This window comes from Drosophila ananassae, assembly GCF_017639315.1.
Source record: "Drosophila ananassae strain 14024-0371.13 chromosome 4 unlocalized genomic scaffold, ASM1763931v2 tig00000071, whole genome shotgun sequence".
NCBI classification, from domain to species: domain Eukaryota; kingdom Metazoa; phylum Arthropoda; class Insecta; order Diptera; family Drosophilidae; genus Drosophila; species Drosophila ananassae.
In genome coordinates, this window is record NW_025319041.1 from 3,076,433 (window position 1) to 3,148,521 (window position 72,089).

The 72,089-nt window shown below is 38.1% G+C and overlaps 1 long non-coding RNA gene across 2 annotated transcripts; it reads left to right on the forward strand.

The window, feature by feature from the left end:
* Positions 1-40,718: 40,718 nt before the first annotated feature.
* LOC26515071 lies at positions 40,719-41,805 on the forward strand. 2 transcript variants are annotated; one of them, XR_006507912.1, is made up of 3 exons: positions 41,176-41,417; positions 41,474-41,644; positions 41,709-41,805. It is a non-coding gene; the product is annotated as an uncharacterized LOC26515071 (long non-coding RNA). The 2 variants fall into 2 exon arrangements; XR_001408197.3 differs by lacking the exon at positions 41,474-41,644 and having other exon boundaries at positions 40,719-41,417.
* The last annotated feature ends 30,284 nt before the right edge of the window (positions 41,806-72,089 follow it).

The following is a 72,089-nucleotide window of genomic DNA, read 5'->3' on the forward strand; positions in this document are numbered from 1 at the left end:
TTCCATTTTAAAAGAAACTTCGGATACCTTCCAAAACATCCAAGATGATCACATCATAGACATAAAAGGCATAAGTCAAGAAATAACCAAATCCAAAGGGTTAGTTTCTTTGGAGATACAGACAACTAAATACATAATTCCACACGATTTTCATATTCTAAATTCATATTTCCCAATTCCATGCGATGGAATAATAGGCATCGACTTTATTTATTCAACTGTCAATTAGACTTCAAGCCATCTGAAGATTGGCTTATAATTAGACCCAAAACTTAAAATTTCCAATTAATGTACCAATAACTCATAGTTCTGGCAATAATTCAATACTTCTGCCAGCAAGATCCCAAGTTATTCGGAAAATTGAGCTTAACTCAAAAGAAGACAGTGTATTTATTCCAAATCAGGAAATTCAGCATGGCATTTATATTGCAAATACCATAGCAACATCTAATAATGCCTTCATAAGACTACTAAACACAACAAATACCGACCAAGTAGTCAGTACTGATAACCTAACATATGAATCACTTTCGAACTACGATGTAGTCAACACAAATTCAGACAATAGGAAAAAATCCGTACTATCACAACTTTCAAAAAACTTCCCTTCACAGTTCAAGTCACAGCTTTCTAGCTTATGCACCCAGTATAGCGATATATTCGGATTGGAAACCGAATCAATAACCACCAATAATTTTTATAAACAGAAATTGAGATTAAAAGATGATGAACCCGTATATATAAAGAACTATCGAAGCCCACATAGTCAGGTGAACGAAATCCAAAAGCAAGTAGGTAAATTAATCATTGACGGGATTGTCGAACCGTCAGTATCTGAATACAATGGCCCATTGCTACTTGTTCCTAAGAAATCATCCCCCGGGTCAAATGTTAAGAAATGGCGATTAGTAATTGACTACCGCCAGATAAATAAAAAATTACTATCTGATAAATTCCCATTACCTAGAATTGATGACATTTTAGATCAACTAGGTCGAGCAAAATACTTTTCATGTCTTGACTTAATGTCAGGATTCCATCAAATTGAACTCGAAAAAGGCTCAAGAGATATAACGTCCCTTTCAACGAGCAACGGCTCATATCGTTTCACGCGATTACCCTTTGGATTAAAAATAGCCCCTAATTCGTTTCAAAGAATGATGACTATTGCGTTCTCTGGTCTAGAACCTTCTCAAGCATTCCTTTATATGGATGACTTAATAGTAATTGGCTGTTCCGAAAAGCATATGCTTAAGAACTTAACAGATGTTTTTGAGAAATGTAGAAAATACAACCTAAAGTTACATCCAGAAAAATGTTCATTTTTTATGCATGAAGTGACTTTTCTAGGTCATAAATGCACTGATAAAGGAATACTTCCAGATGACAAGAAATACGATGTCATTATGAACTACCCAGTTCCGCACGACGCGGACAGTGCTAGACGTTTCGTAGCATTTTGTAACTATTATAGACGTTTTATAAAAAATTTCGCCGACTATTCACGGCACATAACAAGATTATGTAAAAAGAATGTTCCTTTTAAATGGACGGATGAGTGTGAAAATGCATTTCAATACTTAAAAACAAAACTTATGGAACCTACCTTGCTACAATACCCAGATTTCACTAAAGAATTCTGTATAATAACAGATGCAAGTAAGCAAGCATGTGGAGCGGTTTTAACTCAAAACCATAATGGTCTCCAACTTCCCATTGCATACGCATCAAGAGCATTTACAAAAGGTGAAAGTAACAAATGTACTACTGAGCAGGAATTAGCTGCAATTCATTGGGCGATATTACATTTCGGACCATATATATATGGAAAACATTTCTTAATAAAAACAGACCACAGACCTTTAATATACCTCTTCTCAATGATCAATCCCAGTTCTAAACTGACACGTATGAGGCTCGAACTAGAAGAATACGATTTTACAGTCGAATATTTAAAGAGAAAAGATAATTATGTAGCTGATGCTTTATCAAGGATAACCATCAAAGATCTACAAAATATAACTAGAAATATATTGAAAGTCACTACCAGATATCAAAGTAGACAAAAATTCCGCGCGGAAAAACAAAAACAAGAATTGCCTATGCAATCTTTAAATAAAGCTTCTAAGCCCTACGTATACGACGTCATAAACAATGATGAAGTACGTAAAGTAGTGACCTTGCAGATAAAAAATTCGTTATGTTTATTTAAACAAGGCAGAAAAATTACTGCAAGATATGATGTTAGCGATTTATATACTAATGGAGTTATTGACTTAGATCAATTTTTCCAAAGGCTTGAAATGCAAGCCGGTATACATAAAATCAGCCAACTCAAAGTGGCACCGTCGGAAAATATCTTTGAACATACTTCAATAGATAATTTTAAATTAATGGGCAATAAAATCTTGAAAACATTAAGAGCAGCGCTACTCAACCCGGTGACCCAAATAACAAATTTAAAAGAAAACAAGAAAGGAAAGCTAACTTCGGGCGGAGCCGAAGTTGATATACCCTTGCAGTTCAGTCGCAGTCCGCTAGGTGGCGCCACGCATCTTATATTATTAGATATATAGCGGATCGTATATAGGCGGCCGATCCTTATGAAATTTGGCAAATCAGATTATTTTATCCAAAATAGAATCTGTACCAAGTCCCATCTTTCTAACTTAAAAAACACCAAAGTTATGCCAATTCCGATCGTTGTATGACAGCTATTGGATATAGTCGGCCGATCCTTATGAAATTTTGTACATAAGATATGTTGATCAAATATAACATGTGCATAACATGAAAGTCCCAACCCTCTATCTTAAAAAACAACGAAGTTATGGGATTTCCGATCAATCAGTTATATGGCAGCTATAGGATATAGTCGACCGATCCCGACCGTTCCGACTTATGTACTGCCTGCAAAGGAAAGAAGGGTGTGTGCAAAGTTTCAACTCGATAGCTTTAAAACTGAGAGACTAGTTTGCGTAGAAACGGACAGACGGACAGACGGACATGCTCATATCGACTCAGGAGGTGATCCTGATCAAGAATATATATACTTTATAGGGTCGGAGATGTCTCCTTCACTGCGTTGCACACTTTTGACCAAAATTATAATACCCTCTGCAAGGGTATAAAGAAGCAATTTTGTCTACATTTCATGATGATCCAATTCAAGGAGGTCATACTGGCATATCAAAAACTTTGGCCAAAGTAAAAAGACACTATTACTGGAAAGGCATGTCTAAAGATATAACTGAGTACGTAAGAAAATGTCAAAAATGCCAGAAAGCCAAAATAACTAAACACATAAAGACTCATTTAACAATTACTGACACACCAATAAACGCTTTCGACAGAGTGATAGTGGACACCATTGGTCCATTGCCAAAATCAGAAAATGGCAATGAGTATGCAGTCACTTTAATATGTGACCCAACTAAGTATTTAGTTGCCATACCTGTACCAAACAAGAACGCTAATACTGTCGCTAAAGCAATATTTGAATTTTTTATCCTGAAGTACGGTCCAATGAAGACGTTCATTACGGACATGGGAACAGAATATAAGAATTCAATTATAGACGATTTATGCAAATATTTAAAGATTGAAAATATTACATCCACAGCACACCACCACCAGACAGTTGGAACAATAGAAAGAAGTCATAGAACTTTCAATGAGTACATACGATCTTACATATCGGTTGATAAAACTGATTGGGACGTATGGCTTCAATATTTTGTCTTTTGTTTCAACACGACCCCCTCTATGGCACACACTTATTGTCCATATGAGCTAGTATTTGGTAAAACAAGTAATTTACCGAAACATTTTAATAGAATAGATAGTAGAGAAGCACTATATAATATAGATGACTATGCTAAGGAGAGTAAGTATAGATTAGAAGTCGCCTATAAAAGAGCTAGAGTTATGTTAGAAGCAAATAAGAATAGAAATAAAATACTATATGATCATAAAGTAAGGGATATAGATATATCAGTAGGTGACCAAGTTTTATTAAAAAACGAGACAGGTCATAAGTTAGATCCTAAATATACAGGTCCGTATATAGTAACGGAAATAGGAGATAGAGACAACATTATAATAACAAATAATAAACATAGGAAACAAACAGTTCATAAGGATAGATTAAAAATCTTTATTTCATAAATTGTACTTAGTATGGCCATACATATACACACATATATAAATAAATAAATAAACATATATTTTTTTTTTAATAATTTCATTTTCTTTAATTCTAATAAAATAAAATAAAAAAAAAAAAAAAAATAAAAAAAAGGGAATGTATTAATTAGAAATTTTTATTATAAAAATAACTTCATTATATTACGTTATTTTTCAAAAGGAGGGAGATGTAGTATGCACATATATTGAATACCCACTGTACCGAAAATACTTAAAGGGTACACACTGTAACACTTTGTTGCAGTGTTTACATATTTCAAAATCCCGGTCATAACTCCTAAGTGGCCGAAATAGGATCCGATCGTTATGGCTTAGCCCACACACGGTAAATGCTAGCGTCGGCATAATTGCAACGAACGGACAGCATATGCATACCCCTCGCGCCTACACTTGAGAGCGCATAGCAATATACATAAGTATATAGATACGTAGCCGTCTCTCTGCCGCTGCCTGCGAGCAGCGCAGCTATGAGACTTAGCCTTAGTTAGACTTAAAGAATATTGTAAAAAGCAGAGACATTTCGATCGTTGGAGCGGCACCATTGCTGCTCCAATAAAATAAACTCCAATAAAATAAAACCAAACTTATTTCACTAAATAAAATTTTGCACTCATCTTTAATACAATAAATCTAAGCGACTCCGGCCGACTGCCCGTCACGGGATAAATTATAATTATTTCTTAAAAATAAAAATTCCTCAATACTCTCCAAATATAGCCATTAATCGTGTACAAAATTGAATTGATATATTTACTCAGACATAAAAAAAAAAATCGCAAAAATCTGCTATTTTTCAGCTTCTGAAACCATCCTGCCCCCTTAATTCTCTTAATAAAAACATATTTTAGAACGCAGTTGGTATTTGCATAGATTTTTATTAAATTAAAAACTAAAGAAACAGGTTTATTTGGAAGAAAAAACTGCGTCATCAGCAAGATTAACTGCAAGGGTTACTTCGGATCCGCTCGAAGTTAGCTTTGCTTTCTTGTTTTTAAACCGATTTCAAAAGTGCCGCTTTTTTTAATAGTTTTTAGGTTTTAGCTTTTGAAAAAAAATAAATCTTCATATTTTTTAAACAAGAAGGACAACATTTTTACACAAAAAACTGCAATTTTTGCCTTTTATTCGTGTTTTTCGGATTTTGACGCCAGTTTTACAACTGGCACAACTGGTACAATTTACAACAAGAAAGGGCGGGGCCGAAGTTTATATACCATTGCAGTTGAGTCGCAGTCCGCTAGGTGGCGACACGCATCTTATATTATTAGATATATAGCGGATCGTATATAGTCGGCCGATCCTTATGAAATTTGGCATATCGAATTATTTTGCCCAAAGAGGAATCCATTGCAACTTCCATCCTTCTAACTTAAAAAACAACCAAGTTATGGCATTTCCGATCAATCAGTTATATGACAGCTATAGGATATAGTCGACCGATCTCGGCCGTTCCGACTTATATACTACCTGCAAACAAAAGATGGATGTGTGCAAAGTTTCAACTCGATAGCTCTAAAACTGAGAGACTAGTTTGCGTAGAAACCGACAGACAGACGGACAGACAGACATGCTTATATCGACTCAAGAGGTGATCCTGATCAAGAATATATATACTTTATAGGGTCGGAGATGTCTCCTTCACTTAAATTTTTTAAGGACACTTAAGGACTTGAAGGATTGGTCGACTATATCCAATATCTGCATCTGCTATTTTTTAAGTTGCTTATGGCTCTATCCAAAATTTGTATCTCATAAGAATCGGCTAACTATATACGTTTCGAGATATATATAATAATATTGGCTGCTACCTAACTGCAAGGCAATATTAACTTCTGTTTCTCTCGATGTTAGGTTCATACGCTTGTGACATTAGGAAATGCCCGTATATGCATGGCCCGTAGACAATAATAAAAACAAAATGTGTAATGGAAATGTACAAAGGGATACTTTTGTATTATTTCGACATTGGACTTCAAAATTTCAGTGTTCGCTATGAATAAATACAAAATTCATTCAATAAGGATTCATTTAATATATGCCATGTAAAAATAGGTTTAAACAACAGTTTCTCGGTACAACTTTTTTTTAACGATTAACAATAATATCTATGTCATCTGTTATCTTAAGGGGGCATGCGCACTTGTAATTTTCAAAAAAACTAATTTTTTTTTCATTTTCTGAAAATGCATATATTTAGAAATGTGTTCACAAAATTTTGAAATGATTCGGTGAAAATTCATTGAGATACACATGTTTAAAGGTAGGGTCGTCCGGTATATCTAATAGTGAGTTGAAACTTAAACACGTTTTTCTCAAAACTACGTTTTTGAAGTCGGTGACCACTCTTACTCGAAAACTAGTGACCCGATTGTCTTGAAATTTAGCATGCTTTTTTAAGGGGGCAGGATGGTTTGAGACTTCAAAAAAATTTTTTTTTCAGAAATTTTTTGTATAATAGAACATTATTTTAGGAATATCCTGTGAAAGTTTCATGTCGATCGGACTAAAACTTGCTGAGATACCGATTTTCTAGTTTCTTTCTCTCCATATACTTTCCATTGCTTTTAAAACTTTAGACGCGATTTCTTAAAAACAACTTTTTCAAGTCGGTGCGTAACGTAACTCAAAAAGTAATGCTCGGATCTAAATAAAATTTTGCACACATCTTAAATACAATAAATACTTGCGGATGAACGAACGCTTTTTTTTAAAATTTTTTTTTTACCATTTTTACGGGCAATAATGGGCGGATTTTTATGTAAAAATGGTATTTCCGACTTTACAACCGCGCCAAAAATTCAAAATCGCATATTTTTCAAAATGGTTTCGTTCATCCGCACAAGAAACTAATATTTTAAGTAAATCAATTCAATTTTTTTATTTCCGATAACACTGTAAGGCCAGACTTTACGCACCGCAAGAGACCAATTTTTGGAAGCGACTCCGGCCGACTGCCCGTCACGGGATAAATTATAATTATTTCTTAAAAATAAAAATTCCTAGATACTCTCCAAATATAGCCACTAATCGTGTAAAAAAATGGAATTGAAATATTTACTCAGACATAAAAAAAAAATCGCAAAAATCTGTTATTTTTCAGCCTCTGAAACCATCTTAATACATAACAAGAAAGGAAAGCTAACTTCGGGCGGAGCCGAAGTTTATATACCCTTGCAGTTGAGTCGCAGTCCGCTAGGTGGCGCCACCCATCTTATATTATTAGATATATAGCGGATCGTATATAGTTGGCCGATCCTTATGAAACTTGGAAAATCGAATTTTTTTGCCAAAAGAGGAATCCATTGAAACTCCCATCCCTCTAACTTGAAAAACAACGAAGTTATAGCATTTCCGATCAATCAGTTATATGGCAGCTATAGGATATAGTTGGCCGATCCTTATGAAATTCGACAAATCAGATTGTTTTTCCCAAAATAGAATCTCTACCAAATCCCATCTTTCTAACTTAAAAAACACCAAAGTTATGCCAATTTCGATCGTTCTATGACAGCTATAGGATATAGTTGGCCGATCCTTACGAAATTTTGTACATAAGATATTCTGGTCAAATATAACATGTGTAGAAACTCCCAACCCTCTAACTTAAAAAACACCAAAGTTATGGCATTTCCGATCAATCAGTTATATGGCAGCTATAGGATATAGTCGACCGATCCCGGCCGTTCCGACTTATATACTGCCTGCAAAGGAAAGAAGGGTGTGTGCAAAGTTTCAACTCGATAGCTTTAAAACTGAGAGACTAGTTTGCGTAGAAACAGACAGACGGACAGACGGACCGACGGACAGACGGACAGACGGACATGCTCATATCGACTCAGGAGATGATCCTGATCAAGAATATATATACTTTATAGGGTCGGAGATGTCTCCTTCACTGCGTTGCACACTTTTGACCAAAATTATAATACCCTCTGCAAGGGTATAATAATAACATGCCCCCTTAATACATAATAATCTAGTACTTAATCGAAGGATTGATTTTTTTATGCAAAACTTTTTTTTTACAGCTGAAAAACTACCGCTTTTTAATACGTAAAACGATTGTTCAACTTTGATAGGTCGCCATTTTGTCGAATATTTTTTTTTTTAATATCCATCGATTAAGTACTAGACAAACTTTCAATAAATTTAAATCCTTTTCATTTTTTGATTTCAAACGATCCAGATTTCCACAGTCTTGGTCACCGCGACCCGTGTTTTTCAGACGGACGTCACTTCGACGGGGCATAGCTTTGAAACTGCTCAATATTTTCTACTTTTTTGTTTTTCAAATTTAAGTTTATAGTTTACGAGAAAAAAATTCTATTTTTTGGCGCTCCAACTGCGCATGCCCTCTTAAGATAGCCTAGGATCGTGGCTGATTGGGATAGGATTTTCCTTGACCTTTATTTTCATTTTCCGAACAGAAAGAGCTCCATGAGGAGCTCTTAGCTTTTCGGATGGCTTTTTTGCCAGTGGCCAGGGACGCCTTGTAGTCAGTCTAGAGGGCTGACTTGTCACCGTCCTTCACCCTGTTGAATACCGTTCTGCATGTCGTTCGGACCATTTCTAGCATTGCCGACCATAAGGGATACGTATTACATTTGCATTATTGCAGGCTTCCGTAAATTCTTGGACCAGAGTGTTCACACTTCACCATGGAACGCACCTTGTGTATAAAAACCACTTGATGTACTCTATAAAAAAATAAAACAAGAAAGGAAAGCTAACTTCGGGCGGAGCCGAAGTTGATATACCCTTGCAGTTGAGTCGCAGTCCGCTAGGTGGCGCCACGCATCTTATATTATTAGATATATAGCGGATCGTATATAGTCGGCCGATCCTTATGAAATTTGGCATATCGAATTATTTTGCCAAAAGAGGAGTCCATGCTTCTAACTTGAAAAACAACGAAGTTATAGCATTTCCGATCAATCAGTTATATGACAGCTATAGGATATAGTTGGCCGATCCTTATGAAATTCGACAAATCACATTGTTTTTCCCAAAATAGAATCTTTACCAAATCCCATCTTTCTAACTTAAAAAACAACAAAGTTATGCCAATTTCGATCGTTCTATGACAGTGTTGAGCTATCAGCGTTTTGATAGCGGCCGAATTAATAGACCAGGTTCAATTTTACAAATCAATTTATTAGGGGTCAATTTAACCCCAAAACAAATTCCGCGGCCGGTCCAAAACAATGCCGAATTACAAGTCATAAAACCTAAGAGCTTGCGCAGAAGCTCCACCAAAGCTCCCAAAGTGCATGCGCTACAAAAATACAACAAAGCGCATGCGAATCTGGGAGAAACAAAGAATATAATACAGCTGATAACGGGCAATTAGTGGACCGCTGCAGCTAGTTACACTGGGAGAATTAAATTGCAATAATTATGTTATTTGATGCTGGCACAAGTCCCAACATCCTCCCCCCGTTGAATTCCATCTTTCAACAAAAAATCCTTAGGGGCATGGGACAGCTTCATCACATAATATTGCTGATCAAGGTCCATAATTCTCAGTTGCAGGCTGCCGTGTCCATCCAGATCCAGAGAACGCTCGAACCAGGCGTCAATAGAGTGGCGAAAGTGGAAGGAAACTTCTTTCCGAAATTGCGCGTAGGCGCACCTTTCGATTCCAGGATCGGGAGCCTTCACGGCTGGAGCAGCAGCCACCTTGGCAGCTGCAGACGGCGGCAGCAGCGATTTGGAAGGGTGCAGGCTAGAGTCCAGAATGGAGTCAGACCTGGGCGCTGACTTAATCGGCAACGGTGACAATAATCCAAATCCCGGGCCAGATGAGGGATTAAGTATAGCAGCTTCAGAAAATCCATCGCAGACAACTGCCAGATGCGACGTTGAAATAGCGACCACGGGGGGAGCGGTGGATAGCAGGGGCACTGATGAGACGAAATGGCCCACGTCCTGGCTATCGTGATCGTTGTTCAAGGTTTGTTCCAACTTCAAATCCCGAAAACCCGATTGGATGTCGCGGTCCAGCGGGTAATCCTGACTGCATGAGCGACGATTTTCCAACGGACCATCCTGCACCTTCACCACCGCTATGGTTGGTTCTGCTATGGACGAAGCAGTGGGACCATTGGTGCCGTCGAAACGAGTGGAGTGTGCAGGTACCCTCATGGAGTGCTTTGCCATTCCCACCTGAATGTCAAAGCGCACATCAGCGGCAAGCTGGGAGAACTTCCAGCATAATTCACTCCCAACTTCAACTGAGCTCAATCGCTCTAACTCATCCTGGAGTGCGGTGAATTTCTTGCGCAACGCAATTTCCAACGGCTCCAGTACCATGATGGTCAAATCTCCCTTCTGCACTGCAGCCTTGACCTTATTATGCAGGGCTTCCATCTCCTGGCAGGTCACTTCTGCCCTTCGCCGCAATATCCTTTCCCTGCTTGCAGGAACCGAGGCACTAAATGAGTCTCCAGACTCCATTATGTAATTTGTGTTTGTGCAAGGTGCAATGTAATGGAAACAATAGCAACAAGTTTTCCTTTACAAGGTTTCCTTTAAGCACTTTAATGATCACAAATCAATTAGAGCGCGATCACGTCGGGGTCACCAATGTTGAGCTATCAGCGTTTTGATAGCGGCCGAATTAATAGACCAGGTTCAATTTTACAAATCAATTTATTATGGGTCAATTTAACCCCAAAACAAATTCCGCGGCCGGTCCAAAACAATGCCGAATTACAAGTCATAAAACCTAAGAGCTTGCGCAGAAGCTCCACCAAAGCTCCCAAAGTGCATGCGCTACAAAAATACAACAAAGCGCATGCGAATCTGGGAGAAACAAAGAATATAATACAGCTGATAACGGGCAATTAGTGGACCGCTGCAGCTAGTTACACTGGGAGAATTAAATTGCAATAATTATGTTATTAGATGCTGGCACAAGTACCAACAGACAGCTATAGGATATAGTCGGCCGATCCTTATTAAATTTTGTACACAAGATATTTTGGTCAAATATAATATGTTTGGAAAGTCTCAACCCTCCAACTTAAAAAATACCAAAGTTATGACATTTCCGATCAATCAGTTATATGGCAGCTATAGGATATAGTCGACCGATCCCGGCCGTTCCGACTTATATACTGCCTGCAAAGGAAAGAAGGGTGTGTGCAAAGTTTCAACTCGATAGCTTTAAAACTGAGAGACTAGTTTGCGTAGAAACAGACAGACGGACAGACGGACCGCCGGACAGACGGACATGCTCATATCGACTCAGGAGGTGATCCTGATCAAGAATATATATACTTTATAGGGTCGGAGATGTCTCCTTCACTCCGTTGCACACTTTTTACCAAAATTATAATACCCTCTGCAAGGGTATAAAAATAAAGTGAGGGAGAAATGCTGTTCCCTACACCAATGTTGTAAAAAACAATAAAAATATATACGACATTGAAAAATAAAGAGAAAGAGGGGAACGTTGGGGGAGAAAAATATGCATCGACTTAGGCAAAATAAACCTTTGCAGATAGCATTGGTCCCGTCGGACGCTTCAAAATTCTAGTACCGAACCAGAAATTAGTAAGCCGACAGTTTTACAAAGAGCTGTTCAAACAATTTTGAATTATATATATGTACGCCAAAAATACATGGTTTTCAGGTTTGATATTCTGAGTGAGGGGTTTTATTGTTCTGTTCCGAAGAGCTATCCGAATGAACTTTACATCTTTATTTTTAAGTGTTAAAATACTCTTTGCTTTGCGGGCTGCGTCGACGGCTACGTCGGCAGCGGCGTGGCTGCCTACATACATACAAAGTAAAAGGTTAAAACTTGCACCGTTCGCATAAACATGTATGTTTATATACATTTACATATAACGCACACAGCTTAGCTGGTGGGAAAAAATTGAATTACTATAAACATCCGCTGCGTGGTCATATTTTGTTTGAAATTTGAAGTGATGACTACATAAGTTTTCAGTTCATAGTCGGTTCATGGTAGGGTTGCCCGAAGGTCGAGAAAAGTTCCTTAAATGGATAAGAACCTGTAACGACCCAACCAAAGACTTTATTAATTGCACACGATTAATCATTACCAAGATATCCAGTTTCTCCAGTGTATAAATTCTCAAATGCTTATATGAGAGTGTCGATTAAGCCGGGCGTGCCTAGGGTAGCGTGTAAATCTGCTTCAATGGTAGAGAAGATGGACTTAGACCCGAGCAATCTTGCGGCGTACGCCAATTTGTTAAATGAATGCTTCCCAAGCCAATGTAATGGTAGATCCCGTCTTAATTACTATCCTGCAAATAGTAGTAGACGACATTTGCTACGATGGTGGGCAGAAGTGCCTTTGACGCCTGGTGCGGAAATATGCTCCAAAGTGTGATTAGTGACGATTGTGACTCATTGCACTCATTCCAAGCTTGGCGCGTATCGATGTCTAATTCGGATGACAAAACGAAAATAATCCAGTATTCGTCGGCACTATCCGCTAGCTTCCGCGCTGAGGAGTGTCGTAAGGTTGTTAACTCAGCTTTCCATCCTGTTCCTATTCCCGTTTTATTATGACGAGGGCTTCTACATTTAAATATGATTTTAGGTAATGAACTTTTATTTTCTCCCTCACTTTATTTTGCAAGGGTATAGCAGAGGGTATTATAATTTTGGTAAAAAGTGTGTATTATTAAATATATAGCGGATCGTATATAGTCGGCCGATCCTTATGAAATTTGGCATATCGAATTATTTTGCCTCAAAGAGGAATCCACTGAAACTCCTATCCTAACTTGAAAAACAAGCAAGTTATGACATTTCCGATCAATCAGTTATATGGCAGCTATAGGATATAGACGGACGATCCTTATGAAATTTGGCAGATCGGATAAGTTTGCCCAAATTAGAATGCATAGAAAGTCCCATCTTTCTAAACTGAAAATCAACGAGGTTATGGCATTTCCGATCAATCAGTTATATGGCAGCTATAGGATATAGTCGACCGATCCCGGCCGTTCCGATTAATATACTGCCTGCAAAGGAAACTTGATAGCTCTAAAACTGAGAGACTAGTTTGCGTAGAAACAGACAGACGGACATGTTCATATCGACTCAGGAGGTGATCCTTATCAAGAATATATATACTTTATAGGGTCGGAGATGACTCCTTCACTGCGTTGCACTTTTTTGACCAAAATTATAATACCCTCTGCAAGGGTATAAAAATTAAACTAATTTTAGTTTATTTTTTAAGTCATCTAAAACATCTGCCAGAAATACATTATTTTTTTCCCCTTTTTCATTCGTAAGCACGGACTTAAGGTATTCTTTAAATATATTTTAAATTCTGATGATTCTACTCATATAAAAAATATTCTTGTTCGGCACGTAACTGATTTTTTTTATTTTTCTTGCACGTGCCGAACAAGAATATTTTTTATATGCAATTTTGTACACCTATATAGCATATTTTCGTCACTAAAATTGATATCAGAAATTTTGGGTTTCGCATGCAGGTTCGTCACCGGTACTTTACCTCGTCAAGAGGTTTTTTTATATGATATCAGTTGTTTTTTGTATATATTGATCTTCAATTATTTAAAACAGAACGCATAATATATAGAATATATATATATGGAAGTAACCTCTTGACAGGCGATTCGCACAGTTAGCAATACTTTAATTGTAAGGATAAACATCAAAACTCTTTTTTTTTAACTCTATAGATTTTGACATTCAAGAAGGTGGAATAATTAAAAACCTTTCCATAGACGTAAAGAATTTTTCGATAGCTTCAGTGGCTCTGAAGTTATACGTATTTTTAATTTACACAGGTTTTGGAATTTGGTTAGTTTAAAAATTTTAATTAAAAATTTTCCCAAAAATGTATTTAAAATCCAACATTTTTTCGTAGTTGTGGGAAACCAAATTATTTTAACAAATTAACAGATGAGAGGCCTATCCTTATGAGAGTTCCACTATAAAATAAATTATAAAAAAAAAACAAGAAAGGAAAGCTAATTTTAAGCGGAGCCGAAGTTGATATACCCTTGCAGTTAAGCAGAAGCTTATATTATTATTATATATATCGGATCTTATATAGTTGTCCGATCCTTATGAGAATTTCAGCATCAACAAAATTTCTAATAAAAATATTGGAAACAGCCCCAAGCATCTTTAAAAATAGAAAGGTTGTGCCATTTCCGATCGTTCAGTTATATGGCAGGTATAGGACACAGTTGGCCGATTCTTATGAACATAGGATTAGATTGCCCAAAACGAAACCGTAGACAGTCCCATCATTCTAGCTTCAAAACAACAAAGTTAAGCCAATTATCCTAATAAAATTTTACAAATCGGATAAGATTTCCCAAAATGCAATCGGTACTATGACCCATCCTTCTAACTTATAAAAAACAAGAAAGGAAAGCTAACTTCGGGCGGAGCCGAAGTTGATATACCCTTGCAGTTCAGTCGCAGTCCGCTAGGTGGCGCCACGCATCTTATATTATTAGATATATAGCATATCGTATATAGGCGGCCGATCCTTATGAAATTTAGCATATCGAATTATTTTGCCTAAACAGTGATCTGTACCAAATCACATCTTTCTAACTTAAAAAACACCAAAGTTATGCCAATTTCGATCGTTCTTTGACAGCTATAGGATATAGTCGGCCGATCCTTATGAAATTTTGTATATAAGATATTTTGGTCAAATATAACATGTGTGGAAAGTCCCAACCCTCTAACTTAAAAAACACCAAAGTTATGGCATTTCCGATCAATCAGTTAAATGGCAGCTATAGGATATAGTCGACCGATCCCGGCCGTTCCGACTTATATACTACCTGCAAAGGAAAGAAGGGTGTGTGCAAAGTTTCAACTCGATAGCTCCAAAACTGAGAGACTAGTTTGCGTAGAAACCGACAGACAGACAGACAGACGGACAGATGGACAGACGGATAGACGGACATGCTCATATCGACTCAGGAGGTGATCCTGATCAAGAATATATATACTTTATAGGGTCGGAGATGTCTCCTTCACTGCGTTGCACACTTTTGACCAAAATTATAATACCCTCTGCAAGGGTATAAAAACAAAGTTATGGCATATCCGATCAATCATCTAATAAACATGTACTATATCTAAAATAAATGCGCAAAGATAAAAAATTAAAAAAAACTGGAAATTACGTTTTTCCAGTTTTTCTAGTTAAACCAATTGTATTCAACCAAAGTTGAATGTAACAATTTATTTTGGGTATGGGATATAAAATAATAAATATTAGAAAAGTATTGGCGGAGTTGGTTTGCCTGGTTTTTTTTTTAGCTTTTAACTCATGATTTGGCCCAAAACGGTGGTGGCTGTAATTTAAGTAAAGCAGAGTTTTATTTATATGCATTATATTATATGTTCAGTGGGGGCATATGCATATAAAGCATTCTACTCATAAAATTTTGCATTCTTCTCATTAAGACATGAGACACTGAAACACAAAGCAGAATTACATCAAAAGTTGCCATCGAGCAACAAAGTTCGAGGTTAGCCGAGTGGAGAGCGTCGTGGTTCCTAACACGGTGGGCCTGGGTTCGAGTCCTAGTTGAGTCAATGTTTATGTTTTACTTTTTAAGCTCTTTTTTATTTGGATTATATTTTTTAATAAATAAACTAAAATCTGAAAAGATATACTCCATATTTTTTAGGGTATAGACCAAATATATGCAGACTCCAAAAAGCAAAGTTGCCAATCAAATACACACACATGTATAAGTAAATGCAAGCTTCACAGGAGGCTGTACAAAATGGGTAGCTGCACTTACAGGACTATATCTAGAGTTAACGGATTTTGCCAGATATGAGCGATATATCAAAAGTTGCGTCATCTCAAACGCTATCCCCATGTGCAATATAAAAAGGATCAGTCGACCAAATTTTGAAAAATAATTTTTTTTCTTAAAAAAAAAGTTTATTTTCAGTGTATTTTTTTTTGTGTACTATATAGACGTTTGGTCTCAAAGAAAGTGAAATTGATATTTAAAAAACCATTTCAACGGTGGAGCTCTTTTTAATATCTTTCTTAATTATAAAGTTATGAATTTTTTCATTAACAAAGTTTTTTTAATTTTTTGACGTAATATTTCAAAAAGTTGTAGAACAATAGTTGCTCATATGATAGTAACAAACATTTTCCAATTTTTTTCAGGATTTTTAAGAAAAAAATAGTGCAAACAGACAAACCGACAAACCGACAACTGGCTTCATTTTGAAGAAGAAGAAAAAATCGAATTTTTCGAATAACTTCTGAATGAAATGTCGGATCGGGTCGATTGAGGTACCAATCGACGCGTATTTAGCTCTAGAATGCGAATATAATATTCTATCTGGGGACTAAAATGTGTCCACCAGCCCCACTTTAGTGACTAAAAATTTTTTTACTTTCACCCTAATTTCTCCCAAACCAAATAACTTTTGGAATATGTTTCGACAAAAATTATCTAATTGAAACAATACCTTTCGATTGGTATATCATTCATTTAGATCGGTTGCCTACAGACAATTTTTAATTCTTCGGCTATATATAGAGTTTCCTCGCGCACGCCTAGGCATGCAGGTCGTCACCTCGTGGACTTCCGTCCACAGTGATCTGGGGACTAAAATGTGTCCACTTTCACCCTAATTTCTCCCAAACCAAATAACTTTTGGAATATGTTTCGACAAAAAATATCTAATTGAAACAATACCTTTCGATTGGTATATCATTCATTTAGATCGGTTGCCTACAGAAAATTTTTAATTCTTCGGCTATATATAGAGTTTCCTCGCGCACGCCTAGGCATGCAGGTCGTCACCTCGTGGACTTCCGTCCACAGTGATGATGCGTGGCGCCTTCTAGCGGACTGCGACTGAACTGCAAGGGTATATCAACTTCGGCTCCGCCCGAAGTTAGCTTTCCTTTCTTGTTTGCTTTTTATTTATTTTTTAATTGAAAAAAATGTATTGGGTCCTTCAAATTTTATTGGATGTTGCGCCATCTGTGGTATGGCAGAAATAGCCATGCCATGGTTGATAAGCTAAAAAGTTGAGCGAGCGTGCATTTGTCAGCGCGTTGCTCATGAGTTGCCCATTCGTACCCCCCTTCGTGAAATTATATACATATATATAAGCATATATTCCGCTATTTCTGCCATACCACAACTCATGTTGCCCATTCGTACCCCCCTTCGTGAAATTATATACATATATATGCTTATATGTATATATATGCTTATATATATGTATATAATTTCACGAAGGGGGGTACGAATGGGCAACTCATGAGCAACGCGCTGACAAATGCACGCTCGCTCAACTTTTTAGCTTATCAACCATCCGTTGCTTAACGAGGCCGTGAAATCGCAAAGATTTCAAGTCTTCTCGTTACTTTAATGATCACAAATCAATCAGAGCGCAATTGCGTCGGGGTCACCAAACGTTGAGCTATCAGCGTTTGATAGCGGCCGAATTAATAAGACCAGGTTCAATTTATATTTCAATTTAATATGGGTCAATTCAACACCAAAAAAAATGCACCGGCCGATCCAAACAAAGCCGAATATACAACTGCATAAACTAAGAGCTTGCGCAGAAGCTCCACCAAAGCTCCCAAAGTGCATGCGCTACAAAATAACAACAAAGCGCATGCGAATCTGGGAGAATCAAAGAATATGGAACAGCTGATAACGGGCAATAAGTGCACCACTGCCGCTAGTTACATTGAGGGAATTAATTAGTAATAATTATGATATTTGATGTTGGCACAAGACCCAACAATGGGACTTGGTACAAATTCCATTTTTATACCAGGTCTATGCATATGAAAATGTGTTTTACTTCATTGTTAATTATCGGTAATAAAAGTGTTCGACAAATGGTATATATATTTGGTACACATTTTTTAGCATCTTTTGACATCTCTAAATACTGCTCAAGCCACGATTCGCGGGCATCGTTGCAATTATCTTGGAACGGTAGAAAAGAAAGCCGTTTTTGCATTGCATTGTCACTGGGGATGAAAAGTGGATCTATTTTCAAAACCACAAATAAAAAAAACCTATGTTAGCACAGGCCAGCCGGCCCAATCCCAATCTTGGCCAAACCATTTCGGCCGCAAGGAATTCATAAATTGCCCAAAAGATGTGCAAAATGTGTGGCTTCTGAAGTGGCATACTTTGAAGATTGAAATTGTCACCATTTTTTTAAAATAAATCTCTAAAGATGTAAAAAAAACGCAGTTTCATATGCATAGACCGATTTTCCAAATTTCATAGTTGATCCTTATGAATGTTTCACCATGAAATCAGTTTTCTACAAAAAATGTTGGAAACAGCCCCAAGCATCTTTAAAACTAGCAAGGTTGTGCAATTTATAGGATATAGTCGGCCGATCCTTAAAATCCTTAAAATTTAGCAAATCAGAATATTTTAGCCAAAATGGAATCTGTACCAAGTCCAATCTTTCTAACTTATAACCACACCAAAGTTAAGTCAATTCCGATTGAAGTTAAACATTTATAGATTCATTTAAGTGAAACCTTTTTTATGAATTGCCAAAAACAAACAAAAGAAACAAAAATATTTATTTTTGAAAACAGTGTCGGTATTAAAATCAAGAAGTTAGAGTAATTCATTTCTTTGTGTGTCGCGGTGTTTTTTCTTTCGAATCAGTAAAATCTATTTCGCGGAGAAGATTACGGTAAATAGTTAATAGTTAAATAGATAGCTTAGCTTAGCGCCTAGCTTGGCGACTGTCTAATTTTTTGAGACTTCTTTTTGTTTGTTCCTCGCTTGCTTGAGTTTGGTCTTGATAGCGGTTGTAGCGATTCAGAGTCCGAAGACTTGGTTGTTCAGCTAAGTAACCTCACTATATCAGAAACCGCCGAACGTATATTACAATAAAAACAAAGTATGGATCCACAACAAATGCAGGCAATCATAAATTCAGCGGTTTCGGCCGCATTACGGGTCCAGAAACAGGATTTTGAGGAGAAATTGAGAGAAGTCACAGATAGGTTTAGCACTGAGACAGTATCTGCCCCTATCCTATCCTGATTCTATCCTTTAACACAGTTCTTAATTTTGACGCTATTATAAACCGGCTTGACTTCACTTATTCCGCTAAGCGTTCATTATACTTACTCGAGCAGGAGCTTACGACACTAAGGCAAATGTTTATTACACAGTTTTATGAGGAGCTTGAAAAGAAGCTGACACTCATTAAAAATAAGACCAATATGACATATGAGACTGACCGTACCCGATATATGAACGATAAGTATAGGGCTGATGCCCTACGTGTATTTATTTCCGGGCTGAAAAGGAACTTAACCGATGTACTCTTTGCTGCTCAGCCTACAGACTTTCCATCAGCCTTGGCAATGGCTCAGGAAATAGAGGCAAACCACGAGAGGCACACAGTATGCCAGGTCCGTAGAGGAGAAACACCTTAGACAGGCCCAGAGTCGTCCATTACAAAGGACACCGGATTCTAACCACGAACAAATTCTTAAAAGGGGTTTAAGAACCCCAACCCTACTACAACCGTGGAGTCATCAGCTCAGTTCAAACAGGAGGTATTCAATTCATTATAAAACAGATTTAATTCAAATTAAAACTAATAAAAATTTGGCTAAGGCTAAAGAGGCGTTTGACATTATTTCTAAACGGTTGCTTGCATAAAACAAATCCTAATTATACGGGAGGGAAACTTATATGTAAGATTTATAAAAAATGTAAATTAATATGTAAATGTTTAAAGAAATAGGGGTATATATGTAATATAATAAAAGTTGGTATGAGTAAATATCATTTTTTGAAAGTAATAAAATAAATTTCAAATAAAGGTATTAGAAAAATGATAATATTTAAAATTCATTAGGATAGAGTATTCGTTAGTCATCAATTAAATCATTTAAATGAAATTCGTGCTCTTTTTATTTTTGTTTGTGTTAAGATGAAGGATGAATGCATTAAATTATAGAATTAAAATTCAGTGGGACTCGAAAAATTTTTTTACAGTGTATATGTAAAAGGTAAATAAACCACTCACTGTAAATCCATCGGCGAAAGATCGATCTCTGCTTTGGGTTGCTGTAAATGAGTGTAATGAGGGCTTTGTACACCATAGAATTTTAAAACAAACTTATTTCCGCTCGAGAATTAAAAAATTAAACGATTTAAAAATAAACTGATAACCATTTTGTTCGCGAAAGTTTAAAAAATAAATATTATCTTCATATTTTCCAATTCCGTTTTCTTCACTTCCTTAAAAGCCTGTAATTAATTTAAATTTAAACTTAAAATTAAAACTATTGAACAAAGAAAATAAAATTTAAAACAGTTTTATACTCTCGTGATTTGGGGGATGAAATGTAGATGAGAAAAAAGAAAAGAAAATGATCGCCACGAGCTTGGAGCTGGGCGGCTGGGCTAGCGGATTTAATAATTTCTCTTTTGCTCCCTATTCCATGGCTGGTGGGGTCAACGGCCTTTCGTTTAACGGGTCTTGACTTCGTGGGTTTGCAAATTCCCTTATTCCATCCCTGCAGTCAGTTTTCCGGCTACTGGGTGTTAATTTTCGGCCGCCACTGTATTATTAGATGAAGATGATGATGATGATGAGGGGGAGGGGGATGAGGTTCACGGACTAACCGATCGAGGTTTAGCCGCTGCTGATCTGGGAGCCTCCACCAGGAGGTCTCCCGGGGTGCTTTGATGTGGACCGCCTGAATCTTTAAAACGGCCACAATAAGTACCCTGGAGGTATTAGAAACCATATTTTATATTCACCTGATAAATTTTGATAAGGCCGCAACGAGGTCGCGCTTTTATAAAGCCGCGAAACAACAAAAAAAAACCCACAAACACAGGCTTAGGCTGCCCTTATCAGCGTTGCAAATCTAGATAAGCGTATGCATGTAAACACAATAAAAACATACGCATGATCTGCGACTTACTTGGTATTTGGGGATAACAAAAAAAAATAACCACTTTGCACTTGCGCTGATCTTGCGCTTATAAAATTTACACTCGCAGAGAGAGATATTATTAGGCGTCTGCACTTGGTGGGGGTTCGATAGAAAAGACCGAGCATGGAACAACCTACATGCCATTTATGTTACCGGAAATGCAGAACAGCTGATATTGCAGCTTTCCTAAGCCTCCCTGCTGCAGCTGACTCCGCTTAACAATTGGGCAACTCCCGAAGTAAAAGCTTTACTTTAACTTTCGGTTATAAAAAACCAATTTACAAAGCCGATATGTATATCGTTTGTATTTGTTTACAATTTTAGTTTTTTTATTTATTATATATTTTTTTTTTGAAAAATGACTCTTCAGTCGCCGCTACAATAGATCTACCAATCGGCACCGAGCACTAATACTCGCTACCCCTTCCAAAATCAGCAGAAAGTCGAAAGAGATAATGCCACAAAACACGAAGCTTGGATTGTAGCAGGGAGTCGAAAGATATTGCCATCAAAATGTTCTTAACAATAGAGTGACGATCAACCGGTGATGCTCGAAACCCTTCCTGCTCGAAGGAGGCAAAATGCTTCCTCTGCGCTGCTGCAAACAAGGCAGAGCTTGCCCACGTAGCTGGCAGCAGGAGATGCCCACTAGGCAAACCAGAAGGCAAAGAACAAAGAAGGGCATGAGGTTCATTCAAGTCAACCTCAACCACTGCGAAGTAGCTCATAGCCTACTCGAGCAGACCTTAAGGGAGAAGAGGGCAGATATAGCCCTAATCAGCGAGCCGTTTAAAAAAGCCGAGACGCATAACTACATTCTAGATCCAGCCAAATCGGCAGCAATCTGGGCGCCAGGCGCACAACCCGAAAGCATTCAAAGGGGCGTTGGTTTTATCCGGGCCAAAGTGGGCGAGTTTTGGCTTTATAGCTGCTACCTGCCCCCACGCCTCACTCTTCAGCAGTTCACACACACCCTGGACGAGATATCCCACGATGCGAGGTTCAAAGGCAATGTGGTGATGGCGGGCGATTTTAACGCCTGGGCGGAGGAATGGGGCTCACCCCGCACCAACGCCAGGGGTCGCGCGCTCCAAGAGACCCTTGCGGCCCTCGACGTTGTCCTCCTGAACACTGGCTCCCGAAACACGTTCAGCAGAGCAGGGTACGGATCGATCGTGGACCTAACCTTCTGCAGTAGCGGACTGCAGCGGAGGACAAAGTGGTCCCTCAGTGAGGATTACACTGCGAGCGACCATAAATACATAGTCTGCAACATAGAGGACAGAGGGCAAACCTTTGCAAGAGCGAATCCACTGAGGTTTAAACCGGCGACTCTGCAACCCGAAATATTCGCTCATGAACTGAGGATTCCAGATCCCTCGGGAGACGCCGAACGCGACGTACAGGAGACCATGGCCGCGGTTCAACAGGCCTGCCGAGCCAGCATGGGGTCTAGCCGTGGCCACTCAAGGCACCAGGAACCGGTGCCCTGGTGGTCACCGGAGATAGCCCAAGCGCGCAGGGAGTGTCTCCGAACCAGAAGGCTGCAGCAAAGAGCCAGAGGAAGGCCGGACTTCGAGCAGAAGAGTGAGGACTTCGCTGCAAAGCGGAAGATCCTGATGAAGATGATCAAAGAGGCAAAGAAGAGGTGCTTCCTCGAGATGTGCGACGCAGCCGAACAGGATCCGTGGGGCTCGGCCTACCGGGCAGTGGTAAAGAAAGCCAAGCAAGCAAAGCCGATCGCCCCAAAAGAAGCCGCCACGATGAAAGCCATTGTGGAACACCTCTTCCCGACGCTGACCTGCTCAACACCGAGCCGAGCAAGAGAGTCGGTCGGCTCAACGCCGGCCCAGACAATAAGCGCCCAGGAAATCGTAGAAATCGCCAAGGCTATCCAGGTCGGAAAAGCACCCGGTCCAGATGGGATCCCAGACAGCGCGATTAAATTAGCCATGTCTACGTTCCCGGAGCGATTCGCCAGTGTCCACAATGGATGCTTGAGGGAAGGATTATTCCCAAGAAGGTGGAAAACTCAAAGCCTGGTCCTGCTGCCAAAACCAGGCAAGCCGCCGGAGGACCCGGCGTCCCTCAGGCCGATCTGCCTCATCGACCACGCCGGGAAAGCCCTAGAGCGCTGCATATGCCGGAGGCTCCAGGCGGCGGTAATTGACGCAGGAGATCTCTCCCCATTGCAATATGGGTTCAGGGAAAACCGCTCCACCATCGACGCAATCTCCCTGGTTAAGAGGATAGCAGCCAAGGCAATCGAGGGGACCAGATGGGCAGGCGGAAGCAAAGAATACTGCCTGATCGCCACACTAGACATCAGGAATGCCTTCAACACGGCAAGGTGGGACGCCATAGTGGAGGCGCTGAATACCCTCCGAGTGCCGCCTAGCATCATCAAGGTCGTAAGGTCGTACCTTAGCGATCGTTCCATCAGGTACGAGACAACCACTGGCACCCAAGAGCATACGGTCACCTGTGGGGTACCTCAAGGTTCCGTTTTAGGCCCAGTACTATGGAACATCATGTACGATGGGGTCCTAAGGCTTGAGCACCCAGAACGAACTCACCTTGTGGGCTTTGCGGACGACTTAGCAGTCGTGGTCGTCGCAAAGTCAATCCAGGAAGCCGAAAATTCATGCAATGCAGCCATTGCATGCGTCATCGAGTGGCTCGACCGGGCGGGGCTAAGTCTAGCCCATCATAAGACAGAGGCTGTCCTGGTCTCAAGCAGGAAGCGTGTCGAGACAGCCACGATAAGCATCAGGGGCCACTCGGTCACATCAACCAGGGCCATCAGGTACCTGGGTGTAATGATGGACACGAGGCTCTGCTTCAGGGAGCACTTCGCAGAAGCCAACAGAAAGGCAGCAAACGTCGCCAGAGCCCTGGGAAAAATTATGATGAACTGCAGGGGCCCAAAGCAAGGACGCAGATTATTGCTCCAGACCGTCTGCAGCTCAACGATGCTCTACGCAGCCCCCGTGTGGGCGGAGTCGGCCAAAATAAGTACGTACACCAAGGGCTTAAACAGTACATACAGACTGTGCGCCCTAAGGGTTTGCTCGGGCTTCCGGTCCATCTCGGATGACGCAGCTCTCGTCATCGCAGGCATGGTCCCTTTTGACCTTCTCGCAGCGGAACGGTCCGAAATATTCCAGGCTCTAACAGAGCTGAGCGGGCAAGTACCGGCGGCGACACGCCGTCGGCTTAAACTAAGCTCGAGAGCGACGAGCATCAGAAAGTGGCAGCGACGCTGGGACGAATCGACCAAGGGACGCTGGACCCACCGATTGGTCCCCGATCTGGAGAGATGGCTCCATAGAAAACACGGAGAAGTAAATTTTTGGCTCACGCAACTCATCAGCGGCCACGGTTGCTTCAGAAGCTACCTTTTCAAATTTGGTCATGACGACGACCCAAGGTGCCCGGCATGCGGCGTAGAAGAAACTGCGGAGCACGTGGTCTTGGACTGCCCACGGTTCACAGCTCCAAGGCAAAGACTTCTTGGGGATGTACAGACGGCGGAACTCCTCGGAAGAAGGCTGCTGGAGGACGCCCAGTTCTGGGATGGTCTGAGCAGCTTTGCAGCCACAACCATGAAGGAGCTGAGACGGCTGGAAAGGATCCGGGCGGAGGCTAGGCTCCAAGCCGAGCAACCAAATATTGCGGGGCGCTAATCTTACGCCAACCCTAGCCCAGCGAAGCAAAGCCTACCGGCATTTCCGCAGCAGCAGGTTTAGGAGACACCACTGTTAGTTTAAGTTGTAAATAAAGAAACGATTAAAAAAAAAAAAACCGGTGATGCTCGGAAAGGGTATTCCGGCTCTATTAATGAATATGAAGCTGTGGGATTTATGAAGTTTGTTCCAACAACACATGTGCCCAAAAATCACTATTTCATACCATATCACTGTGTTCTCAAACCTAACAGCAGCAGCACGATGCATTCGGGCAAATCTACATACAGGTCTCATCGTTCAGAACGAGCTTTTGTTTATATTGCTACGCTTCAGAACACACAGATATGTATTCACGGAGCACATAGAAAAAGTATGGGTCAATCCAGATAAAAAGTTCCATCAACTTATATTTTGAAGAAACGATCCATCTGAGGATCTTAAGTACTATCGACTTAAAACCGTCACGTATGGAACCAAAACATACCCATATTTGGCAACAAAATTTTTAAATGAACAAAATACTACTACCCCCGATTTCAAACTACGAAAATGGTGCTCAAATAATGAAGAACTAGTGCAAAGAAAGCTCTGGTTATAACAAAGCGAGTGGTCTGCTCTGAGTTATTACAAATCTTCGACCCAATAGGTATGTTTACGCGTAAAAGAAAATTTATTCATGCAACACCTCTGGGAATTGAAAATGGCTTGGGATGATGAACTGCCCTTAGAACTTCAGTCAGAATGGAAAAACTATCGTTCTGACCTGCAAACTCGATATAAATGGCAACCATGACAAGAAACGGAAAGGTTCCAGTCACGCAAGAACTACACAGTTTTGTGGACGCCTCAGAAAAGTCCTATGGCGCTGCAATACATGTACGAGCATGGCCGCTAAGGATGCGTTGGGAGAAGCGGTATTCAACTATAGGCACAGTAATTCCTTTTACAAATTGCAACGGATTGTTGCGTAGATGCTGAGGTTTTGTTATAAGGCTAACAGATGCATATTGATGCAAAATATCCAGCCTTGCAAGGCATTAATCGTCAACAATATTGGATCATCAATGACAAAACAATGGCACGAAGCATTTTACACAACTGCGTACGATGTACCAGATTTAAGCCCAATTAATGAGTCAAATTATGGGAAATCTACCAGTCGAAAGAGTTACACAGACTCTCCCGTTTTTTAACTCGGTAGTAGATTACTGCGTCCCCATATGGATTCATCATAAGATTCGAGGAAAACGACCTGACAAGGCTAATTTGAGAAAGCGATTCACTTGGAGATGCACAGTAGTCGCTGCCATAGGCCAAAAATAAAAAAAATTATTTTGAGTTATTCTAGCGAAAACCGGTTTTTCTATAAGCTAATTGTCCAAAATTTACGATGCAAAATAGACTACTTGGCTTTTCTAACGGGACTTTCTAAAAATAGAATGACAAAAACGAACTTATATTTATGCACTTTAAATTTTTCCGCAGTGGAGTACACACGCAAAATTAAAAATTCTTAAATATATCATAAAACGTTGTTAAACCAAAAACGATTGGAATGGATATTGTAAATAAAGGTATAAAGTTTATTTGTACTGATAAATATATAAATAAATTGTGCTGTGTTTCGTGTAAATCTTTTTTAAAAATGTGCGCCTTTTTAGTTCGTATACTTTGGGCTTTACAAGGTTTATGTAAGGCTTTGAATATTTTCCCCCGATTGCCCCCAAATGAAATATATATGCCGTTATTTACTAATATTTAAAGATTATAAAAATTTTTACTTCAGCTGCGGAAGCCTGCGGATGCGCATTTGCCATTACAAGGGATCACCGTTACTAGAGACAACCATTTCTTGACTAAATGAAACAATTTAACAATTAAATATGTACGAGTTTATGATTTTGTTTTTTCGTTTTCTACTTATTATTATTATTGTTTTGTTATCATAACTTTTTTGAGGAGGTTGGCTAGGGTATAGAGTTGAGCAATCACTTCAATATTTTTATTATAGTTCTAAGTTTGTATTACAAACTTTGTAAATAACTTACAGTATAATATATAATATAATATAAGCCTGATCTGACAATTAGAAGTGCTTTTATGACTGCTCTCTCATGAAAGCGTTACCACTGATGCAATCGTTCCTATGGAAGCTATAGGATATAGTGGTACGATCTGGTAAATTTTTTTATAATATATTTATAATATTTTTCTAGATTTTTGGTGAAAGTTTCATAGCGATAGCACACCTAGAAGTATTTATGGCCGCGGCTCCATACAAGCCCGACCACTGTGAGTTGGTAAGCGACCTCACAACAGACGTCTTTTTGGCCACTCTACGCCGGTTCCTTGGACGTCGAGGAAAGTGCCAAACGATCCATTGCGATAATGCAAAAAATTTTGTTAGATCCGGTTAGATGCGGTTTCCAGTTATTTAATAACAAAACTGGAACAGAATTTCAATTTAATGCAATCGAAAAAATATTGTAATACAACATGTTTCAATTGTTTATTTATCATGTTTACGTTTTATTACATTTCCATTAATTTACCAACTAAGCAATATCCACGGATTTTAATTGACTTGAACTTTAATACTAATAAAATTAGTTGTTGGCACCTAGTGCCAATACCTAATAACCCAGCATCATAACAACCCATAATAGACTGCGCCAGAAACAGAAATAAGCTATATTAGCGCTAAGAATGGCCGACTGACCGGAACAAGCAAACCGGGCGACTTGAGTAGAAAACCGATACAAAGCGATCTGAGTCAGCAGACCCACAACGAGTACCTAGCACGTACATTCTTTAACATTAACCATTAGCCATAGCACGTACTTTCTGTAACATTGACCTTAGTCTACGCACTTTTATTAACATTTACCAGCTAACCATAGTTAAGCTACAAAACTTGTGATTTTCTGGTCTTATAAAAGATTATCTGGTCCACAATAAAGATAGTTGCGAATACAGACTAAATCGGTTCGTTACTCAGTATCATCTAATGGTACTTAAAACTAACCTACTTAGAGTGATGCTCCCGTGAAACGGACTGCCAGTAGGACTTATACGAAATCTCTCGTAATCTCAGTACCATCTCGTGGTACTTATACCTACCCTGCGTCGTGTGTTTCTCCCGTGAAAAGGACCACCAGTAGGACTCAACTATACAAAACGTTCGTAATCTCGGTATCAGTTCGTGGTACTTATACCTAACCTGCGTCGTGTGTTGCTCCCGCGATGCGGACCGCCAATAGGGCGCACTTATACAAAATCATTCGTAATCTCGGTATCTGTTCGTGGTACTGGGAAAGCTCACGGGAGAAAATGGTAGGTCTTGGAATAACAACCATTATCTTCTAAGGTTGACTGAGAAAGTTCATCTAAAATTGATACAGGGCCTACAAAGGTTGACAGAGAAAGTTTACCTAAAACGGTCCTGATGGTAGTCCCCGTGCGGGAACAGATGAGAGAGGAGCCATTGTTTTGTATGTCGGTTGTTTATCAGTTGTGTATCGGTTTTAATCCTATTTATGGGTTGAGGTACTTGAGGATTCAAGACTAAGCTTATATGAGATTACTCACTCTCAAAGTGGCGATAAATAGATTGCTCCGTTTTACAAATCACTTCCATGGAGCTTCAATATGTTTCATAGCCGATTTTTAGCTTTAGAAATACACCACCATTAACATTAAATATATAGGAGTCTGTGGTTCAGTTGAACGTCTTGTTGGCAGCAGTAAGACCACTTCGGCTGATGCTTGTAATGCTAGGGATGTATATTGAAGGCATTAAGTGCCAACAAATTCCGTGGCTATTTCTAGAACCTATTTTAAGGCAGGTAATCTATGGGCTTGCCACTCGCGACAAACTAAATCAATAGTCATCAATGTTAAATCAATAGTTACATCGATTGCACACCTTACATTTAATACTGAACAGCCATCAATATGGGAGCTTATATAGCTTTTGTACTTAATACTGTCTGTTTTTCGAGGATAAGGCGCTATCCGAGAGCTGTGAATGGTCTCAGGGGTAAAATAGAATTGGCAATGATAAATCTGTTAAGAGCTCCACACGGATTCGAGATGGCGGAATATTGCTTGGAAAAGAAATATCAATTAAATCGAGGGTTTTCTTTGGATATCCTGGCCAATCTCCGGGTCAGCCCGGAGAAATAAGTTCTGGTTTCATGAGTGGTGTTTTTATAACATTTTAACTTTAGTTTTTTTTTTCGTGTTAAAAAGTCTAGATCCGAATTGTATATGCTATTAAGTTTAGTTATCAGCTACTTTAGCGCCGGGGAGTGTACTGCACTCTTATTACATAGTTTCATTATCGGGGTGATTGGTTGCTTAAGAGAAGAAAGTAGTTTTTGTTTGTTAGATGTTATATGCATAGAGAAGTCATTAAAACAGATTTGTCTTCGATTAAGAACTACGTGAGAAGATTCTGCATTGTTTTTTTTTAAACCTACATTATTTATTTGTCATAGTAGTTTGAGTCAATTTGTGTAGTAATTAAGTTTTCCATTGAAGAGATATTTGGTCACTGGTGGGACTAGTTCCAGCATCAAACATTGTAATTATTTTTAGTTAGTTCTTTCAGTGTATCTAACCGCAGCGGTCCAATTACCTGTTATCAGCAGTTCCATTTATTTGTGGTCATTGAAGTGCTTAAATGAAACCTTGTAAAGGAAAACTTGTTGCTTTCGTTTCCATTACTTTGCACCTTGCACTATAATTACGTAATGGAGTCTGGAGACGTAGCTAGTGCCTCGGTTCCTGCAAGCAGGAAAAGGCTGTTGCTGCGAAGAGCAAAGGTGACCTACCAGAAGATGAAAGCCCTGCATCACAAAGTCAAGGATGCAGTGCAGAAGTACGAGTTCACTATCATTGTACTGGAGCCATTGGAAATCTTGTTGCGAAATAAATTCACTTCAATTCAATAAATAGAGTTCAAGTGAAATTGGGAGTGAATTATTCTGATACTTCTCCGAGCTTGCAGCTGATGTGCGTGTTGACATCCAGGTGGGAATGACCAAGCACTCTATGAGGCTAGCTGCACACTCCACTCGTCTCGACGACACCAATGGTCCCCGCTGGACCGCGACATCCAGTCGAGTCTATTTAACCAGGAAGTGGCCAATTGTATCTTATCAATGCCCCCGCTCCCCCCCGCTCAGTGGCGTAGATAGCTTTTTGATATGGGGGGGGGGATATGACACAGAATAATATCCTGTTTTTTTATAAGTTTTATTTTACACTGCGATAATAATCCGCAATCTGCGATAATAATAATAATAATGCTGTACTGCACAATCATCGCGTAAAAATGTGTTTCTTTTTCAATTTTGAGATTATATCATCTTATAATTCTCAGACCCAAGGGGGGGGATTGATCCCCCCCCCCCCCTATCTACGCTACTGCCCGAGGTCGACATTTCCACGTCACGTCTGGCAGTGGTCTGCGATGGATTTTCTGAAACTTCTGTTCCTAATGCCTCATCTGGCCTGGGATTTTGTTTATTGTCACCGGTGCCGATTAGGTCAGCGCCCAGGTCCATTCTGGACTCCAACCTGAACCCTTCCAATAGAGGGAAGTTGTCTGCTTCACTGCTGCTACCGCCTGCAGCTGCGAAGGCTGTTGTTCCAGCCTCCCAATCCAGCATCAACCTTAACTGTACTGACGATAATTATGTTTTAATTGTCGACGAGTGTGCTGCAGCAATCGAAAGGTCCGCCTCCACGCCATCCCAGAAATATGTTTCCCGCCACTCTATTTGCTATTTACGAAAGCCTGCAACCGAGAGTTATAGACTTTGCGATCATCATCAATATTATATTATATAACGGGGGATGATGTTGGGACTTGTGCCCGTGATCTACCCTCAGCGGTCCACTAATTGCCCGTTATAGGCAGTTCCGTATTCTTTGATTCTCCCAGATTCGCATGCGCTTTGTTCTTTGTAGCGCATGCACATTGGGAGCTTTTGTAGAGCGAGCTCTTAGTTTTATGCACTTGTATATTCGCCATTGAGTCCGCTTCATTTATTTTGGGGTTAAATTGACCCATAATAAATATTTAAAACGAATCGAAATTGTATTTGTTTTTGGAATTAGATTCAACCGCTATCAAAAAGCTGATAGCGTTACAGTCACGGATCGAGAATTTTTCTCATCGTTGACCTTTTATGTTGCCCCTTCTAATGTACATTATTGAATTTTGTGAACCAATTTAGTACAATTCTTTCGACGCACACATATAGGTGTGGCCTTGACCTTGGGTGTATGAACATTATCGTCTTCATTCGGATCAGTAAAATTCATGTATCTGTTGCTTAGAATTTTTTTGCACAGAATTTTTGATTATGCATTTTTTAGTGAATTTGAAACCTCATGCGTAAAATCTTAAAGAAACTTTTACAGATTTTCAATCAGTCAAAAAGCACTGGTTGAGGTAGGCTTACGACCCATGAAAAATGTTCGTGGCATAACCTCTGTGACAGTATTTTTGCCCTTGTGACAAAAGGACGTATTGGTTCTAAAAGGTCCTATTGGTTCATAGAAGGGCGCTACAGACGACAAAATCGAGCGTCCATGTCCTCATCAAGTATACGCTCCAGAATAGCAAAAACATTGAACCACTTCCTCAAGTGAAAATGACCCTTGTTTAAGAGCTCCTGGTTGTTGCTACCAATGAGACCGGATCTAAGTTGAAAGATAGAACAGCTTGGTTTTTATCACCGGTCAGCCATTACGAGAGTATCCGGTGGCAGTTGCGCCGAACGCTGAGCGTCGTCGTGGAACTGTCCTTAAGAACGCAATGATGAGGCAACAATTACAGACTACAGTCCTTCGAGGCTGCCAGAACCAATGACATGAGGCCCAAATCCAGATACTCCTTCATAAATGCACCACATTGGACCCACAACTGCTGGCAACGACTTAATTTCTTCTTAAACGCTTGGAATTTTCCAAAAGCATGAATATAGAAGAGCTCGTAGGAGAGACTGCACCAAGCACAAAATTTGCTGGGATACTCCAGTTAAAAATATTTATATGATCGTTGGGTTTAAACTCATTATCTTGAAAGCGATGATTGCCGTGCCGAATAATCAGAATGCCGATACAGAAGGAAGACACCAACTTAATTTCTTTCGGTTGAAACCTCTTTATTGCCAAGCCTTGTGGCGAAGTTGCATCTGGCTGGCCATCCGGGTCTTAATCGAATGCACCCATCGCATTAGAACGGCTTAGCACTAAAATGCTTGCTATAGATAGCATAGCGGGGAGGATATTTTGGGAACGGCATACGACGATACCACATGTCTAGGCGGAAAATCCCGTTAATGCAGGGAGATGTGATGCATGCGATGACAAATTCGACATTCTCCTTGCTTTTCTTCGTGGCTTTTCATCAGGGCATCAAACCCCGGGCAGATATTGCAAATATTGCGTGAGTTGAAGCCACACACACAGAGCACGCATCGATAAGAGACTTAATTACCATATACTGGACGTAGACGTCTACGTCTATCTCGCTCTCGTGTCGATCGCGAGATTCACCATCTCAAGAGAGACAACGCTGCTCCAAAAACCGGGACATAGCTTCCCAAGTAAGAAAAGTATCCTCCTTGCAGCCGCTTGAGTCTCCTCCCACTTAGCCTGGGTTAAAGGATCCAGCTTCTAGACTAGGATGTGCACCAGGAGGAAGCCTGGTATTTCCTTTGGCGATCCAGAACTCATCAATGCCGACATATGTCCATTGAACCTGTCTTACAACTCGCAAAGGGTTCTAACTAACCGGGGTCCACAACTCTAAGGTTGAGACCTCATATACCTGTTGCATAAGAGATTAAGAGCGAAAATAATTATCATCTGAATTTTCCAACGCGTGACCGTTGCCTGCGCAGAGTTTCGCGAGTAAAAAACGAGCCAGCGCTCATACTTAGAGCTACTTAGTAGCTCTACCCTGTATCTCTATAAGTATTAAGAATCGAGCCACTCACGAATCACGAATCGAACCAGAAAAAACGCCTCGTACTATATGGGATGACCAAGGAGAATAGTTAAAAGGCCGCGCAACAAGACGGAGGAGACAACAGGCCGAATAGAAATATATTTGGTATCTTACCAATGTTGGAGGTCTCACCCACATGATTGAAATATTTTTTTTGTACTAAAATAACATTTCAGTTATTAGTTTTAAGAATAAAAATATTTTCTAGAATAAAGGTACACAACGGGTCACTAAGACGGTTCAACAAAAACGTACAGTCGCATTGGATTGAGTCCCTCAATAACATTGACCACCTAACCAGTTAAGTTAAGCCACAAAATATGTAATTCTCTGATCTTATAAAAGATCACCTGGGCCATAATAAAGCCATAGAAAAACAACGTCACGAATGATTAAGAGAGCAGGTCAACGTTTAAAGTACGTTCTAGATATGCAGATTAACCACAAATCGAAAGTGAATCTAAAATCGCGGTATTATGTCATGTTATGGATGAAAATTTTATTTTTTTCTTATTGGCCACATTCATTGCCTACATATTTATACCCTTGCAGAGGGTATTATAATTTTGTGTGCAACGCAGTGATTTAGACATCTCCGACCCTATAAAGTATATGTATTCTTTATCAGGATCACCTCTTGAGTCGATATAAGCATGTTCGTCTGTCCGTCTGTGTGTCTGTTTCTACGCAAACTAGTCTCTCAGTTTTAAAGTTTTAAAGCACACATCCTTCTTTTGCTTGCAGGCAGTATATAAGTCGGAACGGCCGGGACCGCTCGACTATATCCTATATCTGCTATATAACTGATTGATCGGGAATGATGGCTATTTGTGTTGATAGCTTTAAGATTGAGAGACTAGTTTGTGTTGAAACAGATTGACGGACATGGACTGACGAAAAGACGGACATGCTTAAATCGACTCAAAATTACAATCCTCTCTGTAATAAATGGAGGTTCGATTATAAAATATTAATGTAAGACATTATTAAAATCTTATAATTTATTTATCTAACAAAAATAATATTTTTTGCAGAAACAACTGGTCATCTTTCGCTCCAAAAACAAATGTGCTGTGGCTATCATATTTAATTTCGAAATAACATGGAAATGTCAAGTACGAAAGAGAAAACACTAAAACACACAAAATAAATTTACTGAAGCTTCAGGATTTGAATAATACTATATTATCGTATAAAAGTGCTGTTGATTGTTTAAGATCTTTTATCTTTTAATTATCATAAAATAAGTTTAAAAAAAATGTCTCAGGCATGCAGTTTTACATTTTATACATTATGATTTATATTATATTAATTTAAATATTTATTTGTTGTATTTGATACAAATATTTGTTTGAAATTGAATTTGTTTCTTAGTTAGTAATTCTTAATGTGAAATTCTTTGTCAAATTAATTTAAATGCACTTTTAATAATACTATAAGTTTCTCAAGGTCAAAAAGTTTAAATTATTTGATGAATACCAGGATGAATACCGTTTCTCTTCTATCTTCGTAGAATCTCTTCCATTCGTTCGTCTACTCGACCGAGTAGGATGAAAGACGTCGGGAAGATTCAAATCTGAGCTAAAAATCTAACAAATGGATCGCCTTTAACATCAACTACTTCAAAATAATCTCTGACTTCGATAAATTCTCCAAAAGTATATGCTCATTATTTATGTTAAAGCCACTAAATGAGCTGAATGTTATTTATTTGTGGAAATTGTTGTAATAATTGATTTCTCGCCATCCCGCCAGAATAAGAAGCCTAACAATCTTGCTTCAAACCTAACCCTGGTTTCAGATAAAACACGCCTACAACCAGCCCAGATAAATTCTATTTGAGGCACTTAATTAAGATCATACGTATAAGTTTTTATAACTCCAAAGGAGATGATTACATTGTACTGAATTCCTTGCAATGATGGTTTACCCAAGGAAAGGTCCATGTCTCTGGCGTTGTGTTTGGAGGTTCTTTGTTGAATAATAAGAATGAATTCTTATATCTATGGGCATTTACTTATATAGCCAAATAATGCATGGTTTTGCCGGCAGAGACGATGCTGAATACTAGATCGACATTATATATGAATCATATAAAAAAACCTTTTGACGAGGTAAAGTACCGGTGACGAACCTGCATGCGAAACCCAAAATATCTGATATCAATTTTAGTGACGAAAATATGCTACATATATAGGTGTAAAAAATTGCATATATAAAAAATATTCTTGTTCGGCACGGGACAGATTTTTATTTTTTTTTTCTTGCACGTTCCGAACAAGAATATTTTTTTTATATGCAATTTTTTTTTTTCAGTTAAGCAGAAGCTTATATTATTATTATATATATCGGATCCTATATAGTTGTCCGATCCTTATGAAAATTTCAACATCAAAATAATTTCTATTAAAAATATTGGAAACAGCCCCAAGCATCTTTAAAAATAGAAAGGTTGTGCCATTTCCTATCGTTCAGTTATATGGCAGATATAGTATATAGTTGGCCGATTCTTATGAACATAGGATAGGATAACATAGGATTGCCCAAAAGGGAAACCGTAGACAGTCCCATCATTCTAGCTTCAGAAACAACAAAGTTAAGCCAATTATCCTAATAAAATTTTGCAAATCGGATAAGATTTCCCAAAATGCAATCTGTACTAAGTCCCATCCTTCTAACTTATAAAAAAAAAATTTCGGCTATATATGGAGTTTCCTCGCGCACGCCTAGGCATGCAGGTCGTCACCTCGTGGACTTCCGTCCACAGTGATTATTTACGTATATGTTAGTATACATATCAGTACATATTCGATGCATGCTACATCTCCCTCCTTTTGTTCAACGTTACATAACGTAATATTGTAAAGTTATTTTGATTAATATATATTAAACTAGCTGTCCCGGCAGACTTCGTACTGCCAGCTGTTGTTTTTTTTTTGTTGCGTTCAGAATCTTCTTTTGTGACAAAACTTAAAAGTTTTCAAACTTAAAAAAATTATCTGATACAGTAAGAACTGAAGATAGCTAAAATTAAGTTTCGCGGAGCTATCATTTTAATCATTTTCAATCCCAAAAATTAAAGAGTACCCTCTTCGACCTAAGTCGTCGACCTAAGTCGTCGAAGTCAATTAAATGTGCGAAGAGCTACCTCAAGTGCTAACCGCACAGATCAAGAAAATAGTCGTATTGCTATGTCAGAATTGCGTTCTTTAGTGAGTGGCAATGTAGGAGATAGGCTTGACCTAAGTCAGGCCGTCTTCTCCTCGGTATCGTAAATTGTAATTAATCAAAGTGAGAAAATTTCCCGCAAAATTTGAGAAGTGAGCAAATTTCAAATTAACATTTTTTCCAATTTTTTTCACAATTTTTCAGTAAACACAATATCGGTTTGTCACATAAAATTAACTGAGCAGATAACAATGAATAGCTGTCAAACAATGTATCACGTACCGGCGCCTACTATTATTGTAGAAAAAAGAGAAATTAAAAATTTTGTCTAAAAAATAAAAATAAAAATTTTGGGGTGGACTACCCCTAACATTTAGGGGGATGAAAAATAGATGTTGGCCGATTCTCATAGATACCGGATAAGCACAAAAAATTTCATCAAAATCGGTCAAGCCGTTTCGGAGGAGTATGGTAACGAAAACTGTGACACGATAATTTTATATATTAGATGTTGTATATAAAGTGTGCTATATTGTATTAAAATATATATTTCTGTTTATTAATTTAGCTTGAATTTATGAAAAGAATATGCTTTATTTATGCGTACACCCATTAAATTTTATTTATTATGTTATTTGTATATGTAAGTTTTTTTTAAGTAATCGGTTAATCAGACCATTACTATCTTATTCAAGATTTCTTTCTTTTTTGTTTTTTTTTCAATACACATAAGTAATAAATATATCTATATTTTTGGGTGGTTTTGTTACGTTATTTCCCTATTTTATTGGCTTCTTTACATCGTGTTTAAAAATTTTTAACATGTTTTTATTTACTATCTGTCTTTTTTCCAACATCTATCTTTATGTTAAGTTGTTTGGTAATAAAATACCGGTTTTTACATTCAAACTTCACGCTTATACTTCACACGCTTCGGTTGTGAAGTCAAATATAATCGTATCTGGCAATACTTTATGCTGTACTGTATATACTGTGTTTGAAAGGTATTGGCATCACCTTTAGAATGACATATAGTTTACACGAGCTTCTACGTTAAAAAATTAAAATCGATTGAAATGGAGTTCACAAACGCAGAAAGTTTGGAAATTTTGAAATTTTATTTCGCACAGGGAAAAACTGCTGCGGAATCTCGCTGACAGATTATTGCTGTCTTAGAAGATAACAAACTTTCGATTCAAACCGCCGAAGAGTGGTTTAGGGGCGATTCCGAAGTGGCAATTTTGATACCGAAACACCCAAGCCTTCCGGACGACCAGTGACCGTTGATACGGATAAAATCATGGAAATAGTGGATCGAAATCGTCATGTGACTATTAGAACCATCGCAGAGGAGCTGCAACTAAGCACGGAAACCGTCCATAGGCATTTAAAGCCGAAAAATTTAACAATAAAACTCGATGTATGGGTGCCTCATGAGTTATCCCAAAAAATCTTTTCGACTCATTTCTGAATCGGTTAGTCACTGGTGATCACATATGACAACATAAAGCGTAAAAGATCCTGGTCGAAGCACGGCGAGTCGTCTCAAACGGTGGCAACGTCAGGACTGACGGCTCAGAAGGTGTTGCTGAGTGTATGGTGGGATATCAGAAGAATTATCCATTATGAAGTGTTGCCTTATGGCCAAGCCATCAATTCTGACCTCTACTGTGAACAACTGGAGCGATTGAAGATTGCACTTGAACAGAAACGGTAGGCCATGGTGAATCGTAAGGGCGTTGTGTTCCATCATGACAACGCCAGGCCCCATATGTACATCTTTGGTACGCAAAATCTACGCGAGCTTTTGTTGGACCGTTGTCGAAGACAAAATTACCAAACAACCTCTATATTCTATATCTACTCTTTATATGATCTATTTACGTATATATATGTATGTATACATTCACAGTACATATTCGATATGAATGCATGCTACAAAATAACTAATATTTCGAAAGAGGGTGAATAATTATCGAAAATAACTATACGAAAGAAAGATGGTATTTGATGGAGGCTGATGCACGAAAGCGGATGACGCGCATAAAATAAAGCGAAATGTGCAAAAATGTTGATAAATTTTTGGTTGACAATGATTAAACTAATGAAGTGACGTCAAATTACAAAAAAAAAACAAAAAATTTCAAAAAAAAAACAAAACCTCTCTGCTACCCTTATGGAAAATATGCAATTTTGTTTTGTGTTTTCTTTTCCAGGAAAATATGCAATTGCTGAATGCAATTTCGTTTGAAAATTTTAGAGGTGACAAATATTTAGAAAGTTTTAAAGTTTTTAGCAATGTTAAAAACTTACGTGAAAAGGTAATCAATGAGCTGGTAAACTCGATAACTCGCCTCATCGGGGAACTTCTGGCGTAACGTTGATCAATACCAACTGAAAAAAAACTAAACTTTGGATTCCTCACAGAATAGTTCACAGAATTGTAACTAAATCGCTATAAACCAAAAGTAAATGTTTCAGCTTAAAAGCAGCAAAGGGTTCCAAGTGGTAATAAAAGGTATTTAATCTAACGTAAAAATTCTTTAAATCAAACCACGTTTTTTTACAGATTGTATGTGACCTTGGTGCACTTTATAATGAGGACTCCAGACACACGATCCATACTCAAGTATCGGACGGTCCAAAGATGGGTATACATTTTTAGTGAAATCAATATACATACCCTTTCAGAGACTTATGTAATTTTGGCCAAAACTGTGCAACGCAGTGAATGAGACATATCCGGCCCTATAAAGTATATATATTCTTGTCAGGATCACCTCCTGAGTCGATATGAGCATGTCCGTCTGTCTGTCGGTTTCTATGCAAACTAGTCTCTCAGTTTTAAAGCTATCGAGTTGAAACTTTGCACACATCCTTCTTTTCCTTGCAGGTAGTATAAGTTAACACGCGCAGGCAGAATTTAGGAAAAGTGCCAAATTGCACACCGGATCCGGTGGCCCGCACGCGTAACGAGAGAGGTGCTCACCACGCATTCCAAGGGCAACTGTCCGCGGACCGGCTCGGGCACTTGCGCAACAAGTGATCGTTGTTGGCCAGATACGGAATGCTGACACTGCAACTGGGCAACTGCGCCGCAGCCCAACGAAGGCTTCGAAGTACAGCCCGGGTTGTATTCTAATTTAGTCTTAAGCAGAACTCCGCAGCCTTAGCTCGCTTTATATCTTATATTTGTCAGTAGCCCTAACCCTAACGGACTTGTGCGAAACAAATTAATCAATAAATTAAATATAAAAGACCACACCACAACCGCTTATTACTAACTGGCGCCCAAGCGTGAAAAAAAACCCGCACCCTAATTCAGAAAATTACTACATAAAAACAAAGTGTAAAATTCGGCTACAAGAAAAAAAGTAGTCGATAATAAAAGAAATAAACAAGTGAGAAAAAAAAAATAAAAAAAGAAAAGAAAATCAAACCCCAAAAACTTCTAAATACGGACAAAAAATATATTTTGTCTCTACACGAAAAATTGTAGAAACAGTGAAAAAAAAAAAAAACAAAAAAAAAAAACGAAAAGTTCTAAAATAAAATTAATTGTATTGCAAGATTTTGGACCTTGCATAAAACTCTAAATAAACAACGAAGCAGTGAGAACCCAGTCGTGCCTGGCGCTCGCCAAACGCGCATCCCGCGGTAGGAAATGGGAGTGCGCGGCGCACTCCCATCTGCGGAAAACCATCATTCCGATTTACATTGGCGTGGCCGCTTTTCTCACCCAGCGGAGCGAGCATCAATATGCTTGGCGATCGGAAAAAGAAGGCGGTTCTCCCCTATCCGCAAGCTTACCGGCTAGGGGAGATCGGCGTGAAATCTCACCCAGGGAAATTCTGGTTGAAAAAAAATTTCCCTTGCTTTTTGCTTTGCTTTTGGTTTTTGTTTTTGTTTTTCCCAACCTGCCCATTGATTTTTACTAAATTCGAAATGCGTTGTTTGTCATATTTATTTATTATTAATTATATTTATTATTTATTAATCTTAATACATAAAACTGAAAAGATAAAAAAAAGAAATAAAAAAAAGCTAAAAATAAATAAATAATAAAAACAAATAAGATTCTTACAAATAAAGATATTAACACGTCCAAATTTCTAGTACAGCCAGAACTGAAAATATTTGTTTAATGAAATAACGTTTATTCATTATTATCAACACAATAAAATATAAATAATTGAATGAACGGAGCAGTAAACTTACCATTTCACAATAATAAACCAATGCGACTCACTATGAACAACCCTATGTGACCGTTTCGATTTGGGTTGATTTAGCATAAAAACGCTGCACAAAACGCACACTAATTACGCGGGATTATTTTTTTGCTGCCCTCAGTTAAAGTAAAAAATAAATTCCTTATATGAATAATATTTTTCATTAAATATTGAGGTATGTTTAAATTTTGCACTTCAATAAAATTATTATAGAACATAAATTGGTAAACTTAAATAATATACGTTGAATTGTTCATGAAATAATTTTTTCTAGGTTAAAAGTCCCACGCATAAATTTTTCTAAGTCCCAAGCGAGACGAAAATTTTCTAAGTCCAGTTTTTTGAGAGCGAAATCTATGTTGAGAGAACAAATTCCCTCTCTCAACTCGGGGTGGGTGAGAACAAGGTACGAAAGATGCCTGCCGGAATGCACCGAAACGCTGCTAGCACCGAAAAGTCCGACTGGGGATCCCCAGTCGGACTTTTTGGTGCATGCATCGTGCCGCAGTCGCCTGACGCGCGCTTTTTTGCACCGTTTTCCGCTTGCATGCAGACATCAAGGAAATTTTTTCCCTTTTCAAAGCAATTGCTCTGAAAAAAGGGGACTTAGAAAATTTTCATCTCGTTTGGGACTTAGAAAAATTTTTGCGTGGGACATTTAACTTAGAAAAAATTTATTCATGCCAAATTATTAATATTATATTTTATATTATTCATTGAATACTTTTAAGTTATAGAAGTGTCAATTTAAACAAATTGTTTAAATACAAAATAAAAACAAAAAATTTTAAATTGAACTAAAATAGTTTAATTTTATTATTAAAATAAAAAATAAAGGAGTAAAAACAAAAGTTACACACCTCAAGCAAAAAAAAAAAATTGAATAATAATGTAAATCTTAAAAATAAATACATTTCTTAATAGTGAATTGTGTAAATACAGAAAACAAAAAAATATAATATAAAAAATGGGTGAAAGGGTTGCCATCGCGTGGGCGATATTTTTCTAAGTGCGGGAATCGATAGTAGCTTTAAAGTATGGCAACTCCCCCACCCTATTTATTCTAGTGCATTTAGTTGAATTGAACGTGTTGAATTGCATTTAACAAAAGAAATGTAAGTATTCATCTTATTTAACTAAACTTATAACACATATATTTGTAACATTCTAGCTACTAATAATACTAATTATAATTAGTGGGTAGAATTACTAGAATAAAGAAGAAATTGTCGCATTGTTTTTATCGCATTGTTTTGATGTTTATGTATGTATGTTAGTATGTATATCAGCAAAATCAGTTATGCACATATCAGTTATGCACATATATGCCATGCTATATTTGGTAGGTATTTTTTTGTTTCTGTTTTTTCATTATAATTTAATTCACGTTTCTTTTTATTTCACAGAATCAACAAGGAGTGATTTTTCCACCTACGACGACTTCATTAGGGCCATCCGGGATGGAATAAGGAGAGCCAAAAATAAAAATTATAAGGAAAAATCCAAAAAAAACAAAGAAAATTCCCCGCCATTACTTGACAATTTAAATTAAGCAGAATGTTTAAATATTGTTTACTTTTATTTTTAATTTTTAGTTTTAATTTGTAGTTTCAATTTTTAGTTTTAATTTTTTGTTTTAATTTTAGCAGTGTATTAATTAACAGTGTAACTTATATTTAATTTTAATTTAATAAAATAAAAACGAATAAAAGCAAAAAAAAAAGCAAAAGCAAAAAAAATTTTTTCTTGAATAAAAATTTCCCTTGTCGCCTTTCGGTCACTTTTTCTCGGGCAAGGCTGCGTACGGTGTGCATCCTGAGTGCATCTTTTTCTCGTCGCGAGACGCGCAAGTTTTGATGCACGTGCTGAATTTCCCGGCCACGCTAATGTAATTTGGAATGATGCGTTTCCTATGTTGGGAGTGCGCGGCGCACGTCAATGCTGCACGCTTTCAGCAAGAAAGCGTGCGCCAGGTCCGACTGGGGAGCTGTAGGGAAACCCTCGCCCCCCTCCGTGGGAATCAACAAACTGAAGCGGAGGAAAGCCGACGGCAACTTGCAGAAAACTTTGGAAAATAAATATAAGAAAATGTAAGTAGGCTGTTTGTGTCGTGCAAAATAAATAATATAGAACAGAAATTTAAAAAAAAAGAAAGAAAAAAAAACAAATAAAAAAGATTCGCTAGGTCTGTAGTGACTACGTTATTAAAAAAACAAGAAAGGAAAGCTAACTTCGGGCGGAGCCGAAGTTGATATACCCTTGCAGTTGAGTCGCAGTCCGCTAGGTGGCGCCACGCATCTTATATTATTAGATATATAGCGGATCGTATATAGTCGGCCGATCCTTATGAAATTTGGCATATCGAATTATTTTGCCAAAAGAGGAATCCATTGAAACTCCCATGCTTCTAACTTGAAAAACAACGAAGTTATAGCATTTCCGATCAATCAGTTATATGACAGCTATAGGATATAGTTGGCCGATCCTTATGAAATTCGACAAATCAGATTTTGTTTCCCAAAATTGAATTTGTACCAAATCCCATCTTTCTAACTTTAAAAACAACAAAGTTATGCCAATTTCGATCGTTCTATGACAGCTATATGATATAGTCGGCCGATCCTTATGAAATTTTGTACACAAGATATTTTGGTCAAATATAACATGTGTGGAAAGTCTCAACCCTCCAACTTAAAAAACACCAAAGTTATGGCATTTCCGATCAATCAGTTATATGGCAGCTATAGGATATAGTCGACCGATCCCGGCCGTTCCGACTTATATACTGCCTGCAACAGAAAGAAGGGTGTGTGCAAAGTTTCAACTCGATAGCTCTAAAACTGAGAGACTAGTTTGCGTAGAAACAGACAGACGGACAGACGGACATGCTCATATCGACTCAGGAGGTGATCCTGATCAAGAGTATAAAAAAAGTATATAAAAAGTATAAAAAAAGAAAGAGAAAAATAATTAAATTTCTTTTTTTTCTCCGTTTCCAAAAAAATTAAAACTTGTTAAACATATCGTTCAAGAGAAATAAAAAATAAAAAATTAATACAATAAGGAAATACAAGATTTACAAAAATATATTTTTCCCTTTTTTATGAAAACTGAGTGTGAAAAAATAAATTTTTCTCCGAAATTCGAGTACGAATAAAAAACGCAGCCAACTCATTTTTACTATTCATAAAAAGTACACTGGGAATTATTTTTCTTAGTAAAATACTACAAAATAGATAAATGCATAAAAATTTTTTTTTATTAAACAAAATATTACAAATTATATAAAAACCCGCAGCAGTTTTTATTATTGATTTTGACCCATGTCCACGGGAAATTACGTGTCGTCAGACAAAGAAATTTTGGAAGAGTATAGGAAATCTCGGGGGTCAGGAGCTCCCCAAGAGGACTATTATCAATCGATCAGTAGGGCCAACACCCTTGTTCGAAAGAGTGCCTTTGAAACTGGAGCCTCTGAATTTTCCAGTTAGAAAATAGAAATGTCTCAAGAACAGCTTCTAGCCATCGAGAACGCCATGAAAGGCGCACTCGAAAGGCAACAGCGAGAATTTGATGAGAAGGTAGCCGCATTGATGGCAGAAATAAACGCATTAAAAATCAAAACTCCAGATATTAAAACGTATCAGGAGATTAAAATTGTACCGGGGGTAAAATGTACCGAACCGCTGGATATAGTAAAATCCGTCCCGGAATTCGAAGGGAAACAGGAGAATTACGTCTCCTGGAGGCAGGCTTCCACAGCAACATACAGGGTATTCGAGCCTTACGAAGGCAGCAGTCGATTCTATCAAGCAGTCGCAATCCTCAGAAACAAAATAAGAGGACCAGCGTCCGCTGCACTGTCTTCATATAATACAGTGTTAAATTTCCACGCCATTTTGGCACGTTTAGATTTCACGTATGCGGACAAAACTCCGACACACGTAATTCAACAAGAATTAAGTTTGTTAAGGCAAGGTGATTTACCCTTACTTAAATACTATGATGAAGTAGAACGGAAGCTAAAGCTTTTGACAAATAAAATTATTATGACCCACGACGCTAACGCAGCAGCCGTTTTGAACAAAAAATTCAGGAACGACGCACTGCATGCGTTTATATCCGGCCTAAAAAAATCATTAAAAATGGCCGTATTTCCCGCGCAACCACAAGATTTGAAATCGGTATTGGCTTTGGCCCAAGAAGCCGAATCGAGCAACGAAAGAAGTATTTTTGCGGCTAGTTTTGCTCGCCACAGCGAGGAAAAAGTGGGTAAACCAAACAACCAGCGACAAGCGGGCTGGAAGAATTGGCCCGCAGACCAGGAACAAAGTCGAAATTTGGGGGCAATACAAAAAACCCCTTACTTTGCCAGACATCAAAAAGGAGGCAATAACCAACCCGGTTCTTTTAAACAAAAACCATACAATAATACGGGAAACACCCAGAAACAACCAAGGGCGGAGCCCATGGATGTAGATTCCTCATCCCGTTTTAGACAGCCTTCGGCATGGGTAGCAGGGAAATCGACAAGGACCCAACAGAAAATCAACTTCATGCCCGAGGAGCAGTCCGGCGAAGAAGACTATGATTCCGTTGCGCAGGCATGCGCCACAGAAATAAAAGATGACCTGGACGCGGAAGACTCTATTAATTTTTTAGGGTAAAGTCCCTGCTCCCGTACATTACACGTAGGCTGGCAGGAAAGGAAATAAAGCTTTTAATCGATACAGGTACCTCAAAAAATTATATTACTCCACTCCCGGGGCTGAAAGGCGTCGTGGCTGTGGACACCCCTTTTAACGTAAAGTCAATCCACGGCTTTACAAAAATCGAGAAGAAATGTTTTGCTTCCATATTGAATGTTGTTGGGACTTGTGCCAGCATCAAAAATCATAATTATTTCTATTTCTATTCTCTCAGTGTAACCAGCCGCAGCGGTCCACTAATTGCCCGTTATCAACTGCTCCATATTCTTTGTTTCTCCCAGATTCGCATGCGCTTTGTTGTTCTTTTGTAGCGCATGCAGTTTGGGAGCTTTGGTGGAGCTTCTGCGCAAGCTCTTAGGTTTTATGACTTGTAATTCGGCATTGTTTTGGACCGGCCGCGGAATTTGTTTTGGGGTTAAATTGACCCAATAAAAATATTGAAATCGAATTGTGGATTGTGTATTAATTCGGTCGCTATCAAAATTCTGATAGCTTAACGTTGGTGACCCCGACGTGATCGCGCTCTAATTGATTTGTGATCATTAAAGTGCTTAAAGGAAACCTTGCAAAGGAAAACTTGTTGCTGTTGTTTCCATTGCATTGCACCTTGCACAAAAACAAATTGCATAATGGAGTCTGGAGATGTAGCTAGTGCCTCGGTTCCTGCAAGCAGGGAAAGGCTTTTGCGGCGAAGAGCGGAGGTGACCTACCAGGAGATGGAAGCCCTGCATAACAAGGTCAAGGCTGCAGTTCAGAAGGAAGATTTGACCATCATGGTACTGGAGCCGTTGGAAATTGCGTTGCGCAAGAAATTTACCACACTCCAGGATGAGTTAGAGCGATTGAGCTCTGTTGAAGTTGGGAGTGAATTATGCTGGAAGTTCTCCCAGCTTGCCGCTGATGTGCGCTTTGACATTCAGGTGGGAATGGCAAAGCACTCCATGAGGGTACCTGCACACTCCACTTGTCTCGACGGCCCCAATGGTCCCACTGCTTCGTCAATGGCAGAACCAACCATAGCGGTGGTGAAGGTGCAGTATGGTCTGTTAGAAAATCGTCGCTCATGCAGTCAGGATTACCCGCTGGACCGCGACATCCAATCGGGTTCTCGGGATTTGAAGTTGGAACAAACCTCGAACAACGATCACGATAGCCAGGACGTGGGCCATTGCGTCTCATCAGTGCCCCTGCTATCCACCGCTCCCCCCGTGGTCGCTATTTCAACGTCGCATCTGGCAGTTGTCTGCGATGGATTTTCTGAAGCTTCTATACTTAATCCCTCATCTGGCCCGGGATTTGGATTATTGTCACCGTTGCCGATTAAGTCAGCACCCAGGTCTGACTCCATTCTGGACTCTAGCCTGCACCCTTCCAATGGGGGGAGGTCGCCCGCATCGCTGCTGCCGCCGTCTGCAGCTGCCAAGGTGGTTGCTGCTCCAGCCGTGAAGGCTCCCGATCCTGCAATCGAAAGGTGCGCCTACGCGCAATTTCGGAAAGAAGTTTCCTTCCACTTTCGCCACTCTATTGACGCCTGGCTCGAGCGCTCTCTGGATCTGGATGGACACGGCAGCCTGCAACTGAGAATTATGGACCTTGAGATCATCAGCAAATATTATGTGATGAAGCTGTCCCATGCCCCTAAGGATTTTTTGTTGAAAGATGGAATTCAACGGGGGGAGTATGTTGGGACTTGTGCCAGCATCAAAAATCATAATTATTTCTATTTCTATTCTCTCAGTGTAACCAGCCGCAGCGGTCCACTAATTGCCCGTTATCAGCTGCTCCATATTCTTTGTTTCTCCCAGATTCGCATGCGCTTTGTTGTTCTTTTGTAGCGCATGCAGCTTGGGAGCTTTGGTGGAGCTTCTGCGCAAGCTCTTTGGTTTTATGACTTGTAATTCGGCATTGTTTTGGACCGGCCGCGGAATTTGTTTTGGGGTTAAATTGACCCAATAAAAATATTGAAATCGAATTGTGGATTGTGTCTTAATTCGGTCGCTATCAAAATTCTGATAGCTCAACAAATGTTAAATCACCATTTTTTATTCTCAAAGTCCTAAAGGATTTTGACGGTATTATCGGTCTCGACTTGCTTAAACAAGTGAATGCGAAACTCGATTTTACTGCAAATACTTTCCACACTAATAATGGATCCGAAAAGATCCAGTTCGCTAAGGCAGAAAATGTCAACTTTATCAAAATAGATGACGAGGACGTTCCCCTTGCGGTAAAAACCGCCTTCGACAAAATGATAGGGGAAAATTACAAAGCCTTCGCTGATCCAGACGAAGCACTTCCTTTCAATATAAATACTGTTGCTACAATTAAAACAGATCGGGAACCGGCGTACTCAAAGTCGTACCCGCACCCCATGGGTGTAACTGAGTTCGTCAACGCAGAGGTTGAACAACTTCTAGCGGACGGCGTAATACGGCCATCCAAGTCTCCTTATAATAATCCTACGTGGGTTGTCGACAAAAAAGGAACTGACCAGAACGGGGCCAAGAAGAAGCGACTCGTTATCGATTTTAGGAAACTAAATGAAAAAACCGTAGACGATAGATACCCTATCCCTGCGATTACGACAATATTGTCGAACCTGGGCGAGTCAAAGTTTTTTACAACACCCGACCTTAAATCCGGCTTCCACCAAATAGAGCTGGCAGAGAAAGACCGACAAAAAACGGCTTTCTCAATAAACAATAGTAAATTCGAATTCTGTAGATTGCCATTCGGACTAAAGAATGCTCCGAGTATCTTCCAAAGAGCTATCGATGATGTCCTAAAAGAGATGGAATTTCAAAGATATGCTATGTTTATGTAGACGATGTCATAATATACTCAAAGACGAAAGAGGACCATCTTAATGACATAAGATGGGTTCTAGGAAAACTTTCCGAAGCAGGTATGAGAGTATCTCAAGAAAAATCGAAGTTCTTCAAAAAGAGCGTTGAATATTTGGGATTCATAGTGACACAGGGGGGCTTACGGACCTCACCCGAAAAGGTCAAGGCCATCAAACAATTTCCCCAACCAAAGACCCTTTTCGAGCTGAGATCTTTAATGGGATTAGCAAGCTACTATAGATGTTTTATTAAGAATATTGCAGCAATTGCAAGGCCTCTTACTAACATTCTTAAGGGCGAAAACGGTAAGACAAGTAAATACCAATCAAGAAAAATAAGCCTTGAAATGAACAAGGAACAGATGGAAACATTCTGCAGACGTAGAGAAATCCTAGCATCAGAAGATGTTTTACTTTCCTACCCAGACTATAAGAAACCGTTCGATCTAACAACGGACGCATCAGGTTTTGGTCTAGGGGCGGTTCTATCGCAGGCTGGTCGCCCATTTACAATGATATCACGCACTCTGCGTGATAACGAAAAGAACTATGCAACCAACGAACGAGAACTCATCGCCATAGTCTGGGCACTACAAAAACTCCGCAATTATTTGTATGGAGTAAAAAACAGTTACAGATCTTTACCGACCACCAGCCACTCACTTACGCCGTCTCTAATAAAAATCCTAACGCTAAACTAAAGCGCTGGAAAGAAATTATTGACGACCACGGGGCAAAGGTGATTTATACACCCGGCAAAGAAAACTTTGTCGCTGACGCGTTGTCCCGTTGCCAAAACATTAACGCTTTAGAGGAAGAACAGGACTCCGATATGGCTACCATACATAGCGAGGAATCGCTAACGTACACCATAGCCACAACGGACACCCCGGTTAACTGTTTCAGGAATCAAATAATAATTGAAGAGAGTAACAGCTCATCCGTAGACACGTTCATTCTGTTTAAAAGCAAAGTTAGACACATAGTTAAAATAAATGACCGCGTTAACCTACTAAATACCTTGCAAGAGGTGGTTAACGCCGAAGTGGTAAACGCAATATATTGCTCCCTACCAATCCTGGCATTTATTCAACACGAACTCGTGGAGCTATTCCCGAACACTACGTTCAGACATTCAAAATGCTTTGTACAGGACATAACGGATGGAACCGAACAGAAAGAGATCATGGTAACCGAACACAATAGAGCGCATCGAGCAGCCCAGGAAAATGTGAAACAATTCCTAAGGGACTATTTTTTTCCAAAAATGTTCCGGCTGGCAACAGATGTGGCATCAAACTGCAAAATCTGTTCCATGGCAAAGTACAAACGCCACCCATCCAAACAGGCAGTAGCACAAACACCTATACCTACTTCTATAGGGGAAATCCTCCACATTGACATTTTTTCCACAGACGGAACACTTTTCCTTACGTGTGTGGACAAATTCTCGAAATTCGCCACAGAACAGGTGATCGCGTCAAGAGCTATTGTGGACGTAAAAACTCCAATAATGCAAATAGCGAATTTTTTTCCAAAAGCGAAAACGATCTACTGCGATAACGAGAAATCCTTAAATTCCGAGACCATAAAATCCCTTCTCCTGAACAACTATAACATTACCATTTCTAACGCCCCACCTCTACACAACACCTCAAACGGCCAGGTAGAGAGATTCCAAGCACCCTAGCTGAAATAGCACGATGTTTGAAGCTAGAAAAAAATCTAATTGACACCACTGAGATAATTTTTCTTGCAACTAATAAATATAATAAATCCATTCACTCGGTGACTAACGAAAAACCCAAAGACGTTTTACACCCAAAACCCGCAGAATTCGAGGCAGAAATTAGCAAAAAAATTCAACAAGCTCAGGAGAAAACCCTCGAACACGTAAACAAAGATAGGACTCATAAAACTTACCAAGTGGGCGATAAGGTTTTCCTGAAAGCAAACAAACGCCTGGAGAATAAGCTTACACCACTGTGCTCAGAAGAGGTTATTGATGCAGACCTGGGGACCACGGTCTTTATTCTTTCTAGGTTACAGAAATATTTCTTAATTTTCATACTAACGGCTGTTAAGACGGACGCGACATTAAAACTAAACGATTACACGAACGCGGACTATATCCCGATAGAAGACAATGACATTGTAATCTGGGAAAATTACGGATACCTACAGCACGCAACGAACATGACGACCTACGAGGACTACGCAGACCAGACAGAAGCAACGACGAAGACATTTACGGATGACCACAGAACACCAGTTATAGCAACGGACCTTAGACATATTCGCAAGCTGGTGACCACCCTTAAGTTCCACCATAAGGCTTCTATAAGTATCAATCTAATTGGTACAGCTCTCAAGGTTATTGCAGGTACGCTTGACTTTAATGATTGGGAGCAGGTAAGATTTAATCAGGACAGGTTAATGAGGGAATTAAATATAAAATTTCAAGAACGTCTAAATGAGCTCGCTAACGCAATGAATCAGATTCAGAAATACGAAACAAATAAAGAAACACACTTGTTAGAAATCATTTTAGCCAAGAATATAATCATCATTACAGACCTAGAAAACATCTTTATGGGCCTAACCCTAGCAAAATTAAATATTGTAAGCCCAGCTATTCTAGATGGTGCTAGATGGTGGTCTAGATGGATGTAAGCGAATTCAGAGACAAACAGCCTATTAATATTAATATTAGTTTGTTATATTAGTTTGTATATTAGTTTAATATTAATATTAGAAATATTAGAAGTATCTAGCATAAGTGTTTTTCAAAATTTTGACATTCTGCACTTTCTCACTAAATTTCCTAATCCTAAGCTCGTATGTAAGAGAATAACAATCTACACGGTTCAACGCCATAATAGTATCCTGAACTTCGAGAGCGGGAATTTAGTTGCCGAATGCCCAACACGAAACCTCAATATCGGCGACTGCAAGACAACGGTAGGTGCCGCCCTTGCAAAGAACTAAAGAACGGCACATGTGCCCAACAGATAGTCTCTGGGGCCATCGCGCACTGCTCCACGCTCCCAGGTCAACTAGATCCAATCACCATTGTGGACCACGGAACCCTCATCATCAACGATGCTAACGTATCGGTGACCGATGACCAAGGCCGGACACAAAAGGTGTCCGGAACCTACCTGTCAGCGTACTCCAACAAGGAGGCGCTCAACGGAACCTGGTTCATAAACCAGCTGGGCAGCTCACTGAAAAAACCTGCCGTGTCGGCTATGACAATAATAAACGTCACTGCTCACTACAACCAGCTCAGCCTCCCGTTTCTTCATGAGCTTAGCCTAAGTAACCTACACCACATCGGGGCCCTCAGAGAAAGACTGTCATCGGGACCCCGTCTCAACATTTGCCTTATTCTACTGGCTGCCCTTTCCCTATGCTCAATCCTGTGGATCGCCAAATATTACCTTAAGGCCAATCGCCGCAGGAAATCGAGGGCCGACGACGATGTAGAACGAGTAGATCCTCGGGACGACGACCATTTAAAGGAGGGAGTTAACACGCGCAGGCAGAATTTAGGAAAAGTGCCAAATTGCACACCGGATCCGGTGGCCCGCACGCGTAACGAGAGAGCTGCTGACCACGCATTCCAAGGGAAACTGTCCGCGGACCGGCTCGGGCACTTGCGCAACAAGTGATCGTTGCTGGCCGGATACGGAATGCTGACACTGCAACTGGGCAACTGCGCCGCAGCCCAACGAAGGCTTCGAAGTACAGCCCAGGTAGTATTCTAATTTAGTCTTAAGCAGAACTCCGCAGCCTTAGCTCGCGTTATATCTTATATTTGTCAGTAGCCCTAACCCTAACGGGCTTGTGTGAAAGAAATTAATCAATAAATTAAATATAAAAAACCACTCCACAACCACTTATTACTAACTTATATAAGTCGGAACGAGATCGGCCGACTGCATCCTATAGCTGCGTAGAACGAATTGGCAAAACTTTGTTGTTTTTTAAGTTAGAAAGATGGGACTTGGTACATATTCTATTTTGATTAAAATAAACTGTTCTGCCGAAAGGATCGACTATATCATATAGCTGCTATATAACTGAACGATTGGAATTGGCATAACTTTGGTGTTTTTTAAGCTAGAATGATGGGACCTTCTTCGGATTCCATTTTGGGCAATCGAATCAGATCTGCCAAATTTCATAAGGATCGGCCAATTGTACCCTATAGTCTCCATATAAATGGACGATCAGAAATGGAACACCCTTAACTGCAAGGGTATATACTTCGGCTCCGCCCGAAGTTAGCTTTCCTGTCTTGTTTTTCTGTATAAAACTACTCGAGCTTTTCAATTCGTTATTTCGGGTTGTATTCGGTTTCAAGACGGTAATTTTTTAGGTATCTTGATTGCCATTCAAACTAGTAAGCTGTTGGGACTTGTGCCAGCATCAAATATCATAATTATTTCTATTTAATTCTCTCAGTGTAACTAGCCGCAGCGGTCCACTAATTGCCCGTTATCAGCTGTTCCATATTCTTTGTTTCTCCCAGATTCGCATGCGCTTTTTTGTTCTTTTGTAGCGCATGCACTTTGGGAGCTTTGGTGGAGCTTCTGCGCAAGCCCTTAGGTTTTAGGCACTTGTATATTCGGCGGTGTTTGGATCTGCCGCTGCATTTGTTTTGGGGTTAAATTGACCCATAATAAATTGAATTGTAAATTGAACCTCGTTTTATTAATTCGGTCGCTATTAAAACGCTGATAGCTCAACATAAGCAATTTAAACTATTTTAAGAACAAATAATAACACTGATTTTAGTTTATTTTTTAATTCAGTTTTTTAGTTTTAATTTTAATTAAACATCTGCCAGAAATACATATTTTTTATTATTTTGTTCTTTCCTCGTAACAAAATAATAATGTTCTTTATTCTTAAGCACGGGCTTAAGGTGTTAATTAAATTTATTGTCTACTTACAACGCTGTTCATAAGGGTTCAAATAATAGCAAATAGAATAGAAAATTTTATTATTAATTTTTTTATTTTATTTTTTTTTGTTCTTAAACATAAGCTAACTGTGGGTCTATCGCAGAGGACCGGCAGCGTTCGGCTGCTTGCACTTTCGGCTGTGTAATCAGACGGATATTGATGTTATTATTAGGTTACTGAATTTTGGTTTCTCGAGAATTCAAAGTTGTCAATTTGTATTTGTGAATGATGGCAATATTGAAATATTTCTAAGAAATCAAACTTGTACTTAACTCTCCCTCCTTTAAAATTCAACTTGTCCTCAAGTAGGCTTTTGTTAAAAATACGTTATGTTGTTTGATTCGGGTTGTATTGTTTGTGGTTTCCTTAAAACCCTTAAGAAACTCAGATCATTTATTGAGATTTCTGGGTATTACAGGAGATTTATTATGGGCTACGCTGCAATAGTCAATTCACTCACAAGAATACTTAGAGGGGAAGACTGACGAATATTGAAGAGAACCTCAGCAAAAAATTATTCAACTTGATGAGGAAGCTATTAAAGCTTTTGAGAAACTTAAAAACGCACTCGTATTTGACGAAGTAGTATTACAATGTCCCGATTTTAACAAAGAATTTTTACTAACTACAGAAGCTTTAGATCATGCAATAGGAGCCGTGTTGTCGTCACAAGCTGAAATACCAATCCGCGAAACCGGGTATGAAACCGCGAAAAAGTAAATGCTAGCCGTGTTCTGGGCTGTAAAAAAATTGAACAGCTATCTCTACGGTGGGTCTAAAGTAAATATCTATACCGACCACAAACCCCTTAGACAGGATTTAATTGGAAAGGTGGAATAGCTATTAATAGATGGAAGTCATACCTAGATGAATATAATACGGAACTACTTTATAAACCAGGAAAGGAAAATGTGGTAGCTGATGCTTAAGCAAGATAAAGTCCATTTAATAACTGGAACACAACATAGTGTTCAAAGTTCTTCACATAATCAGTATTCCAAGTACCCAATAAACGCATTTAAAAATCAATTTATTATTCACAAAGAACACCCACATGTCTATAAATTTACTATTCCATTCCCTACATTTCATGAAACACTATATCACAGTCAGAATTTTTAGACAATGATTTAATGTATATGTTGCAGCGCCGTTATTTTCCGACATCGTATTAGCACAACGATTTTCGGTTTTGCACACACGACGACCAAATTGCAAGTGTCCCTGCCTGCGTCGTCCCTTCTTATTTCTTTCATTACCACCGAACCACACTCGGCGACAGCGGCACTACACTGTCGCCCTGCTAAAACGACATTTCTTAAAGCGACAACACACACACACAAAACCAATCACCGTGCAATTAATGACTGTTCAATATTCCTATAAGAATGACAGCATACCCATACACTCATACCAACTTCCACACACTTCTTAGTGTGCGCCGAAATATATATTACAAAATTATCTAAACCAATCGGTTATAAATGGCATTTACACAACGGAAGATTTAATGGGTAAAATCCTAAAGATCCTTTAAGAAGCGGACCAAGACGAAATAATTCTGACTGCTCATAATAAAGCGCATAGAAAGGCACAGGAGAATAAAAATCAAATAGCAGAAAAATATTCCGAAAATAGGCATACCACTATTACACAGTGCGACAAAAAAATGTTTAAGTTGATTTTTTATTATTTTTCACATCTACTTATCAAAATAAGTATATAAGTTTAAGGATTTCCCAACAACGCGAGATTTTGCATATTTCGTCAATTTGCATATTTTGCTGCAATAGTCAATTCACTCACAAGAATACTTAGAGGGGAAGACTGACGAATATTGAAGAGAACCTCAGCAAAAAATTATTCAACTTGATGAGGAAGCTATTAAAGCTTTTGAGAAACTTAAAAACGCACTCGTATTTGACGAAGTAGTATTACAATGTCCCGATTTTAACAAAGAATTTTTACTAACTACAGAAGCTTTAGATCATGCAATAGGAGCCGTGTTGTCGTCACAAGCTGAAATACCAATCCGCGAAACCGGGTATGAAACCGCGAAAAAGTAAATGCTAGCCGTGTTCTGGGCTGTAAAAAAATTGAACAGCTATCTCTACGGTGGGTCTAAAGTAAATATCTATACCGACCACAAACCCCTTAGACAGGATTTAATTGGAAAGGTGGAATAGCTATTAATAGATGGAAGTCATACCTAGATGAATATAATACGGAACTACTTTATAAACCAGGAAAGGAAAATGTGGTAGCTGATGCTTAAGCAAGATAAAGTCCATTTAATAACTGGAACACAACATAGTGTTCAAAGTTCTTCACATAATCAGTATTCCAAGTACCCAATAAACGCATTTAAAAATCAATTTATTATTCACAAAGAACACCCACATGTCTATAAATTTACTATTCCATTCCCTACATTTCATGAAACACTATATCACAGTCAGAATTTTTAGACAATGATTTAATGTATATGTTGCAGCGCCGTTATTTTCCGACATCGTATTAGCACAACGATTTTCGGTTTTGCACACACGACGACCAAATTGCAAGTGTCCCTGCCTGCGTCGTCCCTTCTTATTTCTTTCATTACCACCGAACCACACTCGGCGACAGCGGCACTACACTGTCGCCCTGCTAAAACGACATTTCTTAAAGCGACAACACACACACACAAAACCAATCACCGTGCAATTAATGACTGTTCAATATTCCTATAAGAATGACAGCATACCCATACACTCATACCAACTTCCACACACTTCTTAGTGTGCGCCGAAATATATATTACAAAATTATCTAAACCAATCGGTTATAAATGGCATTTACACAACGGAAGATTTAATGGGTAAAATCCTAAAGATCCTTTAAGAAGCGGACCAAGACGAAATAATTCTGACTGCTCATAATAAAGCGCATAGAAAGGCACAGGAGAATAAAAATCAAATAGCAGAAAAATATTCCGAAAATAGGCATACCACTATTACACAGTGCGACAAAAAAATGTTTAAGTTGATTTTTTATTATTTTTCACATCTACTTATCAAAATAAGTATATAAGTTTAAGGATTTCCCAACAACGCGAGATTTTGCATATTTCGCATATTGGGAAAATATTTTTTTACCATTATAAGCGGCTATGCAAGTTCAATATCTATTAAATAGAATGTATTAAAGCAATATTAAAAATAATTTAGCAATAAAAACGGCTAGAAAATCATCACTGTTAGCGCTAAAACCGATAGAAAATCATCACTAATTTGGCGATAAAAACGGCTAGAAAATCATCACTCTTAGCGATAAAACCGCCTAGAAAATCATCAGAGTTCGCGCTAAAAACCGCTTGAAAATCATCGCTAATTTAGCAATAAAAACGGCTAGAAAATCATCACTGTTAGCGCTAAAACCGATAGAAAATCATCGCTAATTTAGCAATAAAAACGGCTAGAAAAACATCACTGTAAGCGCTAAAATCGCTAGAAAATCATCGCTAATTTAGCGATAAATACGGCTAGAAAATCATCACTCTTAGCGATAAAACCGGCTAGAAAATCATCAGTGTTAGCGCTAAAACCGCTTGAAAATCATCGCTAATTAAGCAATAAAAACGGCTAGAAAATCATCACTGTTAGCGCTAAAACCGCTAGAAAATCATCGCTAATTTGGCAATAAAAACCGCTGGAAAATCATCTCTCTTAGCGATAAAACCGCCTAGAAAATCATCAGTGTTAGCGCTAAAGACCGCTTGAAAATCATCGCTAATTTAGCAATAAAAACGGCTAGAAAATTATCACTGTTAGCGCTAAAACCGCTAGAAAATCATCGCTAATTTGGCAATAAAAACCGCTGGAAAATCATCTCTCTTAGCGATAAAACCGACTAGAAAATCATCAGTGTTAGCGCTAAAAACCGCTTGAAAATCATCGCTAATTTAGCAATAAAAACGGCTAGAAAAACATCACTGTAAGCGCTAAAATTGCTAGAAAATCATAGCTAATTTAGCGATAAAAACCGCTGGAAAATCATCTCTCTTAGCGATAAAACCGCCTAGAAAATCATCAGTGTTAGCGCTAAAAACCGCTTGAAAATCATCGCTAATTTAGCAATAAAAACGGCTAGAAAAACATCACTGTAAGCGCTAAAATCGCTAGAAAATCATCGCTAATTTAGCGATAAATAAGGCTAGAAAATCATCACTGTTAGCGCTAAAACCGCTAGAAAACCATCGCTAATTTGGCAATAAAAACCGCTGGAAAATCATCTCTCTTAGTGATAAAACCGCCTAGAAAATCATCAGTGTTAGCGCTAAAAACCGCTTGAAAATCATCGCTAATTTAGCAATAAAAACGGCTAGAAAAACATCACTGTAAGCGCTAAAATCGCTAGAAAATCATCGCTAATTTTACGATAAAAACGGCTAGAAAATCATCACTCTTAGTGATAAAACCGAATAGAAAATCATCAGTGTTAGCGCTAAAGACCGCTTGAAAATCATCGCTAATTTCTGGATAAAAACGGCTAGAAAATTATCACTGTTAGCGCTAAAACCGCTAAAAAATCATAGCTTATTTGGCGATAAAAACGGCTAGAAAATCATCACTCTTAGCGATAAAACCGCCTAGAAAATCATCAGTGTTAGCGCTAAAGACCCCTTGAAAATCATCGCTAATTTAGCAATAAAAACGGCTAGAAAATTACCACTGTTAGCGCTAAAACCGCTAGAAAATCATCGCTAATTTGGCAATAAAAACCGCTGGAAAATCATCTCTCTTAGCGATAAAACCAACTAGAAAATCAACCGTGTTGCAAGTTCAATATCTATTAAATAGAATGTATTAAAGCAATATTAAAAATGATTTGGCAATAAAAACGGCTAGAAAATCATCACTGTTAGCGCTAAAACCGATAGAAAATCATCACTAATTTGGCGATAAAAACGGCTAGAAAATCATCACTCTAAGCGATAAAACCGCCTAGAAAATCATCAGAGTTCGCGCTAAAAACCGCTTGAAAATCATCGCTAATTTAGCAATAAAAACGGCTAGAAAATCATCACTGTTAGCGCTAAAACCGATAGAAAATCATCGCTAATTTAGCAATAAAAACCGCTGGAAAATCATCTCTCTTAGCGATAAAACCAACTAGAAAATCAACAGTGTTGCAAGTTCAATATCTATTAAATAGAATGTATTAAAGCAATATTAAAAATGATTTGGCAATAAAAACGGCTAGAAAATCATCACTGTTAGCGCTAAAACCGATAGAAAATCATCACTAATTTGGCGATAAAAACGGCTAGAAAATCGTCACTCTTAGCGATAAAACCGCCTAGAAAATCATCAGAGTTCGCGCTAAAAACCGCTTGAAAATCATCGCTAATTTAGCAATAAAAACGGCTAGAAAATCATCACTGTTAGCGCTAAAACCGATAGAAAATCATCGCTAATTTAGCAATAAATACCGCTGGAAAATCATCTCTCTTAGCGATAAAACCAACTAGAAAATCAACAGTGTTGCAAGTTCAATATCTATTAAATAGAATGTATTAAAGCAATATTAAAAATGATTTGGCAATAAAAACGGCTAGAAAATCATCACTGTTAGCGCTAAAAACCGTTTGAAAATCATCGCTTATTTCTGGATAAAAACGGCTAGAAAATTATCACTGTTAGCGCTAAAACCGCTAAAAAATCATCGCTTATTTGGCGATAAAAACGGCTAGAAAATCATCACTCTTAGCGATAAAACCGCCTAGAAAATCATCAGTGTTAGCGCTAAAGACCCCTTGAAAATCATCGCTAATTTAGCAATAAAAACGGCTAGAAAATTACCACTGTTAGCGCTAAAACCGCTAGAAAATCATCGCTAATTTAGCAATAAAAACGGCTAGAAAATCATCACTGTTAGCGCTAAAACCGATAGAAAATCATCGCTAATTTAGCAATAAAAACGGCTAGAAAAACATCACTGTAAGCGCTAAAATCGCTAGAAAATCATCGCTAATTTAGCGATAAATACGGCTAGAAAATCATCACTCTTAGCGATAAAACCGGCTAGAAAATCATCAGTGTTAGCGCTAAAACCGCTTGAAAATCATCGCTAATTTAGCAATAAAAACGGCTAGAAAATCATCACTGTTAGCGCTAAAACCGGTAGAAAATCATCGCTAATTTGGCAATAAAAACCGCTGGAAAATCATCTCTCTTAGCGATAAAACCGCCTAGAAAATCATCAGTGTTAGCGCTAAAGACCGCTTGAAAATCATCGCTAATTTAGCAATAAAAACGGCTAGAAAATTATCACTGTAAGCGCTAAAATTGCTAGAAAATCATAGCTAATTTAGCGATAAAAACCGCTGGAAAATCATCTCTCTTAGCGATAAAACCGCCTAGAAAATCATCAGTGTTAGCGCTAAAAACCGCTTGAAAATCATCGCTAATTTAGCAATAAAAACGGCTAGAAAAACATCACTGTAAGCGCTAAATACGGCTAGAAAATCATCACTGTTAGCGCTAAAACCGCTAGAAAACCATCGCTAATTTGGCAATAAAAACCGCTGGAAAATCATCTCTCTTAGCGATAAAACCGCCTAGAAAATCATCAGTGTTAGCGCTAAAAACCGCTTGAAAATCATCGCTAATTTAGCAATAAAAACGGCTAGAAAAACATCACTGTAAGCGCTAAAATCGCTAGAAAATCATCGCTAATTTAGCGATAAATACGGCTAGAAAATCATCACTGTTAGCGCTAAAACCGCTAGAAAACCATCGCTAATTTGGCAATAAAAACCGCTGGAAAATCATCTCTCTTAGCGATAAAACCGCCTAGAAAATCATCAGTGTTAGCGCTAAAAACCGCTTGAAAATCATCGCTAAATTAGCAATAAAAACGGCTAGAAAAACATCACTGTAAGCGCTAAAATCGCTAGAAAATCATCGCTAATTTGACGATAAAAACGGCTAGAAAATCATCACTCCTAGTGATAAAACCGGATAGAAAATCATCAATGTTAGCGCTAAAGACCGCTTGAAAATCATCGCTAATTTCTGGATAAAAACGGCTAGAAAATTATCACTGTTAGCGCTAAAACCGATAAAAAATCATCGCTTATATGGCGATAAAAACGGCTAGAAAATCATCACTCTTAGCGATAAACCGCCTAGAAAATCATCAGTGTTAGCGATAAAGACCGCTTGAAAATCATCGCTAAGTTAGCAATAAAAACGGCTAGAAAATTATCACTGTTAGCGCTAAAACCGCTAGAAAATCATCGCTAATTTGGCAATAAAAACCGCAGGAAAATCATCACTGTAAGCGCAAAAATCGCTAGAAAATCATCGCTAATTTGGCGATAAATACGGCTAGAAAATCATCACTCGTAGCGATAAAACCGGCTAGAAAATCATCAGTGTTAGCGCTAAAAACCGTTTGAAAATCATCGCTAATTTAGCAATAAAAACGGCTAGAAAATCATCACTGTTAGCGCTAAAACCGCTAGAAAATCATCGCTAATTTGGCGATAAAATCGGCTAGAAAATCATCACTCTTAGTGATAAAACCGGATAAAAAATCATCAGTGTTAGCGCTAAAGACCGCTTGAAAATCATCGCTTATTTCTGGATAAAAACGGCTAGAAAATTATCACTGTTAGCGCTAAAACCGCTAAAAAATCATCGCTTATTTGGCGATAAAAACGGCTAGAAAATCAACACTCTTAGCGATAAAACCGCCTAGAAAATCATCAGTGTTAGCGCTAAAGACCGCTTGAAAATCATCGCTAATTTAGCAATAAAAACGGCTAGAAAATTATCACCGTTAGCGCTAAAACCGCTAGAAAATCATCGCTAATTTGGCAATAAAAACCGCTGGAAAATCATCTCTCTTAGCGATAAAACCAACTAGAAAGTCAACAGTGTTAGCGCTAAAAACCGCTTGAAAATCATCGCTAATTTAGCAATAAAAACGGCTAGAAAAACATCACTGTAAGCGCTAAAATTGCTAGAAAATCATCGCTAATTTAGCGATAAATACGGCTAGAAAATCAACACTCTTAGCGATAAAACCGGCTAGAAAATCATCAGTGTTTGCGCTAAAAACCGCTTGAAAATCATCGCTAATTTAGCAATAAAAACGGCTAGAAGATTTTCTAAAAAAAAGCGCTAAAACCGCTAGAAAATCATCGCTAATTTGGCAATAAAAACCGCTGAAAAATCGTCTCTCTTAGCGATAAAACCGCCAAGAAAATCATCAGTGTTAGCGCTAAAAACCGCTTGAAAATCATCGCTAATTTAGCAATAAAAACGGCTAGAAAAACATCACTGTAAGCGCTAAAATCGCTAGAAAATCATCGCTAATTTAGCGATAAATACGGCTAGAAAATCATCACTCTTAGCGATAAAACCGGCTGGAAAATCATCAGTGTTCGCGCTAAAAACCGCTTGAAAATCATCGCTAATTTCTGGATAAAAACGGCTAGAAAATTTTCACTGTTAGCGCTAAAACCGCTAAAAAATCATCGCTTATATGGCGATAAAAACGGCTAGAAAATCATCACTCTTAGTGATAAAACCGGATAAAAAATCATCAGTGTTAGCGCTAAAGACCGCTTGAAAATCATCGCTTATTTCTGGATAAAAACGGCTAGAAAATTATCACTGTTAGCGCTAAAACCGCTAAAAAATTATCGCTTATTTGGCGATAAAAACGGCTAGAAAATCATCACTCTTAGCGATAAAACCGTCTAGAAAATCATCAGTGTTCGCGCTAAAAACCGCTTGAAAATCATCGCTAATTTAGCAATTAAAACGGCTAGAAAATCATCACAGTTAGTGCTAAAACCGCTAGAAAATCATCGCTAATTTGGCAATAAAAACCGCTGGAAAATCATCTCTCTTAGCGATAAAACCGCCTAGAAAATCATTAGTGCTAGCGCTAAAAACCGCTAGAAAATCATCGCTAATTTAGCGATAAAACCAACTAGAAAATCAACAGTGTTGCAAGTTCAATATCTATTAAATAGAATGTATTAAAGCAATATTAAAAATGATTTGGCAATAAAAACGGCTAGAAAATCATCACTGTTAGCGCTAAAACCGCTAGAAAATCATCGCTAATTTGGCAATAAAAACCGCTGGAAAATCATCTCTCTTAGCGATAAAACCAACTAGAAAATCATCTCTCTTAGCGATAAAACCAACTAGAAAATCAACAGTGTTAGCGCTAAAAACCGCTTGAAAATCATCGCTAATTTAGCAATAAAAACGGCTAGAAAAACATCACTGTAAGCGCTAAAATTGCTAGAAAATCATCGCTAATTTAGCGATAAATACGGCTAGAAAATCAACACTCTTAGCGATAAAACCGGCTAGAAAATCATCAGTGTTTGCGCTAAAAACCGCTTGAAAATCATCGCTAATTTAGCAATAAAAACGGCTAGAAGATTTTCTAAAAAAAAGCGCTAAAACCGCTAGAAAATCATCGCTAATTTGGCAATAAAAACCGCTGAAAAATCATCTCTCTTAGCGATAAAACCGCCTAGAAAATCATCAGTGTTAGCGCTAAAAACCGCTTGAAAATCATCGCTAATTTAGCAATAAAAACGGCTAGAAAAACATCACTGTAAGCGCTAAAATCGCTAGAAAATCATCGCTAATTTAGCGATAAATACGGCTAGAAAATCATCACTCTTAGCGATAAAACCGGCTAGAAAATCATCAGTGTTCGCGCTAAAAACCGCTTGAAAATCATCGCTAATTTAGCAATTAAAACGGCTAGAAAATCATCACAGTTAGTGCTAAAACCGCTAGAAAATCATCGCTAATTTGGCAATAAAAACCGCTGGAAAATCATCTCTCTTAGCGATAAAACCGCCTAGAAAATCATTAGTGCTAGCGCTAAAAACCGCTAGAAAATCATCGCTAATTTAGCGATAAAACCAACTAGAAAATCAACAGTGTTGCAAGTTCAATATCTATTAAATAGAATGTATTAAAGCAATATTAAAAATGATTTGGCAATAAAAACGGCTAGAAAATCATCACTGTTAGCGCTAAAACCGATAGAAAATCATCACTAATTTGGCGATAAAAACGGCTAGAAAATTATCACTCTTAGCGATAAAACCGCCTAGAAAATCATCAGAGTTCGCGCTAAAAACCGCTTGAAAATCATCGCTAATTTAGCAATAAAAACGGCTAGAAAATCATCACTGTTAGCGCTAAAACCGATAGAAAATCATCGCTAATTTAGCAATAAAAACCGTTGGAAAATCATCTCTCTTAGCGATAAAACCAACTAGAAAATCAACAGTGTTGCAAGTTCAATATCTATTAAATAGAATGTATTAAAGCAATATTAAAAATGATTTGGCAATAAAAACGGCTAGAAAATCATCACTGTTAGCGCTAAAACCGATAGAAAATCATCACTAATTTGGCGATAAAAACGGCTAGAAAATCATCACTCTTAGCGATAAAACCGCCTAGAAAATCATCAGAGTTCGCGCTAAAAACCGCTTGAAAATCATCGCTAATTTAGCAATAAAAACGGCTAGAAAATCATCACTGTTAGCGCTAAAACCGATAGAAAATCATCGCTAATTTAGCAATAAATACCGCTGGAAAATCATCTCTCTTAGCGATAAAACCAACTAGAAAATCAACAGTGTTGCAAGTTCAATATCTATTAAATAGAATGTATTAAAGCAATATTAAAAATGATTTGGCAATAAAAACGGCTAGAAAATCATCACTGTTAGCGCTAAAAACCGTTTGAAAATCATCGCTTATTTCTGGATAAAAACGGCTAGAAAATTATCACTGTTAGCGCTAAAACCGCTAAAAAATCATCGCTTATTTGGCGATAAAAACGGCTAGAAAATCATCACTCTTAGCGATAAAACCGCCTAGAAAATCATCAGTGTTAGCGCTAAAGACCCCTTGAAAATCATCGCTAATTTAGCAATAAAAACGGCTAGAAAATTACCACTGTTAGCGCTAAAACCGCTAGAAAATCATCGCTAATTTGGCAATAAAAACCGCTGGAAAATCATCTCTCTTAGCGATAAAACCAACTAGAAAATCAACAGTGTTGCAAGTTCAATATCTATTAAATAGAATGTATTAAAGCAATATTAAAAATGATTTGGCAATAAAAACGGCTAGAAAAACATCACTGATAGCGCTAAAACCGATAGAAAATCATCACTAATTTGGCGATAAAAACGGCTAGAAAATCATCACTCTTAGCGATAAAACCGCCTAGAAAATCATCAGAGTTCGCGCTAAAAACCGCTTGAAAATCATCGCTAATTTAGCAATAAAAACGGCTAGAAAATCATCACTGTTAGCGCTAAAACCGATAGAAAATCATCGCTAATTTAGCAATAAAAACGGCTAGAAAAACATCACTGTAAGCGCTAAAATCGCTAGAAAATCATCGCTAATTTAGCGATAAATACGGCTAGAAAATCATCACTCTTAGCGATAAAACCGGCTAGAAAATCATCAGTGTTAGCGCTAAAACCGCTTGAAAATCATCGCTAATTTAGCAATAAAAACGGCTAGAAAATCATCACTGTTAGCGCTAAAACCGGTAGAAAATCATCGCTAATTTGGCAATAAAAACCGCTGGAAAATCATCTCTCTTAGCGATAAAACCGCCTAGAAAATCATCAGTGTTAGCGCTAAAGACCGCTTGAAAATCATCGCTAATTTAGCAATAAAAACGGCTAGAAAATTATCACTGTAAGCGCTAAAATTGCTAGAAAATCATAGCTAATTTAGCGATAAAAACCGCTGGAAAATCATCTCTCTTAGCGATAAAACCGCCTAGAAAATCATCAGTGTTAGCGCTAAAAACCGCTTGAAAATCATCGCTAATTTAGCAATAAAAACGGCTAGAAAAACATCACTGTAAGCGCTAAAATCGCTAGAAAATCATCGCTAATTTAGCGATAAATACGGCTAGAAAATCATCACTGTTAGCGCTAAAACCGCTAGAAAACCATCGCTAATTTGGCAATAAAAACCGCTGGAAAATCATCTCTCTTAGCGATAAAACCGCCTAGAAAATCATCAGTGTTAGCGCTAAAAACCGCTTGAAAATCATCGCTAATTTAGCAATAAAAACGGCTAGAAAAACATCACTGTAAGCGCTAAAATCGCTAGAAAATCATAGCTAATTTAGCGATAAATACGGCTAGAAAATCATCACTGTTAGCGCTAAAACCGCTAGAAAACCATCGCTAATTTGGCAATAAAAACCGCTGGAAAATCATCTCTCTTAGCGATAAAACCGCCTAGAAAATCATCAGTGTTAGCGCTAAAAACCGCTTGAAAATCATCGCTAATTTAGCAATAAAAACGGCTAGAAAAACATCACTGTAAGCGCTAAAATCGCTAGAAAATCATCGCTAATTTGACGATAAAAACGGCTAGAAAATCATCACTCTTAGCGATAAAACCGCCTAGAAAATCATCAGTGTTAGCGCTAAAGACCGCTTGAAAATCATCGCTAATTTAGCAATAAAAACGGCTAGAAAATTATCACTGTAAGCGCTAAAATCGCTAGAAAATCATCGCTAATTTAGCGATAAATACGGCTAGAAAATCATCACTGTTAGCGCTAAAACCGCTAGAAAACCATCGCTAATTTGGCAATAAAAACCGCTGGAAAATCATCTCTCTTAGCGATAAAACCGCCTAGAAAATCATCAGTGTTAGCGCTAAAAACCGCTTGAAAATCATCGCTAATTTAGCAATAAAAACGGCTAGAAAAACATCACTGTAAGCGCTAAAATCGCTAGAAAATCATCGCTAATTTAGCGATAAATACGGCTAGAAAATCATCACTGTTAGCGCTAAAACCGCTAGAAAACCATCGCTAATTTGGCAATAAAAACCGCTGGAAAATCATCTCTCTTAGCGATAAAACCGCCTAGAAAATCATCAGTGTTAGCCGCTAAAAACCGCTTGAAAATCATCGCTAATTTAGCAATAAAAACGGCTAGAAAAACATCACTGTAAGCGCTAAAATCGCTAGAAAATCATCGCTAATTTAGCGATAAATACGGCTAGAAAATCATCACTGTTAGCGCTAAAACCGCTAGAAAACCATCGCTAATTTGGCAATAAAAACCGCTGGAAAATCATCTCTCTTAGCGATAAAACCGCCTAGAAAATCATCAGTGTTAGCGCTAAAAACCGCTTGAAAATCATCGCTAATTTAGCAATAAAAACGGCTAGAAAAACATCACTGTAAGCGCTAAAATCGCTAGAAAATCATCGCTAATTTAGCGATAAATACGGCTAGAAAATCATCACTGTTAGCGCTAAAACCGCTAGAAAATCATCGCTAATTTGGCAATAAAAACCGCAGGAAAATCATCACTGTAAGCGCAAAAATCGCTAGAAAATCATCGCTAATTTGGCGATAAATACGGCTAGAAAATCATCACTCGTAGCGATAAAACCGGCTAGAAAATCATCAGAGTTCGCGCTAAAAACCGCTTGAAAATCATCGCTAATTTAGCAATAAAAACGGCTAGAAAATCATCACTGTTAGCGCTAAAACCGCTAGAAAATCATCGCTAATTTAGCAATAAAAACCGCTGGAAAATCATCTCTCTTAGCGATAAAACCAACTAGAAAATCAACAGTGTTGCAAGTTCAATATCTATTAAATAGAATGTATTAAAGCAATATTAAAAATGATTTGGCAATAAAAACGGCTAGAAAATCATCACTGTTAGCGCTAAAACCGATAGAAAATCATCACTAATTTGGCGATAAAAACGGCTAGAAAATTATCACTGTTAGCGCTAAAACCGCTAAAAAATCATCGCTTATTTGGCGATAAAAACGGCTAGAAAATCATCACTCTTAGCGATAAAACCGCCTAGAAAATCATCAGTGTTAGCGCTAAAGACCCCTTGAAAATCATCGCTAATTTAGCAATAAAAACGGCTAGAAAATTACCACTGTTAGCGCTAAAACCGCTAGAAAATCATCGCTAATTTGGCAATAAAAACCGCTGGAAAATCATCTCTCTTAGCGATAAAACCAACTAGAAAATCAACAGTGTTGCAAGTTCAATATCTATTAAATAGAATGTATTAAAGCAATATTAAAAATGATTTGGCAATAAAAACGGCTAGAAAAACATCACTGATAGCGCTAAAACCGATAGAAAATCATCACTAATTTGGCGATAAAAACGGCTAGAAAATCATCACTCTTAGCGATAAAACCGCCTAGAAAATCATCAGAGTTCGCGCTAAAAACCGCTTGAAAATCATCGCTAATTTAGCAATAAAAACGGCTAGAAAATCATCACTGTTAGCGCTAAAACCGATAGAAAATCATCGCTAATTTAGCAATAAAAACGGCTAGAAAAACATCACTGTAAGCGCTAAAATCGCTAGAAAATCATCGCTAATTTAGCGATAAATACGGCTAGAAAATCATCACTCTTAGCGATAAAACCGGCTAGAAAATCATCAGTGTTAGCGCTAAAACCGCTTGAAAATCATCGCTAATTTAGCAATAAAAACGGCTAGAAAATCATCACTGTTAGCGCTAAAACCGGTAGAAAATCATCGCTAATTTGGCAATAAAAACCGCTGGAAAATCATCTCTCTTAGCGATAAAACCGCCTAGAAAATCATCAGTGTTAGCGCTAAAGACCGCTTGAAAATCATCGCTAATTTAGCAATAAAAACGGCTAGAAAATTATCACTGTAAGCGCTAAAATTGCTAGAAAATCATAGCTAATTTAGCGATAAAAACCGCTGGAAAATCATCTCTCTTAGCGATAAAACCAACTAGAAAATCAACAGTGTTGCAAGTTCAATATCTATTAAATAGAATGTATTAAAGCAATATTAAAAATGATTTGGCAATAAAAACGGCTAGAAAATCATCACTGTTAGCGCTAAAAACCGTTTGAAAATCATCGCTTATTTCTGGATAAAAACGGCTAGAAAATTATCACTGTTAGCGCTAAAACCGCTAAAAAATCATCGCTTATTTGGCGATAAAAACGGCTAGAAAATCATCACTCTTAGCGATAAAACCGCCTAGAAAATCATCAGTGTTAGCGCTAAAGACCCCTTGAAAATCATCGCTAATTTAGCAATAAAAACGGCTAGAAAATTACCACTGTTAGCGCTAAAACCGCTAGAAAATCATCGTTAATTTGGCAATAAAAACCGCTGGAAAATCATCTCTCTTAGCGATAAAACCAACTAGAAAATCAACAGTGTTGCAAGTTCAATATCTATTAAATAGAATGTATTAAAGCAATATTAAAAATGATTTGGCAATAAAAACGGCTAGAAAAACATCACTGATAGCGCTAAAACCGATAGAAAATCATCACTAATTTGGCGATAAAAACGGCTAGAAAATCATCACTCTTAGCGATAAAACCGCCTAGAAAATCATCAGAGTTCGCGCTAAAAACCGCTTGAAAATCATCGCTAATTTAGCAATAAAAACGGCTAGAAAATCATCACTGTTAGCGCTAAAACCGATAGAAAATCATCGCTAATTTAGCAATAAAAACGGCTAGAAAAACATCACTGTAAGCGCTAAAATCGCTAGAAAATCATCGCTAATTTAGCGATAAATACGGCTAGAAAATCATCACTCTTAGCGATAAAACCGGCTAGAAAATCATCAGTGTTAGCGCTAAAACCGCTTGAAAATCATCGCTAATTTAGCAATAAAAACGGCTAGAAAATCATCACTGTTAGCGCTAAAACCGGTAGAAAATCATCGCTAATTTGGCAATAAAAACCGCTGGAAAATCATCTCTCTTAGCGATAAAACCGCCTAGAAAATCATCAGTGTTAGCGCTAAAGACCGCTTGAAAATCATCGCTAATTTAGCAATAAAAACGGCTAGAAAATTATCACTGTAAGCGCTAAAATTGCTAGAAAATCATAGCTAATTTAGCGATAAAAACCGCTGGAAAATCATCTCTCTTAGCGATAAAACCGCCTAGAAAATCATCAGTGTTAGCGCTAAAAACCGCTTGAAAATCATCGCTAATTTAGCAATAAAAACGGCTAGAAAAACATCACTGTAAGCGCTAAAATCGCTAGAAAATCATCGCTAATTTAGCGATAAATACGGCTAGAAAATCATCACTGTTAGCGCTAAAACCGCTAGAAAACCATCGCTAATTTGGCAATAAAAACCGCTGGAAAATCATCTCTCTTAGCGATAAAACCGCCTAGAAAATCATCAGTGTTAGCGCTAAAAACCGCTTGAAAATCATCGCTAATTTAGCAATAAAAACGGCTAGAAAAACATCACTGTAAGCGCTAAAATCGCTAGAAAATCATAGCTAATTTAGCGATAAATACGGCTAGAAAATCATCACTGTTAGCGCTAAAACCGCTAGAAAACCATCGCTAATTTGGCAATAAAAACCGCTGGAAAATCATCTCTCTTAGCGATAAAACCGCCTAGAAAATCATCAGTGTTAGCGCTAAAAACCGCTTGAAAATCATCGCTAATTTAGCAATAAAAACGGCTAGAAAAACATCACTGTAAGCGCTAAAATCGCTAGAAAATCATCGCTAATTTGACGATAAAAACGGCTAGAAAATCATCACTCTTAGCGATAAAACCGCCTAGAAAATCATCAGTGTTAGCGCTAAAGACCGCTTGAAAATCATCGCTAATTTAGCAATAAAAACGGCTAGAAAATTATCACTGTAAGCGCTAAAATCGCTAGAAAATCATCGCTAATTTAGCGATAAATACGGCTAGAAAATCATCACTGTTAGCGCTAAAACCGCTAGAAAACCATCGCTAATTTGGCAATAAAAACCGCTGGAAAATCATCTCTCTTAGCGATAAAACCGCCTAGAAAATCATCAGTGTTAGCGCTAAAAACCGCTTGAAAATCATCGCTAATTTAGCAATAAAAACGGCTAGAAAAACATCACTGTAAGCGCTAAAATCGCTAGAAAATCATCGCTAATTTAGCGATAAATACGGCTAGAAAATCATCACTGTTAGCGCTAAAACCGCTAGAAAACCATCGCTAATTTGGCAATAAAAACCGCTGGAAAATCATCTCTCTTAGCGATAAAACCGCCTAGAAAATCATCAGTGTTAGCCGCTAAAAACCGCTTGAAAATCATCGCTAATTTAGCAATAAAAACGGCTAGAAAAACATCACTGTAAGCGCTAAAATCGCTAGAAAATCATCGCTAATTTAGCGATAAATACGGCTAGAAAATCATCACTGTTAGCGCTAAAACCGCTAGAAAACCATCGCTAATTTGGCAATAAAAACCGCTGGAAAATCATCTCTCTTAGCGATAAAACCGCCTAGAAAATCATCAGTGTTAGCGCTAAAAACCGCTTGAAAATCATCGCTAATTTAGCAATAAAAACGGCTAGAAAAACATCACTGTAAGCGCTAAAATCGCTAGAAAATCATCGCTAATTTAGCGATAAATACGGCTAGAAAATCATCACTGTTAGCGCTAAAACCGCTAGAAAATCATCGCTAATTTGGCAATAAAAACCGCAGGAAAATCATCACTGTAAGCGCAAAAATCGCTAGAAAATCATCGCTAATTTGGCGATAAATACGGCTAGAAAATCATCACTCGTAGCGATAAAACCGGCTAGAAAATCATCAGAGTTCGCGCTAAAAACCGCTTGAAAATCATCGCTAATTTAGCAATAAAAACGGCTAGAAAATCATCACTGTTAGCGCTAAAACCGATAGAAAATCATCGCTAATTTAGCAATAAAAACCGCTGGAAAATCATCTCTCTTAGCGATAAAACCAACTAGAAAATCAACAGTGTTGCAAGTTCAATATCTATTAAATAGAATGTATTAAAGCAATATTAAAAATGATTTGGCAATAAAAACGGCTAGAAAATCATCACTGTTAGCGCTAAAACCGATAGAAAATCATCACTAATTTGGCGATAAAAACGGCTAGAAAATTATCACTCTTAGCGATAAAACCGCCTAGAAAATCATCAGAGTTCGCGCTAAAAACCGCTTGAAAATCATCGCTAATTTAGCAATAAAAACGGCTAGAAAATCATCACTGTTAGCGCTAAAACCGATAGAAAATCATCGCTAATTTAGCAATAAAAACCGCTGGAAAATCATCTCTCTTAGCGATAAAACCAACTAGAAAATCAACAGTGTTGCAAGTTCAATATCTATTAAATAGAATGTATTAAAGCAATATTAAAAATGATTTGGCAATAAAAACGGCTAGAAAATCATCACTGTTAGCGCTAAAACCGATAGAAAATCATCACTAATTTGGCGATAAAAACGGCTAAAAAATCATCACTCTTAGCGATAAAACCGCCTAGAAAATCATCAGAGTTCGCGCTAAAAACCGCTTGAAAATCATCGCTAATTTAGCAATAAAAACGGCTAGAAAATCATCACTGTTAGCGCTAAAACCGATAGAAAATCATCGCTAATTTAGCAATAAATACCGCTGGAAAATCATCTCTCTTAGCGATAAAACCAACTAGAAAATCAACAGTGTTGCAAGTTCAATATCTATTAAATAGAATGTATTAAAGCAATATTAAAAATGATTTGGCAATAAAAACGGCTAGAAAATCATCACTGTTAGCGCTAAAAACCGTTTGAAAATCATCGCTTATTTCTGGATAAAAACGGCTAGAAAATTATCACTGTTAGAAAAACATCACTGTAAGCGCTAAAATCGCTAGAAAATCATCGCTAATTTAGCGATAAATACGGCTAGAAAATCATCACTGTTAGCGCTAAAACCGCTAGAAAACCATCGCTAATTTGGCAATAAAAACCGCTGGAAAATCATCTCTCTTAGCGATAAAACCGCCTAGAAAATCATCAGTGTTAGCGCTAAAAACCGCTTGAAAATCATCGCTAATTTAGCAATAAAAACGGCTAGAAAAACATCACTGTAAGCGCTAAAATCGCTAGAAAATCATCGCTAATTTAGCGATAAATACGGCTAGAAAATCATCACTGTTAGCGCTAAAACCGCTAGAAAATCATCGCTAATTTGGCAATAAAAACCGCAGGAAAATCATCACTGTAAGCGCAAAAATCGCTAGAAAATCATCGCTAATTTGGCGATAAATACGGCTAGAAAATCATCACTCGTAGCGATAAAACCGGCTAGAAAATCATCAGAGTTCGCGCTAAAAACCGCTTGAAAATCATCGCTAATTTAGCAATAAAAACGGCTAGAAAATCATCA